The sequence below is a fragment of the Cajanus cajan genome, chromosome 2 (assembly GCF_000230855.2).
Source record: "Cajanus cajan strain Asha chromosome 2, NIPB_CcT2T_4, whole genome shotgun sequence".
NCBI lineage: Eukaryota > Viridiplantae > Streptophyta > Magnoliopsida > Fabales > Fabaceae > Cajanus > Cajanus cajan.
The window spans coordinates 54703365-54775453 of NC_138518.1; the positions used below are offsets into that span (position 1 = coordinate 54703365).

Genomic DNA, 72089 nt, shown 5'->3' on the forward strand with positions numbered 1-72089 from the left:
GTATGTATTATTCTCATAATGATGTTTTAAAGGATAAATATATTATTTTGCAATATCACGAGTAGGCATGACAATCTAACCCGCCCCGTGAGAACTCGCCCGAACTCGCTCCGATTTAGACGGGGAAAACCCATGTTTATCGAGTTCGGGTTCAGGTTTTCCCCAATAGATAAAATCGGGGGCGGGGATGTTAATACCCGGCCCGCTCCCGCCCCCGTCCCGGCCCCGCTTAATAATATAAGTAAAAAAATTATTTATATATATATATAAACCAAAATAAGAAATATTTATATGTAAAAATTTATATTATTTCACTTTTCTTTTATTTTTTTTTAAATTTGTTCATATTTATTTAAAAAAAAAAAAGAAAAAAAAAATAAGAGTAGGGGCGGGGAAACCCGAACCCTGCCGGGAGCGGGAATGGGTACCCAAATTTTACTCCCGGCGAGTATCGGGAACGAGGGCGGGGAATGTAAAACCCGCTCCCGCCCCGCCTTATTGCCATGCCTAATCACGAGCCAAGTCAATAAACTTGATAATAAATAGGTTAACTATAAGTCAATCAACATAAAAATGACCAAGCATGAGTTGATTGGTCATGAGCCTAAAATGGTCCAACTTTAAATATAAAGTTTTCATAAAATTATATCTTATATTTAGTTTTTAGTATTATAAAAAATTATGAAAAAATTATATTTCTTTAATATTATTTTATGTACTATTTATTATTATTATTATTAGTTCAACCACAATTCAATCATTTTACTTTAAATTAATAATTTAAATGATCCAATAAACAATATAATTTTAAAAGTATTACTTCTCATTTTCATAAAAAAAGAAAGCAAACAAAAAACGATTTTTTTTACAAAAGTCAATAATCAAGTATAGGATTTATTTAAGTAAATTTTAGTAGAAATACTTTTAGAAAAGAAAAAGATATAGAAAAATGAATTAAGTTTATCAATAATCAAAAATTAACTTAAACAAAAACTAATTTATGTAGATTTCCTTTTTTAGTTTTATTTTTTTAACTTGCATACAAGTTAGTTTAAACTCATGAAAAAATTTATTTTAATTTTTTCTTATTTATTTTCATAAGTATTTTCAAAAAAGTTTATCTTAAGATTCATAATACATTTTAAGAAATACAAATTTAAAAATAATTTACTTCTTAAAGGTTAAAACTAAACATTCTTGTATTTCCAAAAAATAAAATCATATCTAACCCAAAATTTATTTATTTATTTTTAAAAAAATGATAAATTGAGAACATTTCTCTCCGTGATTAACTAAGATGCTCCACAAGCAAAGCGACCTCACAATTAGACATGGCGCTCCAAGCCACGCCACGTCACGTCACGTAGGTGTCGGCGAGGCAACGAGTAAATGTCAAAACCGTAAATAACCCAAAATCCCAATGGCAAAACCGTAACTCCACATTCCCCTCCCATATAAATAGCCAACGTGTCCCTCGCAATCTAATAATTTCCCGCGGCAACAAACGCGGCTTCTCACCTTCTCTCTCTCAAAAAAAAAATATCTTTTATTTTATTTTTACATTTTTATTATTAAAAAATAAAATTTTCTTTTCTCGCTCCTCTTTCTCGGGAAAATTGATTTCACCGTAGTAGTGGTTAAGAAAAACAAAAATTCCAAACCCGTGAACTCTCTTCCTTACTACAAATGCACACACTCTTTCTCTCTCTCTTGTGAAGCGCTATTGAAGCTTCAGATCTCGTGGTTGATTCATGGAACCGCGGAGATGAAGTTCTACATATCGACCAAGGGGACAAAGAGAGTGACGATTTCCAACGCCGCCAAGGGATCGCCCAAGGCCACCACGGCGCCGTCGAGCGGCGGCGGCGGCTCCGGTCGCCGGATTTGGAGTCGGACGGTGCTTCCCGTGGCGGTCGTGCTCGGGATCGTGCTTCCGTTCCTGTTCGTGAGAGTGGCGATCTTGATGCTGGAATCTGCTGCGGCGTGTTCCTCGTTCGGTAATCTGTTCCCTCGCTTTTTCACTTTTCTTTCTATTTTTGTTGCTGCTGTTGTTGTTTCTTACTCTCACACTCACTTCACTTACTATTAGAAGTTCGGTAAACGAGTAACTTTTGCTTTATCATTTTTACTTTTTTTTTTTAATAAATTTTTTGAAATAATTATTTTATTTTTCGATTTATTTTAAATAGAACTTGATAATCGAGATATTTCATATCTCTATTAAAGATAAAATAAAATAAAAATTAAATAATAAATATAAATTAATTTAATATTATAATTAGTTAATTAGTTTCAAGTTTTTAAAATTTAATTAAAAAATATTTTTTTAATTTTTTAAAATAAAAAAATATAATAATAAAAAAAGAGACAAAAATAATTACTGAAAAGAGTATTCCTTTGTATATCAGGACAGATAGAAGGTTAAGGACATTTTTTACTTTTCCAAGTTTAGTATAATTATTCAATTTTATACAGTGATTGCTTTTTTTTTTTTTTAAATGTAAATATTTATCGATTTTATTAGTAATTAAAATTTTTAATTAGTTAGTACTAATGTATATTGTGTAAGTTTTTATATGAGTCGTCTATTAAAATTAAGCTCTTTATAAAAAATAAAATAAAATAAAATAAAGCTCTTTGTAAAATTGTAAAGATATCGTTTTGTTTGAAAATAGGCTATTATTTGATTAAATTTTATAATTTCTTTTTTCTGAGTTATTAGTTTAAGTGAGAGTGATGATAGATATGTAAGGGCGAAAACTAATGTTTTTATTTTGTTTTTGTTTTTGTCCTTTTTATCTTTCTTAAGTTCAACAAAAGGATATCCGATATCAATAGGATGAAATAATAATTAAATAAATATATGGTTTTGAAACTTAAAATATTTCATAATTTTGTATTTTTTTTTACATAATTTTGCTTTTTGTGTGAATGTATTGTTTTTTTTTATTTATAAATATTATTTTTAAATTAAAATATAAAAAGATAATGTTATAAGATAGTGTTAGTAAGTATATTTTCAAAATAAGCAAATAAAAATATATTAAATTTTATTTTATTTGTAATCTGTCGGAATTACAATGTGCTTGTTATCCTTGTCTTGTCCACTATTTTGAAATTGTAGTTTGATTTTTTGAAATTGAAAATATGTCCTTGCATACATCCTATTTTAAAAGATAAATTTGTGCTGTAAAATTAAAAGTTTGTTTTCGTCAATATATATAATTGAAATGATCACTTTTTGGCAAAGTTTGTTTTTATTAAATTTTTCTTCTCTTTTCTTTTTCCTGATTAATCGAAAATTTCCATTTTGGAGCCTTATGAAGGCAGTGATTTTATTTTAAAATAGATAGTTTTTAGTGCTTTTAGAACTTTTCATTTGGTAATTTTCATTTTCTGAAATTATGCTTTTTTTTAATATAAGAAATTATGCATGTTCAAATTTATAATGATAAAATGTGCTAGAGAATTGGATACTTTAAAATAACACAGAAAAAAAATATATAGATTCATATATTGTAAAGTTGATGAGAGTACATGGGTGAAAATGATTGTTGCAGAATGTGGTGGGTGGAGGTTTTTCAGTGGAGTTGACACGTCACTGGTAAGTGTCTTATTTACCAAATTATTCTTCTTGTTTTCATTCTATTTTAACGAATTTTTTATTTTTATTTTTCTCCTTTTACAAAATATTCGGTGTAGAGGAATATCAGTAGTATATTTTTTCCTAACATATTATCATAAATTGAAATTTATTAACAATCAAAATTAAGATAAATTTATTAAATAAGAAATGAAATATAATTTGTATTTTTAATGTTTTTAACAAATAATAGAGAATGTAAAAAAATGTGAGGGAATTTTCTTTACTTGATTGACTTACTTCTCTGATTAGCTCAAGTCAATAATTTGATTAAGAAATTTATTTTTTGACAGCTTGATTAAGAGGTTTATTATAAAATGTGGAATTTTGATATTATTTTAAGTGAAATCCTGTTTAATGACACAAAGATTTTGACATGAAAAGAGACCAACTATAGTTTTCAAGCGGTTACAGTGAAAACTACTTTTTATCATTTTACGTAAGTTTCTTAATTTCAAATTCGTCAAATAATATTTCTCTCTCACCATATTCCTTTCTTGGCTAAGAAAAAGTCAAATACCTTTTTCAAATATAGTGGCTACAACTGGATCTGATTTGAAAAAAGTGATCCAATCCATAGGTAATTTATTAAAAAACTGCAACTAGTAAAGAAAATCCACAGATTGAAAAACTCTGCTTATTAACGGAAAAATAATACTCTACTATTTGAATAATTGTTAAACAGAAAGTATTATTATTCGCTTGCGGAGTTTGATATAATACTTTATCAAGTGGATAACTAGACTTCCTCAGCGTTTGGATTGGGAGACAAATCCAATATTTTAAAAAATAAAAATAAAATAGTTTTTTAATGTATAAATTGACTAAAAAATATATGTTAAACGAAAGCGTTTTTTAAAGACTATTATGAATTTATATCATTCCTCAAGTTCATTGGATTTTTTTTTAATTTCTTTATTATGTTTCAGTTATTAAATTTATAATCAGCTATGGTGATTGGTGTCTTACTTTGAGCTTGCAATTAGTGTTTCAAATAGTCTAATACATTTGAAAATTAAACTTTTTTGTTTTTGGCATTCAGTAGCAAATTCTAATTATCTTTACGATTTTGCAATTCAAGTTATTGCAAAGGATTGCTTTCGTTTCATTGAAAGTTGCTGTGCTCTATAAATTTTATTTTTTCTCAATCGACTAAGAGATCAACAAAGTTGATATTTGGATATGAGATTTATCACTTATTATCTTTAAACACGAGATACTCTTAATATATATATATATAATTTTTTTTATTGGTAAGAAGTAACAACCAACTTTAACGAATACTTTAAAAATATATATGAAGTAACATGAATTATTATTAATAAATATAAATTTAAACTGGTTTATCTATCTGTCATCAACTGAGAATGGTGGCGGATTCACATACGCGACACGAGTGTGGGGCTGGCCCCAAACTTTTTAACATTTCTAAATATAATATATATCTATAATTAGTTAATTACAAATTGTCTTTATAATTTAAAATATAGTAAAATATCAATTTATAACATAAGTATTATGATTATCCCACAAATTTATTCTTCTTATTAATCTCATTTTATTAGACATTCTCAATATTTTATATTTTTTAGATGTACATTTCATGTACTATCTCAACAACAAGTCATTTGGTTTCTCTCGATTATTTTGGATTATCTTTTATTTTGCATCTGTTTTAAAACTGAATTTCAATAATTTTTTAAAATTAACAACAAATAAAAACAATTTTATATCAAAATTTAAAATTTTCATTCTAAATACAAAATCTAATTTATACTATTTAAATATTTATTATTATAATTATATATTAAAGTTATATATTTATGTTTTAATTTTTTTTTATAAAAAATTTAATTATACTTTTTATAAAATGTTATGATATATAATATACAAACTAAAATACTACTTCATTTATACGTATATACTATCCCCACAAGTCGAAATGTCTACATCCGTCACCCAACTGAGGCACCACCCCGCGCCCCAATCATGAATTTGACAACATTAGACCACTTCAAAATGGATCATATCCATACAATGAGATACTTCGTTCTTTCCTTTTCTTTCACTATGCATTTCAGCTTTTGAAATGGCCACTTTATGTGGTTGAAGTCGTTTGTCAGGACCAAAAAACTTAGTATTTTTTTTAGCAGGACCTAAAACAAAGTCCCTTGTCAGGTGAGTGTACAAGTTTTTAATGTAATTAAGAGGGAAAATGACAAAGGAAAGGCTGTAGAATGGTTATGGCCAAAAACCTATTTCGAACTTGATCATCATTTTGGGTACATTTTCACAATTTTTTTTTTCTTGTAACATTCATCTTCCTTTGTTTTTGTTTTGAATGGGTCATCTATTTAAAATTCAAGTTAGTTTATGAAGAAAAAATACAAGCAAACATTATATTATATATTATTTAAACAGCTAATAAATACTAAAAATGACATGTTTGTCTGGGATATAATTTTGATATCCATTATTAGAGGAAAAACTTTTTTGACATACAAAATAATTGATGTTACATTATTGAAGTAGTTTGACGGTGACTTTATATATATATATATATATATATATATATATATATATATTTCTTTTATCGGAACTAACAGAAAAACAGACGCATTTAGTCCCTCTTAAAATTTTAAAATTAAAGATAAAATAATAAATAAAAAAGAGATACTGAAATTATCGAAATAGATAATCGTAAGTTATTATTCTAAGAGAATATGAAGTTATTATTTTTTAATATCTGAAAAATGTAATAATTTATTAAAAAATGAAGATTAATTATATATTTTGATATTCTTATTTTTTTATAAAAAATTTTAAAAATATAATAATTCACTAAAAAGTAGAGATTAAAAATAATTAGATTCTAATATCTCTTTTATAATATATAAATTATAATAATAGCACAAGATTCTAACTTATATTATCTTTGATCTTTTATATTGAAAAGATTATATGTTTATTTTTTTAAAATATTCACAAATACATGCTACCCAAATTTTCCCGAACGTAATAATACGTAGTTGAAGTAAATCTAAATTGAGAACAGTACATCAAAATAAAAACTTGTTTTTCCCTTTAAAATAAAAAGAAAAACAAAATGATTCCACCGAATTCGAAAACAATCATATATTACTGCTGTTAATTAGTGGCGCATTGTCGGTACTTCCGCAAGTTGCATTCCTGCTACCTGTGGGGCATGGCCATGCCACTTGTAGGGTAATTATTTCTTCGTCTTCTGCCGTTTTCTGCCAGTTGTTTCCTTCGCAACTTTTTTCACTGCTTCTAAGGGTCCTCATACTCTGTTATTCTATGGTATTATCAAACTTACGTGCCTCTGAGTCCTTTTATAGCAATACACGTTTTAATATAAAATTTATAACTAAGATTAATTTATTTTTAAATTAACAAACAAAACTTTTAAACTAATATTATATTATATTCTTATGAACCTGTCAAGACGTAGGAATCATTCAACTTCGTTTGCACTACCCTTTACTCGTCAACGCGGTCTCTACTTTAGAAACCCTTTTAAATTTGAAGATTCTTTTTGTTGATAATTTATGATCTGTTTCTTACTACGGTGCTGCATGTCCTTGAAGGAACTCAGAGATGAGCTGACTAGAGCGCTAATAGAAGCAAGTGATGGTAATGTTAATGAAGGAGTAGGGTCATTCAATGAACTTGTGAAAGAGATGACCTCAAAGCAAGACCTTAAGGCTTTTGCTTTCAAGACCAAAGCTATGGTATATAAACAATAATTCTGCGTTTACTTTTGCTACTTACCCTTTATGATGATGATCTTGATGTTTCGTTTTCCTAGAGATTCCTTTTCTGTTTCCTTCTGATGTTGATTAACAATCAGGCGCCACCATATATATATAGTAAATGGTTGTCCCGACATACCTATTGCTCGAGTCAGTGTGTACATTTAGGAGTGAAAATTAGGAGAAGCCAATGCAAGAAACTAATAAATATACCTGGTTGGACACTTGGGAGAAAAACATAAAAGAAAAAATAAAATAATTTTTTCAACAGCTAAAATTAGCTTACACATAAGTTATTTGTCAAAATTTTCTCATTAGTTTTTTTAAAAGCTAATTTTTAATTTAAAGAGAAGCTAATTTTAGCTTATGAAAAAAATTATTTTATTTTTACTTTTTTTAAAATGTTTATGATTTTTTTTTTACCTAAATAAGCCTCATAGTTGTGCACCAAAACATAGGCACTTGCCAAATCAAACTAAATATAACAAAAAAGGAAATTTAATTGATACAACTTGCACAACTGAAGTTTGTGTGGCATTTACTCAAATGCTCTAAAAATGGTCCAGATAAATGCAGGCTACAATGCTAAAAATCATCTTCAACTATAGGTTAACTTCGGAGACCCACATGGTTCAGAACACAATAACTCATCTTCAACTTATCAACCGTGCATATTAACTCTTTACCGGGGCTTTTCTGCACATGGACAGGGAGTTAATTTTACACTACATCGAACAATGTGGAAAGTTTAGGAAGTTGAGTTGTTGTCTTTTTGAGTTTTGAATCGCAGGAAGCTTTCTGAAAATTACCTATAGTTTGAGGGGTTCCTTGCAAGCCTAAGGTTATCATGGCATATACATTCCTTCGATTTGATGAATTATAAAATAAGCATCAAGAGGAATGTGGGTGAACGAAACATCATAATCAAAATATATCTGTATGTGGGTTGCTTCATTGAATTGTTTGCCAATGAAGCATAAGTTTGTTGTCAGCTACAAATATTCAATTGAACGAACACAGTTGGTGAAGTTTTAATCCTCTCACAAAATATGCTATATCTTCTGTTCATATTCAGCTATCACAGTTGGAACACAAGGTGCAATTAGCAAGACAGCAGGAGTCAGTTTATTGGCATTTAGCTTCACATGGTGTTCCCAAAAGTCTACATTGTCTTTGTCTAAAGTTGGCTGAAGAATACGCCGTAAATGCTGTGGCCAGATCTCGTCTACCCCCTCCTGAATTTGTGTCTCGCCTTGTTGACCCTACATTTCACCACCTAGTTCTCCTTACTGACAATGTCCTTGCTGCCTCTGTTGTTGTAACATCTACAGTTCAAAGTTCAATAAACCCTGAAAAATTAGTGTTTCATATTGTCACTGACAAAAAAACTTATGCTCCGATGCATGCTTGGTTTGCCACGAATACTGTTAAATCAGCAGTTGTAGAAGTTAGGGGCTTACACCAATATGACTGGTCTGAAGAAGTGAATGCTGGTGTTAAAGAGATGCTGGAAACTAATCACTTAATTTGGAAGCAATACTATAATAAGGAAAAGGACCGCTACTATACTCAAGAGCATAGCAGATATTTGGAGGCTTTAAGGCCCAGCAGCCTATCTTTGATGAATCAACTCCGCATTTATATGCCTGAGGTAATTAGTTATTTTTGGTAGCCCTCTGATTGAGTAATAACTGATAAAAAGTCTAAATGCTTGGCGATGATTGTTTCATCATCTGATTTTTGTGGGCCACAACAGCTGTTTCCAGACCTCAAAAAGATAGTATTCTTGGATGATGATGTTGTTGTACAACATGACATATCTTCTTTGTGGGAACTAGATCTTAATGGCAAAGTCATTGGTTCCGTATTCAAGTCATGGTGTGGAGGCAGCTGCTGCCCTGGAAGTAAATTCATGAACTACTTGAACTTTTCACATCCTCTCGTGTCATCAAACTTTGATGGTGATCAATGTGCATGGCTCTATGGCATGAATATAATTGATCTTGAAGCTTGGAGGAAAACGAACATAACAAAGACCTACCATCAATGGTTGAAACATGTAAGTGTGCGTTGACATAGACTCTTGATATTGAAGAACACGAGTGATTTGAAATGTTCATATGATGTTTAATTATTTTATACTATGTTAAGCAATAGTCTACTGATCTTAAGCACATCATTACACTCTGCATACATGCCATCACTTAGAACTGCTTTATGCTTTTGAAGATATACAAGATAGTTCTGGACTTGTATACTGTGTCGCATGCAACAAAAAAAAATGCATGGTATATTTAGTCATTTATATAGTATTACCTCTAATCTTAATTGTAAGTAACAAATTGAATTTTTTTAATCTTAATTATAAGCAATAATGAACAATTTTTAAAGTTACTTAGGTAAATTTCTTTTATATCCTTAATTTATTAACTTTAGTTCTTAAGCACTCACTTATTCTCTATTCATTGGATTATGAGTTCTAGCATTAAATATAACAATCACTTTAAAAAAAAGGTGTCTTTGAAATAAAATTTGAATTTAGAAATAATTAAAATAACTCATTTAATTATTTTTTTTCGATTTTGATGATTTGTCTTATATTACTTTTAATTAGAACGGAGACACTATTATTTTTTGTTTTTTTTTTTCATCATACCATTAAAGTCTATAATTATCTGATTTCACAGAACCTCAATTCTGGGATGACCATGTGGAATCTGGGAGTTCTTCCACCTGCCTTGATTGCATTTGAGGGTCAAGTTCATCCCATAAATTCATCGATGCTTGTGACTGATTTAGGCTATCGCTATCAAGCAGAAGAAATTAGCAAAGAGAAATTGGAAGCTGCTGCTGTTATTCATTTCAGTGGCCCTGCAAAGCCATGGCTTGAAATTGGTTTCCCAGAGGTTCGAAGTTTATGGAGTAGATACGTAAATATCTCAAATAAGTTTATTAGGAGATGTAGAATTACAGGGTGAAGGAACAAAGTTTTTTCACCTCCAACAATATTTATTGATATTGAACCAGTGATACCGTATGGGATTTCAGAGGGAAGAAGGTTCTGCCTTCAGTCTCTGCCTCATACACTCTGCAGTCTGCACGCATGATATCAGTTACACTGCGCTATGTGCATATAAAATAGTAAATAGATGAAGCTGCGCGCAATACCGTACTAGAAGCACTATCTGTGGTTAAGAAAGACATAAGCATCACTGATCTAGCTGCCTGACAAAATTGTAAATTTCTTTATCAAAATTACATTTTGAAGTGGATAAATTGTTTTGCATGATCTGAAATTTTAGCTAGACGGTTCTCAAGTTTCGTTACCAAAAACTCAGATAAATCACCATGCTGCTTGAGAGTTCATCTCTTTTGTCATGTAAATGCTATTCTAGGTGCCACTCAAATTAGTTTGTGCATTGCTTTACATCACTTGTTATTCTCTATTTCTCTTATGTTGTGTACATGGAGCTCCTCGTTACACCAAAGACAAAATGAAACACGTTTAACATCTGTTCAGACTCGATGTGACTAATGTAAAAAAATCGAAGGCAGGGTCCAACTTAACTCATCGTTTTTCAAAAAGATACACTGTCCTTCCTTGTTTTGGTGGGGTTGGCTCATTAAAGATAATTTATGTTGGCTCTTTAATTGTCTTATGTAGTATTCTGCCATTTGATGTGGTCCATGACATCTATCCATGTGCAGTTTTGATCACAATGATGAAATGGCTTGTGGAATATTGTGCAGCAGAAAGTGTCGAGTATTATTACATTGCTTAAAGGCCCCGACACCATTTGTTGATTTGTGCACCCCTTGTAATTATGTCTTACATAGGATTTTCCGGATGCTGTATAATACCATCCTTCTTGTCACTAGACATAAATACAGTATGACATCATTTGTTCAAGGTCTATTAATTACCAGTACCTTTCTTTCTTATGATACAACTTTGTCATAATAGTGGAATACTATAGCTTTAGATTGAGATCGTGTAACCCTCTGAAGTGGAATAAATAATCTTCGTTTTACATAGCATCTTACTATCATTTCTCTCTTTGCAATTGATGGCTGCAATTTGGCCACGGCTCCAACCTAGACAAAGAAAATGCTCTTGTAACAATATTTTCCATATTCGGTCACTGTTGCAAGAAGTGGAGAAGGCACATTTATTTGAGACCTATCCGTTTGGGACCATTCTTTTGCAATTTTTTCAAACTTCATTATTTGGACCATGTGGAGTTATCTGCTCAAGGCTTTCAACATAGAATGAAATAAGATTTGAATTTCAAGCACCGAACCTGTGTTTTGGAACTAGCATCGTGACTTCTCTGACTCTGTTATATTGATTGCTTATTGACAGTGGTTAAATGAAATTAATGATGAAAGAAAAGAATCCCCACACTGGCACCACCCACGCACTAGCCACATGTGCTCCTCTGTTTCTCTTGCCTCTTCCAAACGTTGGGATAACATTCTATGCATGCCATTGCTAGTTGTTTTCTCTAAATTTGATGCTTCTCTTACATCATGCAGAGCTAAAAACTTATCACAGTTGTGGCTTGTGGGGTCCCTGGTTCGTGTTTATTAGGAGGAAACTTAGCTGTAAATATTATTGTTTTACTTGAATAACTCAAATATAAAGGTTGCGACTAGTTATTAAAATAAAAATTTATAATTAAAAATAATAATAAACAAGATATTGAATCAATCTAAGTTTTGCTGTCTTTGTTAGCTCCAATAACTCTCCCATGTGAAACCACAAATGTTTACTCATAGAAACCACGAGATACAGGTGCAGGTATTAAATCAATTTTAATAAGTTAGGTCTTATATATGAGTTCAATTTTGTTGGCTTTAAACGTATTAAGTTTTTCTGTAAAAAAAAAAAAAAAAACGAATTAATTTTAATTTTATTTTTTATTTTTACTTTTGAATGTATTAAGTTAACAATTCAATTATTTGTCCATTTATTTTACCTTTGGGATATATGTTGGAATGGACATTTTGGATAGAAAATGATTAGGTATGCGGTTATTATTTGTCCTATAGTTGTAAGGTCTCTAATCCTTCTATGAGGTGTCCGAAGTTAGAATATGTGACTTATTTACGATGAGGTGGATTGAATAATTTTTTATTTTTTATTTTTATTTTTTTACTTTTGAATCTTTTAAAAACGTTTATTTGTAAACACATCCTTCAATTAACTAATTTATTGATTATACGATGAAAAACAATATCAAATATACAAGAATCCTAAATAGTATAAGCAGAGAAAAAATAATAACAAGATTTATTCGGTTTCATTCTCAATCTTAGAAAGCTACATTTGGATCTCAGCAACCCATTGAGATTCCTTAAATAGAATCAATCTAATTCTTACAATCAAGTTTCAAAAATCTGACCAAGATCATTTCTAAATCCTATAAGAAAATCTTCTAATCTTGCCCAACTAAAATTCCTATTCGATTTGGATAATAACCTTTAGAGAAGCCATTGTCCTAAAGATTGAAACACACCATAGTAGTCAATCCCGGATAGCGGAGCGGTCAACTCTAAAACTGGAATAGCGGGATGACGCGGAGCGGGATAACCGCTATTTTAATATTAATTTATATATATTAAATAATTAATAATATATATATATATAAGCTAAAAAAATAAAAAATAAATCTAAATTCATGCATTAAACATTTTTAATAATTAAAAGTTCATAGTACTCAAACAATACATAATATAAAATGTTTAGGGCTAATAGCTGGAGTTTATGATTCAAATTTACTGAGGCCCAATTAGTTACTACTTTATCTAATCTCTGAAGTTTGATAATTGCTCTTGTCTTCGAATTTATTTATACTCTCATTTTATCTTACAAATGTTTACTGACTGCTTCAAACTTCATTTTCTTGTTATAGCTGTGGAGCTATGACACATGATTCTAAGTCATGCATGGAAATTAAAAATAAAATCAGCTGAATTAAATTTAATCAGAAATTGAAAATAAAATCAGCCGAATTAAATTTAATTAAAAATTAAAAATAAAATTTGCTGAATTAAATTTAATCAGAAATTAAAAATAAAATTTTCTGAATTAAATTTAATCAGAAATTAAAAATAAAATTAGCTGAATTAAATTTAATCAAAAATTAAAAATAAAATTTGCTGAATTAAATTTAATCAGAAATTAAAAATAAAATTTGTTGAATTAAATTTAATCAAAAATTAAAAATAAAATTAGCTGAAATAATTTAATAAAAAATTTAAAATAAAATTATGTTGCAATGTTGCATAAAAGAGAGAAGACTCAAAGGAGAACAAAAGACAAACTAAGCAGACGGAGGTGTGTCGGAGCTGGAGGCACGTCAGACCTGGAGGCGCGTCGGAGTTGGAGGTGCGTCGGAGCTGGAGGCGCGTCGGAGCTGGTGCGTCGGAGCTGGAGTTCGAAATAGAGGACTGCGCGCACGATCGCGGAGAAGAAAGAAACAAAATCCGAGAGAGAGAGAGGAGAGGAGTGCGAGAACTGAAACCGCGAGAGGGAGAAGGGAGCATTAGGGCAAAAAAAGCCCATTTGAAAAGATGGACTTACCCTTAATGAAGGGTATGTCGAAATCGCGCCGTTGTTTCCGCGATTTTTGCCGCCCCGCTCCGCCACCGACGCGGCCGCTCCGGCCGCGACACAAATCCGCCACGCGACAGCAACGAGGTTGCGGGGTCAGGCCGCTCCGCTCCAGAGCGCCGCGATAGCGGCCGCTCCGCCTGCTATTGACTACTATGAAACACACTACCTCAATCCAAGGGTGCAAGGGAAGATATTATTTGAAAGTGTAAACTTTCCACAAAATAAGCTTTTCTACCTTTTCTTTTTTAAAAAACCATAAAAATGTTTAAAGGTAGATGATAGCCATGGTAAATCCACAAATTTTAAGTTGTGATAGCTATAATCCTACATAAATTGGTAACATCATATATATATATATATATATATATATATATATATATATATATTTGTTTGATTGGTAACATTTTTACGATTTTTTTATATCTATTGCTACAGTTAAAATTACAATTAATTTCATCTTCACATAATATCATGCTTCTTTTTAAAATATGGTCGAGCAAAATGATATATAAAAATACTGTGTTTACAGAAAAAATATTTTAACTTTTAACTAATCTAGCTAATAAAAAAATTATGTTGAAAAAATTAGAAAAAACAATTATAATAACATTCTGATATCATTTAAGAAATAATTTAATCAAAATATTAACGATATTTAGAGATCACAATGAAAACGTCAACCACTTTCTAATAAAACACCAAGCACTACAATACTTTCTAATAAAAACACCAAGCACTAACAATGTAGAATATGTTTAAGTTTTGAGTCAAGTGCAAAGCCTTTCCTTCTTAAATTCTCCTTTAGGTCCAAGCCTCCAAAACAAATCAAAGAGAAATAAAACCAAAGTTTTAGAAGATTTTAAGTGAAAAAAATGTTCTGTAGAAAAGAAAGGCACTAGAAGAAAAGGAAGTTGAATAATGTTAGTAAAAAACTCCACTTTTTCGAAATAGTAAAGTAGTATCTTAACTTAAGAGTGCAGACAAATAGATGAGTAAAAAAATATATTTTTATATCGGTTCGTCTCAACCATCAAGACTATGTCTAATTCTTGATCAATCCAATCAAGTTTCACTATCTTTTACAAAGATACAACTATTATTTTACAAGTCACTTCTGTCTCAACCTAAGTATTCTTTGACTTCTCTCTTCAAGCAACTACTCAAGTATTTTTTAACACAAAGTCTTCCTAGACTTCAAACAACCAAGTATTCTTCTAACACAAAGCTTCTCCAGGCTTTAAACAATCAAATATTCTTTTAGTACAAAGTCTCTCTAAGCTTCAAACAACCAAATATTTTTTTACATGTAAGCCTTACCAAGCTTAAAGCAATAATACTAAGTTAAAGCTGGGTAAGATAATAAAGTGGTTTTTGTCTTACTATTAAGACATGATACAACCAAATAAGTACATAGCTTATTAATAGAAAGAAAGAAATTTTGACAATGTTTGTTCTCTTCTTTTTGAAAATTTAAGCTTCTGTTTCATGAAGATGATCATTGCAAATCCTTTAGCATCTATTACAACCTTACTTCGTCTTCTTCAACTTCATCTCTTATGGAGAGAAGTATTCACCGGTACATTAAATGTTTGCATTAAACATGCTTCACCAAATTGTCAATTCTTGTCTAATTAAGAAAGTTACTTATTATCTTTTCGGTACTAAAAGAGTGGAACCATGCATGTGTCAGGTTGAAGTAGCTTTCTTTTAAGAGTTCTATTTTTCATGGGATCTGCTTGTCCTTTTTTGATGAAAAACATGTCTTTTGTTCCTCTTATTGATTGTAAGTACCAATGAAGCTTTTTCAATTCAGTTCAATTTGTTAAGGAATCATGTGAAGAAAGATTAATTTTATTATCAAACATCATAAATGATATAAATTCAAAGCATATATCTTATAGATGAAGTGTTTCATTTGTGAGACATAATGTCAAAATAACTAATCATCTTAATAGATCATCTTTTAACAATTCTTCTTATTACTTGATCTAAAAACTTTTCTATCAAACAATGTCTATGTTTATCATCATTAAAACTTAAAATCCTAGGAAGTCTAAGATTGTCTTTTGACCAAACAAATACATATTGTAACACCATGTTTTCTTATTTATGTATATTAATGATATATGTAATTAAGAGTGATGATTTATGTTGTTTTATTTTTTTTTGTCCTATGCGGGGGTGGGAGTTAGAGTTAAGATAACTCTGCTTAATTTATAGAAAATATAACTTAAGTGTGTGAGAGTTGGCCTAAGAGGACTAAGGTATATAAGGCAGATTTTGAGAAATGAACTTTATAAGTTCATAACTATAAAATCTTAAAGAGAAATGCTCTAGAGCAAATGAAGTTTGATCTTCAATTCAATTCCATTGAAAGATCTATTTTCTTATCCTGATCAACAATTTGTGAGGTAGAAGTCGAGATTCAAGTTGGGGAACTAAGAGTCGGAGAGAAGTTGATGTATGAAGTGTTTTGGGGTTTCTTTTTTTCTTCCTTCCTTTCCTTGACTTAAGGGAAATTAAGATAAGGGCAACTTGTAGATTGATTACTTTGTGTTGCATGTGCTAATTTATGGGTTGTTTGGCCCATTAGTGCCATTTATGCTGAGAATGCATGAAGTTAATGTTGTGGGGTTTCGAGATTTTTGAAGGATGAAGTAGGTTGATATTTTGAGTTTAGTAGTCGTTTCTTATGATGTTTTTGAGGTGTTTTGAGTTGTATGAGGTATTGAGAAGAAGAATTATGGAATACATTTGTTGTTTTTGATGTGGTTAACTATATTTTGTTGAAAGAAGGTGGTTTCCAAGGAGGAACATATCACATTCTCACTTAGTTAGAAGTGTATGGTTTCTTAGTTTTCATGCACATATGAAAAACATCAACTTAATCTTCATATTTTAGCTTAGTGGTGAGTTTTGGTTGCTTAATGAGGAGCTCTAGAGAGCTTAGATCGCTCAACAAGAAAATAATAACTAAGAGAGTAGTAGATGGTCAAATTAATCTAGGTGATCTTTATGAATATTGTAGCCTTAGATGTTAGCTTTCCAATGATTTTAGAATCACCCAAAAAAGAGACCTAGAACTTGAGTTATGACCTTTCTAATGAGCAAAGGTCAAACTGCTAACTTTAGGCTAACTTGTTACGATTTTTGTAGTTTTCAACATAGTAAATGTTTTAATTAAAATTGGAGGTCAATGTAAGAGTTGTAGATAATCTTATTATGCTTCATATAAGATAAATATGAACTTGATAGGATTAGTAGAACTCGATATGTGTGTTGACTAAGCTCAAGACGAAGACATGTATTTAATTTTGATGATTACAAATACAAACCTTTTGAATGGTAAGAGTGCAAAATTGTATCTTGTTATGTGTTTATGCTTTTTTGATTGTTTGCTTTATAATTTTTAGTTAACTTAGCTTTAAATCTCCATATAGATCATGTTTTATGATGAAAAGAAGTTTCAAAACTAATTTAAAAAGAGATATAGTTTGAAAAATTAAAGTATTTTTTACTCAAAATAATTGATTACTTGCTATGTTATTCAAAAGCTGAGAAGCATTAATATAATAATCAATTATCTAATAAAATAATCATTATTTCATAAGCAAGTATGTGAAATAATCAATTATCTTAAGAAATAATTTATTAAACTATTCTATATGGATTTCCAAATCTACAAAGAAAAAGAATCAATTATCCATAAGAATAAATCGATTATTAATGTCAAAAAACTCTATATATCATTTTCAAGTTTAAAACTCAAAGAACTTGAATCTTCGTGATTCTACTTTTGAAAAGAAAAGATTTGGCACTCTTTGTGGGAACCTCAAGAAAGAACTCAAGAATTGAATCGATCATCATCATCTTCATGAAGATATAGGCTAAGCTGTATTGTTTGATTCACCTATCTAATATGTTTTGGATATTAATTAGGTGAATTCATTCTTTAATTTTTCTATATAATAAATATATTTCTTGAGTGGGTTTTTCAAGAGGGAAAGAATCTTGTAGTTAGGTGCTACAAGAAATTGGTTCTTGGGGTTCAAGAAGTATTTCTTTAATAGTGTAAAAGTGGATTGCATGGGTTTCTCAACTTTGATATACATTATTCAATCCCTCTTCTAGTGTTTATCTTTTCTCCAAAAATTGTGAACATTTGACTATTATGGAATACAATGTGTGAGCTTTGTGTGTGGAGCATGTGTGGTCATTTGATGTGAAGTCAAAGCTAAGGCTTAGTAGAGATAAAGTCCAGGCATGTTGCCATAATAGTGATATGATGTTGAATCTTGTATGTGAAACATGCATCATATGCATAACTAAGATTTCACTTTCAAGCACTAGCCTTCGGGCATTGAGCCTTCAAGCAATCATATTAGCAAAGATGACCTAACCAATAAGGAGGGGTGAATTGATAGCTTAAAAATTTCTTGCACAATTATCTTGATTTTAAAAAACTTTTCTAAATCTTTTCAAATAAATATATTGATCTATAACTGTATATAGGATACTAAGTTCATTTTCAATGCAAGTCTAAAATCACTTAATTTTACATGCAATGTTTATGCCTCAAAACACATAACAATAAGTATAGGAATAAAAATGCAAGAATGTAAAGTCAAGTGTAGGTAGAGAGAAAAATGCACAACTAATTTATATTGGTTTAGTCACATCCACTTGTGAGCTATATATCAATCCGATTAAGATTTTTCACTAATCTTTAATATTAGAAGTTTTACAATCACAATACCACATGTAATACACTTCTACACTATTAAAGAAACCACTTCTTGAACCTCAAGAAGCATTCACTTGTAGCACCCCACTACAAGATTCTTCGACTTTAGTGATAAACAAGAAATCCCAGTGTAATCATTCTACATTATAGTACAATGTGATGTACTTAACCTGAAAGCTGACATTAACTCGTTGTGGTAGGAGTGTAAGATATATAGCAAGCCACAAGGACGAGTGGCCCTACTACTTTTGCATCCATCTACTAAGTGGTTTAATAAAAAAGAAAAGGTTTGGTTGAGGTATTGACTGGTACAAAATATGTTAAAAGATTTTTAATAATGTGTATGTTATAAAAAAATCTAGTAATATCTAGATGATTCTCCACCCAACCAAAATCAATAAATCTAGCAATTTCCATATGATGTCTCTCAAGATTTTTTTTTTTCCAATGTGTTGATTTTGAGAAAATTTTTAGCCTTTCATAGCCAGGGGAATCGAAAGAACGTGTATCTGTGTGCAAATTATCTATCTAAATTTCAGATTCCATATAAACTATGTCAAGTACAAACCTTGGTCGTAAACAGTGTTGGTCGTAAACAGGACAACGTTAATGTCATAAACTAAAACATTTTAAAATGAAAGAATTAGAAAACATGCAAAGGGACCTACATTCATCCTAGCCAAACTAGAATACACTCCTCTGTAATATCAACCCCATCCCATCAAAAGACACAGAAAAAATTAGTGCTTAAATTGAAAAAAAATCTAAAAAATAGCACGTGAAACGAATAAGAAAACCTCAAATTTGTTGGAGTTCAAGTGTGAAGTGAAGTCCCACATTGGTTAGAGTTGGGCATGTTGAGTAATATATAAGTGAGAAAGACCCACCTACCTAATGCCTTAAGATTTTAGGTTATGTTGTGGTGTCAAGCTCACTTGTGTGACTTACTCACTACTCACTATGTGGAATGCTCCCCAGTGTTCTAAACTCCCCAACATTGGTATCAGAGCCGATGGTTCGACCAAGTGACTGGTGATCGGCTCAGACGAGTATTGGTTGGATCTAAGAGTGGGATCTTGAATGGAATTGGCAGGAGATCCAAGAGTAGGATCATCCCTTGTACTGAAAGTCTCCCTAGAGGTGTGGAGGACGTGTGTCGTTGAAGTGCAACGATAGTGCAAGTAAGGTCACCATTAAATACTCGTGGATGAAAGAAAAAAAGCTTCTACTTAAGGAGGAGTGTGACCATGTGGAAGGGATTCACACTTGAGGGGGAGTGTTGGAGTTCAAGTGTGAAGTGAAGTCCCACATTGGTTAGAGTTGGGCATGTTGAGTAATATATAAGTGAGAAAGACCCACCTACCTAATGCCTTAAGATTTTAGGTTATGTTGTGGTGTCAAGCTCACTTGTGTGACTTACTCACTACTCACTATGTGGAATTCTCCCCAGTGTTCTAAACTCCCCAGTAGTTGAGCTTCCAAGCTCAGATGAGAAGTCAGAAGCCGAGCTTGATTCGAGTTGCTTAAACAACTCGGTCTGGTATTTGGACACTGGGGCGAGCAATCATATGTGTGGAGAAGAGAGTTTCTTCAACGAACTCATCAAGGTGAAGGCTGGATTCGTGTCATTTGGAGATGATTCCAAGGTTGCGGTAAAAGGGCATGGAACCATCAAGTTTATGCAGAAGGATGGACGAGTTGGAGAAATAAGAAATGTCTACTACGTTCCCGAACTTAAGAGCAACATCTTAAGCATGGGGCAGATGATGGAGAAAGGCAACTCGGTTCTGATGAAGGATCGAGTGCTTTATTTGAAGGACAAGCATGATCGCTTAATAGCCCGAGTGGAGATGAAAAAGAATCGGATGTATAAACTGGAGCTGAACATCATTCAAAATAAGTGCTTAAAGCTGGATGTGAAGGATGAAGCCATGATGTGGCATTTTCGTTTTGGGCATTTAAACGTTGGAGGCTTGGCCTGCAAACTGTACAACCCTGTTACAGGCAAAATTCTGGTAAGTCGAGATGTCCATGTAGACAAGGAAAGTGAGCGGAGAAACTCTGAAAAGACTTCGGGGAGTTCAAACTCTAAGAGGAAGAGCTCGGAGATGATAGGAAGAAGCTCGGATAGGACCAATGAGCATTCCGAGGAAGATGATGAACCTGAGCAGCTTAGAACTCGGAGCTTGCAAGACATCTACAACTCCACTGACGAGTTACATGTAGTGTGTCTATTGACAGGAACAAAAGATATAAAATTTGAAGAGGCGGTACTTGATGAGAGATGGAAGAAAGCAATGGATGAGGAGATCAGATCAATTGAGAAGAGTGAGACGTGGAAGCTGACAGATTTACCCACAGGAGCTCGGCCAATTGGTTTGAAGTGGGTATACAAAAGGAAGAAAAATGCAAATGGCGAAGTGGAGCGCTACAAAGCTCGTCTTGTGGCGAGGGGTTATAAACAACAGAAAGGCATTGATTATGATGAAGTTTTTGCACCCGTGACAAGGATGGAAACGATTCGATTACTACTGTCCTTAGCAGCTCAGCATGGATGGAAGATACAACAAATGGACGTGAAGTCAGCATTCTTGAATGGGGTGTTGGAGGAAGAAGTCTACGTGGAGCAACCTCTAGGGTACATGAGGAGAGGTGAAGAGAAGAAAGTGCTGAAACTCAAAAAGGCTTTGTACAGTTTGAAGCAAGCTCCTCGAGCATGGAATGAGAGAATAGACACCTACTTCAAGAGAAATGGTTATGAACAATGTCCGTATTAACATGCTCTCTATTTAAAGAAGTGCAAAGGAGATATATTATTCATTGCTCTATACGTGGATGACTTGATATTCATGGGAAGCAAAGCTGAGCTAGTTGAGGAGTTTAAAGAAGTGATGAAGAGGGAGTTTGAGATGACCGATTTGGGCATCATGAAGTACTTTCTGGGTTTAGAGGTGGACCAAAGAGCAACAGGTATTTTTGTGTCCCAAAAGAGGTATGCCGAGGAGATTTTGAGCAAGGCAAAGATGCTGAATTGCAATCTAGTTTCTACTCCCATGGAACCTGGAACGAAGTTATCTAAAAATGGAGAGGCTGAAAAAGTTGATGCAAGCAGGTACCGAAGCCTAATCGGAAGTCTAAGGTATCTGACAAGTACAAGACCCGACCTGATGCTAAGTGTGGGAATTGCAAGCCGCTTTATGGAGGATCCGAGGTATTCTCATTGGAAAGCATTAAAGAGGATACTAAGGTATGTGAAGGGGACGATGTCACTTGGACTGTGTTTCACTAAGTCGGACAACTACCTACTTATTGGGTACTCGGACAGTGATTGGTGTGGAGATGTGGATGATCGGAAAAGCACAGCTGGGTACGTATTCTTCATGGGAAACTCGACTTTCACTTGGCTATCAAAGAAACAACCAATCGTAGCTCTATCAACGTGTGAAGCCGAGTATGTAGCAGTATCTTGGAGTGTCCAACATGCAGTTTGGCTTAGAAACTTGCTGAGCAAACTGGAAATTATGAAAGCTGAGAAAGTGTTGATCCGAGTAGACAACAGGTCGGCAATCGAGCTAGCCAAGAATCCAATCAATCACGAAAGAAGCAAGCACATCGACGTCCGATTTCATTTCATCAGGGAAAAGGTGAAAGAAGGAAGCGTGGAGCTCGAACACGTAGGAAGTAAAGAGCAGGTAGCCGATATCTTTACAAAACCATTGCCGACAACAACATTTCAGAAGTTAAGAAAGTTACTCGGAATGAAAGAAGAAGGAGAAATTTAAGATTATGAGGGAGTTTTGTTGGAAAATCTTAAATTTCTAGAGATTCCGAGATATCCGAGATATCCGAGATATCCGATTTAAGTTATCTGGAATTATTTGATTTATCTTTTGAGTTATTTTGTTTCAGATTAGATAAGATAATTTTTTGATAAGTTTTGATTTGATAAGATATTTTATTATCTTCTTGTTAGTTCAGTACGTTGTAAAATGGCTATTTAAAGGCCATCTCTTATTCAATAAAAAATACAGTGGCCGTATTTGCCACAGTTGTAGCAATTTGCCGATCTGCATTCTTTTGCGTAGTGGCCGAGTTTGCCACACTTATAACATTCCACCTCGGACCTCGGCTGACTTCCTTGGCTACGATCACCTCGTCCTTGTCCACCTCCATGATCACCTCGTCCTCTACCTCGTCCTTGATCACCTTCATGATCACCTCGTCCTTTGCCTCCTAATGTTCGGCCCTGGGTGTTCCAAGTTTCATTCAAATTAAGTTGCGCCTGTAATGCTTGATCAAGTGTATTCTTCATCTTCCTCCTCCATGCAACTCAAGTTTAGCTCATCCTCGGGGGCACAACTCGGACGTAGCTTGGTCTCCGAGCTCTGCGTCATCATCAAAATTCCTGCTTCCTCGTCCTCTTCTTCTGTGAGAAGATTTTTCTCTTTCTCTTCACTTCGGCTTTTAGCTCGGCAATACTTTACTATGTGACCGTATTTGCCACAGTTGTAGCAATTTGCCGATCTGCATTCTTTTGTGTAGTGGCCGAGTTTGCCACACTTATAACATTCCACCTCGGACCTCGGCTGACTTCCTTGGCTACGATCACCTCGTCCTTGTCCACCTCCATGATCACCTTGTCCTCTACCTCGTCCTTGATCACCTCCATGATCACATCGTCCTTTGCCTCGTCCTCCATGATCACCTCGTCCTTTGCCTCCTAATGTTCGGCCCTGGGTGTTTCGAGTTTCATTCAAATTAAGTTGCGCCTGTAATGCTTGATCAAGTGTATTCTTCATCTTCCTCCTCCTTTGTTCGTGGGCTTCGAGTGACCCAGCAAGCTCTTCCACTTAGAGGACTGACAAGTCCTTTGACTCCTCAATTACGCATGCGATACTCTCGAAATCATCTGTTAATGATCTCAAGATTTTCTCCACAATTCTACTTGCTGGCATTGACTCCCCATTCCTTCCAAGTTGGTTAGCCACCTTCTCCACCCGAGTTATGTACTCGGATACTTGTTCCTTATCCTCCATCTTCAAACACTCAAACTCTCCTCGGAGAGTTTGAAGTCGGATCTGTCTGACACGGTGATTACCTCTGTGCGCAACCTCCAAGATCTTCCATGCTTCCTTTGAAGATGCAGCGTTTGCAATCTTCTCGAAGCCTGACTCATCCACGACATTTTACAAAAAATACAAAGCCGATTTGTCCTTCACTCGTGTCTTTTCCAATGCGGCAATCTGAGCCACAGATTGGTCTTCGTCCTTCTCGGGTTCTTGAAACCCCTTCTCCACTATATCCCATAGACTTTGGGAACCCAACAGGGTCTTCATCTGTAAACACCAATTATCATAATTGGTTTTCTTTGACAGTTGTGGTACGGTCATTCCATTAACAACCTTCGCCATTACTCTCTCTTTCTTCTTTCCTCCCCTTCACAGGCGCACACTATTTTCCTCTCACACTCGGCACTCAGAGCATAAAGCTCTGATACCAATTTGTAGAAAAAATAAGAGAGACGAGGTAATACTAATGTTGAGGGTGAACGTAGCAACTCACTGTATTTTTTATTGAATAAGAGATGACCTTTAAATAGCCATTTTACAACGTATTGAACTAACAAGAAGATAATAAAATATCTTTTCAAATCAAAACTTATCAAAAAACTATCTTATCTAATCTGAAACAAAATAACTCAAAAGATAAATCAAATAATTCCAGATAACTTAAATCGGATATCTCGGATATCTCGGATATCTCGGAATCTCTAGAAATTTAAGATTTTTCAACAAAATTAAGCACTTGGTTGAAATTGCCAACAATGGTGTTCACCTTCACCGTAATGCAACTTCTTAACCGTAACACACCTACAAGAATGCTCACACACGAGATTGAAGGTTGTGCGATAAACTTTAAAAGGTAAAACTGAAAGTTAAGCTTTAAGAAATTTCACCTTTCCCAAATTTGGCTGTTGAGTGAGATTACCAACAATAATGTTCACCTTTTTCACCGCAAAATGCCTTCACCGCATCTTTTTCTGAATTTTGCACTTAGGATTTGCGAGGAAAACTAAAAAAAAAACGTGCTCACAACTTTTTTTCATTTATTTTATATAAATATAAAAAATATTAATCAATATAATTTTTTTAAATTTATTATATTATTAAATACAAGTATTTTAAACTTTTTATTTGATAAATTTAAATAACTTTTATCTTTATAAATGAATTAATTTAAACTAAAAATAATATTAAAAATATCATTAAATTGAAATAAAATTTGTATATAATATAAGATAACAATATCATTTAATATAATAGTATTTTTTTATCAAATATTAATGAAAAAAATCTAAATTAAATACCTAATTATACACCAAGTCTTACTTTGATATCAAACTAGAAAAATACCCATGTATTTGCATAGGTTATTCTCATTTTTTACGTATACTAAAAATATATTTGTTTATAAAATTATACCGTAAAGTTTTTATAATATTAGTAAAATTATTTATCAACATTTATAATTAAAAATATATACTTTTATAATCTTTAAACAAATTAAAAATAAATAAAAATAACAATAATACTAAACAGAAATAATACTGGTAAAATATATACAAAAAATATATTATTACAATTCTAATATTGTATTATTTTAAATTTCAAAATAATATTAAAAAATATAAATATAAAAAAATTATACATAGTAATAAGTTGTTGTTTTAGTTTAAAAAATAATAAAATACTTGTATTTCAAAAAAAAAAATCTAAAATAAATTAAAAACGAAGAAAAATATTTATTCTATGTAATTAGTTTTGTTTTAAATCTCATATGTTTATTACTTTTAGTTCTTATAATATTAATAATGCTTTTATTTTGAATACTTTAAAATAAAAAAATTAAATTAAAGTTTATTAAAATTTTTGAAATTCAAACTATTGAAATGGAATATTACTTAATATTATATGTGTTTTATATATTTTTTTCTAGAGAAAAAGTAAGTGTTTTTTTTTTCTTTACATAATCATGCAATATTTATTAATTATAGGAAATATATTAGTAATAAAATAAATACTTTAAAAAGTAGTATTTTTTTCTCAGCATTAGAATAAAATTTTCATTTAAGATTTATTTATATGTGATATAAATGTACTAAAATTACAATTGTATAAAAATAAAATAAAATTTGGAACAAAAATCTCGTAAAAACAAAAGTATTATAGTATATTGATATGACGAGAGAGAAGAATGTAGAATTATATTGTTTTTAAAAAAGAATAATTTATCTTTTATTTAATAAATTTAATTTGATTTACCTTCTTTCCATGACTCTACTTTGAATAACTTATATATATATATATTGGACAAGATAAGAGGATAAGGAAAATAATCCTAAAGCAATTTGTGAGATACTTATTCTCTAAATTTGTGAGGGATTTAATAGCAATTTGCAAGGGACTGTTCTCTAAATTTGCGAGACATTTGCGAGGATTTTGCAAGGAACGTATTTTCTTATAGATGATGGATTGGCGAAAAAACCTTTCCCTCCCTAATTTGTGAAGGATTTGCGAGGAAATTTGTGAGGACTATAGCTCATTAGCGAGGGATTTGCGACGAGAAAACTCTCTCATTAGATGAAAATTTCATTTTTTTAATTTTAGCTAACAATTTTGTGAGGGTTTAAGTTTCTCGCTAGATAAGTATTAACTTTAGCGAAGGATTTGCGAGGAGATAAAGGTTGGTCACAAAATGATCACTATTTAGCGAGAGATATAATTCCAAGCTATTTTGGAATTGGAGAGGAACAGTGTCCCTCTCTAATCCCTCACTAATTAGCGAGAAAATAGCTTGGAATTATATCTTTTGCTAAATTCCATCGCTAATCCGCAAAATTCTTGTAGTGTTCCTTCTTAAGAAGCCTACTTAAGAAAAACATTCAATACAGAAGTTAAAGAATGAATTCACCTGATGTATAAAACATATCAAAGTAGGTGAATCAACCAAGTAGCATATCCTTTCACTCCATGAATATGATGATCATCCAATTCTTGAAATCTTTCTTGAGATTACCACAAAAGTTAAAGAACCACTTCTTACATATCACAACAATTCAAGTTTCTCTATTCTAAGTGTGAAAATGATATATATATATATATATAAGATTTTTGACTAAAATAATCGATTATTTACATAGATAATCGATTATTTTGATCTTAGCAGATTTGGAAATCAACCAAAAAAAGTTTAATCTATTATTTTGAGCAATAATCAATTATTCCAAAAAACCAATTTTTGAAATAATCGATTATTTTGCTAAATAATCAATTATTATAACAACTGCTTCTTAGGTTATTGAAAAACGGAACAAATAATCAATTATTACTTAAGATAATTGATTATTTTAAGTGAAAGTTTAATATCTCAAATTTTCATACCATTTTTCTTTACAAATCAATTCTAAAACTTATTTTAATCATCAATCATCATCGAGATAGAGATAAAAGGCTGAGTTACTTACCAAGTACAAAGCACACAAGTAACAAGACTTAAAAACTCACAAAACAAGATACAACTTGTACTCTTATTTATCAAGAGGCTCAAAATTCAAAACAAATTACAAGTTGTACTCTTATCTTTAAAGAGGCTTATTTGTAATCATCAAAACCAACTAAGACCATGTCTTCATCTTGAGCTTAATCAACAAACTTCCCCTTTTGATGATGACAAATCTTCCTTTCACTTGTTTTGATTCATCATTTTTAAACCAATTGTACTGTTGTATTTGTACTCTATCTTTCTTTTAAAACAACTTGTGCTCTTGTTGCTTCAATACTTTGTACACTCAACTTGTAAAATAATTATATATTCCTTTTCTCCCTTTAAACATCATCAAAAACCAATTTATACCAAGATTAAAGTCCAAAACTCGAGAAAAATCAAATATTGCAGATTTCACTCAATATCAACCTCTACCATACAAGTAATGTAAACTATAACACCAAAACATTCTAAGTCATTACCAACTATAGTCATACTATTTATAAACCAAAATGAAATTGTTTAAAGCATTCATTGATTTAAACCATACTAAACCATACCAATAATTGTTTAGAATATTAAAACATTGCAACCAAATTGAACCAAACTTAAAATTATGCATAACATCAAGAGATTAATACCATTACAAACTAAAATGTTCAAAAATTGAAATATTACAAACAAATAACAATAAAAACTTTACAAGATAACATAACTAGCCTAAGGATACACCAATAAAGCAAAACAAAAGATCCTAAAACTAAGGTCTTCAATCTGAGTCATCCTCTATACCCAAGTGATGCTTGATCTTGTTAATCTCATCTTGAAGCTCATCAAACCTATCAAGCATCCTAGGGAATGTAGACTCATGCTTATTGTTGGCCTCAATGATAACATCCATCTTGTTAATCAAAATTTGCTCAATTGGAAAGAGCGGTTTGAGTTATAGTTTCACTTGTCCAACATGGTCCATTTCCTAATCCTCAACATCCATCTCATCACCTACAACCACTACAAGAATTTCGCGGATTAGCGAGGGAATTTAGCGAGGGATATAAATCCAAGCTATTTCCTTGCTAATTAGCGAGGGACTGTCGAGGAACTTGGTAGGTGGTGTATGTTGGGAGCCTTTGAAGTTGAACTTTTGATTTTTTTTTTAAATTTGGTGGAAAAAGTAAATTAACTCGGATAAAACAAATTGAGGCAGGGAAAGAGAACAAGGTAGCAAGGCATGTCCCAATCGTTTTTTTTTTTGGTACAAAACAAAGCAAGAAGGGCTATTTCCTAAAGACACCCAACCGATCCCATCATGTCCTAGTAAATTGGCCTCAACCTCTCTTCAATTATTAGGGATGGTTGATTCCAATGGACATAAGCATAGGGTTAGTTTTGTTTGTAATCTTTTTTGCACGTTAAGCAACTGAACTTATATTGGGTTATTGTAAATTGTGTGGTTTTTAGCTGTTTTTTGGCTATAAATATGGTTATCTTAGTAGAATACACATAAAAATACAAGATATAACACAAGTCAAAGTTATTTTTTCTCCTAAAATTATTTCTAATGTTACTAAATATTTTAGAGTACTTTTTGGTTTAGAGACCGTTCTGCATACAAAAAATTAATCCAACTAATATAACAATACAATAGGATTTTTTTCTCTAACGTGCTTCAACTAAAGTTTCTCTATACTGTTATTATTTATTGATATTTATCTTGATATAATTCATTAATAAATAATGTATCTTTCATTTCCTATTTCCATGGATCTAACAATCTTAGAAAAAAAACTTTGATGATTATGAATTAGATATTTTTTTTATAAAAATATATTTATGATGAAAAAAAATAGAAATTGTTACTTTAGATTTCAATGGTATCAATTGATTATAATTTGATGAACTTTGTTTTGACGTGCTAAAAGATAAACATCTTGTAAAGATAATATAAATGCACTAATTTTTCTTAAAGAAGTCAATAATATATCCTGCAACCATATGAAAATATGAAGATGATGGTGGAGAATGACAATCCAGTGGATGATGGATCATATGATTCAATAATAGGTAGAGATGTCAAACAGGTCAGATTGGCCTAATCCAGTCTAACCTACACGGACTAAATGTTATTTTAGATTAAGTTTGTTTGATCTATATAGAGACAACAAAATGAGTTCCGGTGTCTAAGGACCAACTTGTTATCTCGCCAAAATTATTATTTGATCAAGTTGGATATCCTAACATGTATTATCTAATCTATTGGGCCAAATGATAGGCTGGATCGAGTTGACTTGTCAATCCACTTAATTTTCATTATTATTATTTATTATAATAAGAGATTGTAAAAATTTTAATCAACTTAATTTAATTTTTTATTTAAAAGTATTCAAAATAAAAGCAATATTAATATTATAAGAGGTAAAAGTAATAAATACATGATATTTAAAATAAACCTAATTGCATAGAGTAAATATTTCACTTCATTTTTAATGTATTTTAATTTTTTTTTCAAATACAATTATTTTATTATTTTTAAAACTAAAACAACAACTTATTTCTATGTAAACTTTTTTTCTTATATTTATCTTTTTTAATATTATTTTGGAATTTAAAATAATACCATATTAAAATTATAATAGTATATATATTTTTATATTTTTATCAGTATTATTTCTATTTATTTTATTATTATATTTATTTATAGTTTAAATTAAATTCATTTATAAAGATAAAAGTAATTTAAATTTATCAAATAAAAAGTTTAAAATATTTATATTTAATAATATAATATGTTTAAAAATTATATTGGCTAATATTTTTTATACTTATATAAAATTAAAAAAAGAGTTGTTACCGCTTTATTTTTTAGTTTCCCTCCTAAAAATAAATAAAGTTGCTTATTAAGTGAAATTGCTTCTCTTCCCAGTCCTTACCGCTTCAAACTGCTCTTTTTCAAACCCTTCACTCTCACCCTCTCTTCTTCAAACTGCTCATCCAGCCGCTTCGCCCTTCCTCCTCGCCGCAATCGGTCAGGCCGAACCGGACCGCCTCCCTCAAACCACCGCCCCCAAGGTATTCAACTCAATCACCAACTTCTAAATTCTCATTCAAATTCAATTCACTTCGTCTTCGCGCGGTTGATTTGCGTGTTCAATTTAGGGTTCCAGCTTCTACGTCCGTCGGAAAATGTTGCCTACCCGAGTTCCCAGCCGCTTCTTGGAATTGAGGTTAGGTTTTTAATTGAAGAAATAAGGTTTTGAATAGGGTTGTCCTACTGGTGCTGTCTTTATTGGTGCACGAGAATATTTTGAAAAAATTCCACGTGATCTTATGGCACCAAAAACCACCGATTTTTAAGGGCATGGACGCTAGTAGCACCTGTAATTAATGGTAAAGGTAAACTAATAAACTTGTTGAAATCGAAGTGAACTAGCCTCTTACCCGAAATCGAAGTGAACCAAGATTGCTTTGAGGAGAATAGAAATACTTATATGGATATGGTTATGGATGCGGCTTGTGATAGATTGAATCCAGAAGAAGAAATGGAGGAAGATCCGAATCCATCAGCTTCAAAGTTTTATAACTTACTAAGAGATGCTGACGAACAACTATGGGATGGTTATAAGAAGCATAAGAAATTGCCAGATGTAACCCAACTCATAAATTTGAATTCAGAGTTTAATATGAGTGTGAGTTGTTATGATTGAATGATTGCCATAATCAAAAGCATGCTTCCAGAGTCGGAAAAGTTACCTGAAAATTATTACAAATCCAAGCGAATGGTTAGTGAGTTGGGATTAGGATATGAGAAGATAGATGCATGTATTAATCATTGCATGTTGTATTATAAATAAAATAGTGATAAGGATGTTTGCTCAGTATGCGGACAACCGCGATTTAAACCAAAGGCAAAACATTTTTCAAAACAGAAAGATGTCCCTTACTCAGTGTTGAGATATTTCCCCATTATTCCAAGACTCCAACGTCTTTTTATGTCTAAAAATACTTCAAAATATATGCGTTGGCATGTCGATGGTGTGCGTCAAGATGAATCAATTATGACACATCCAGCTGATGCTGATGCTTGGAAGAAATTTGACCATACCCATCCAACATTTGCACAAGAGCCGTGAAATGTTAGGCTTGGACTTTGCATAGATGGCTTTAATCCATTTGGTAATTCAAGTACCTCATATTCATGTTGGCCTGTTTTCCTCACACCATACAATCTTCCCCCAAGTATGTGTATGAAAAGGGAATATATATTTCTCAGTCTTGTGATTCCTGGACCAAAGTCTCCCGGTAGAAGTTTAGATGTGTATCTTAGGCCTCTAATTGATGAGTTGAAAATATTATGGAACATTGGGGTTAACACTTTTGATGCATGTAGGAAGCAAAATTTCATTATGAAAGCAGCTTTATTATGGACAATAAGTGACTTTCCAGCATATGGAATGTTATCTGGTTGGAGCACTCATGGGAGACTTGCTTGCCCCTATTGTATGGAGCATAGTAAATCATTTTATCTGAAACATGGAAGGAAATGTTGTTGGTTTGATTGTCATCGTCAATTATTGCCCATTGATCATCAATTTCGTCGTGATCGACACTCTTTTAAGAAGTCAACAGTGGTAAAATCTTTACCTCCACAAGAATTTAATGGCATGGATGTCTTAAATATGGTGAATCAACTTCATTCTATCACTTTTGGCTTGAAGGCACCCAAACAACAACAACCTGGCTTTGGTACAAGGCATAATTGGGTGAAGAAAAGCATATTCTGGGAATTACCTTATTGGTCCACTAATCTAATATGACACAATTTGGATGTCATGCATGTTGAAAAAAATGTGTTTGACAATATCTTCAACACTGTCATGGACATAAAGGGAAAGACGAAAGACAATGCAAATGCAAGAGCTGATTTGAAAAATATTTGTAAACGCCCAAGTTTAGAGTTGATATTTGAGAATGAAAAGTATAAAAAGCCAAAGGCGACATATGTCTTGAATGATAATCAAAGAAAGAAAGTGTGTGAGTGGATAAAACAATTAAAATTTCCAGATGGATATGCATCTAACATATCACGTTGCATTAATATAGATGAAGGAAAGATATATGGAATGAAAAGTCATGACTGTCATGTTTTTATGCAAAGACTAATTCCTTTGGCATTTTGTGATATGTTGCCAAAGCCAATATGGGGAGTATTAACAGAACTCAGCTTGTTTTTCAAAGAAATTTGTGCACATGAGATACGTACTTCTGTCATGGACAATGTTAAGGTTTCCATTATTGAAACAATTTGCAAGCTCGAAAAGATTTTCCCGCCAGCATTCTTTGATTCCATGGAACATTTAATTGTGCATCTCCCTTATGAAGCCAAGGTTGGAGGACCAGTGCAGTACAGATGGATGTATCCATTTGAGAGGTGCATGTTGTACTTGAAAAAGAAGGTTCGAAATAAAGCAAGGGTTGAAGGATCCATTTGTGAAGCTTATATTGTGGAAGAAATTTCTAATTTTGCTTCTATGTACTTTGATCCAACTATACAAACAAGACACACTCAAGTTCCTCGAAATGATGATGGTGGTGAAGATGCCAATGGTGATGATAAGTTGTCTATTTTTAAATACCCATGTCGTCCTATTGGCAAGGGTCAAAAAATAATATTAACAGATAAAGATCTTGAAATTGCTGAGACATATGTTCTTGTAAATTGCAAAGAAGTGGAACCTTATCTCCAGTAAGTTTGCTCCCTAATTTCTCAATTTTGGTAGTTTATAGTGAAATTAGTTTTCTTATTAAATTTATTATATGTATTAGACAATTTGAGGATTCGCTAAAGGAAACAAATCCCAATATTGATGAGGATGAAATAGTGGAAACTCGCGATAAAAACTTCAGTAAATGGTTGAAACATCAAGTGAGTCAACTTACTCATAAATGTATATAATGTTCTTTTTAACGTTCATAATATATACTAAGTGATGCAACCATTTTTTCTCTTTGAAATCATTTACAGGTAAGTACAAATCAAGTTGATGATCAAATGATTAAAGAGATAAGTTATGGTCCATCTAAATTTGCAACTTCTTTTAATGGCTTAATAGTTAATGGATATAGATTTCATACTAAGGACTATGGACATAATAAAGCCACCATGAATAGTGGGGTATGCGTTCGGGGAAATATATATGGTGAGAATGATTTAGACTATTATGGAATTGTTGAGGATATATTAGAATTATCATATATTGGACATCAAAGAGTAATTATCCTACGCTGCCACTGGTTTGACCCAAATGGTGTCACTATTGATGAAAGATATGGGTTGGTTGATATCAAACATAAATCAAAGCTTCAATCATATGAGCCATTTGTTTTAGCTGAACAAGCACAACAAGTTTACTACACAAGATACCCACAAAGTGGGGGTAGATCTAGTGATGAATGGTGGGCAGCTTGCAAAGTTAGACCGAAACTTTTTATGGCTGAGACATTAAATGATGAATTTGGTGGATCAAATGAGCTAACTTATACTAATTATTACCAAGATGATGGATCCATAAGAGCACACCAAAGTGTTATACACGATGAGACGATACCATTGTTTGATGGAATTGCTCCAATGGAAGAAGTAGGCAACAATGATATACATCATCCAATGGACAACTTGCATCATGATCACTTCATTGATGATATTGAAGATGATGAGATTGAAGATATTAACGAGTTCATAGATGATGAGGAATTATATGATTCAGAATCTAGTTATGATTAACAACTTGATTTTGAAAGGTGATGAATATATTCTAAACGGTTTTAGTTTCAACACATTACACATAATTACTCATTTTTTAGTGTTAAAATAAGAAATAGATAAAAGGGTTTCTAATTGGTACTAGTATTGCCTTATTTGATTACTTGTGGTTTTTTATGACTTTAATTTCCCATATAAATGATCACTTTTTGTTATTTTTATTTTATGTAGGTAATCATTATGCCAACTACTCGAGGAAGAGGGCGTCAGGTTAATCAAGCCAATAATCCTCATCAGCTCACTCAAATTGCTTCGAATCCTCCACCACATGTTCCTCATCAGCTCTTTTTTGCAAACACAATTACCAGAGATGATGAGGCAAATAATTCAAGCAGTTCAACCATCAACAACACCATCAACCAACCAACATAGGGAGGATCAAGGACAAGATGATGATTTTACTAGCTTAGGTTGATTACTATTTAGGATGACTCGTTATTTGGCTTTTCTTTTTGTAAGACATTAATTAGTTTAGGTTTCTTTAAGATAGTATGCACAAGTTGGATTTTGTAAGACATTTAACAATTTGGTTTTGTAAGAGATATTGTTACATGCAACTTTTATCTTAAATCATGTCGAATTGAAAAAAAATAATGTAGTTGATTTAGATTTATTTAAAATATCAAATTAAGTGGCATATTTACAGGGATTCATGAGAGAATAATGTATATATAGATAAATTAGGAAGGTTTCGCGAGATATTAGCGAGGGATTCGCGAGGAAACTCAAAAGATATGTTGTGAAGGTTTCGCGAGGGATTAGCGTGGTATTCGCGAGGGAAGTCAATTCATATGCTTTGATGGATTTGCGAGGGTTTAGCAAGGGATTTGCGAATGACATATTTGCGAGGGTTTAGCGAGGGATTTGCGCAGGACATATTTGCGAGGGTTTAGCGAGGGATTTGCGAGGGAACTCAATCCATATGCTTTGATGGATTTGCGTGGTATTCGCGAGGGAACTCAATTCATATGCTTTGATGGATTTGCGAGGGTTTAGCGAGGGACATATTTGCGAGGGTTTAGCGAGGGATTTACGAGGGACCTCAATTGATATATTGCTAGAGAGTTGCGAGGAATTAGCGACGATATCACGAGGGATAATTGCGACGGAGTAGCGACAAAGTAGCGATGGAATATTAAATACAATTAGCGAGGGAATTTAGGTTCTACATTTGCGAGGCAATAGCGAAGAATTAGCGGCACAAATTTGTGACGGACTAGCGAAGCTGGTTGCAAGGGAAAAGCGAAGGAATGTAGCGAGGGAATTGCGAGGGATATTCATCCGTCGCTAATTAGTGACTTGAATTTAGCGAGGGAAAGATCCCTCGCAAATCCCTCGCTAGTCCCTCGCTAAACAGCGAGGGATCTTTCCCTCTCTAATCTGTGAAATTCTTGTAGTGAACTCCATCCTCATTAGGCATAGGATCAAGAGTTTGAGGCACATCACCTTTGAAGATCCACCTATTTTCTTGATTCTTCATCCTCATGTGATGAAAAGATGCTCTTCCAATCTTATTGGATGAGTACAAAATGATCTTCTCCCCCGTGTGAGATCCACTCAATGGTACTAAAAAATTCTTGATAGTAACAAAGTATAAGGATAGGGACCATCCTCCTTTTTCCTTGCTTTCCAGATACAATCATTCACAACATATACCCAATTTATCTAAATCTTATTCTTAATTGCATACATAAGCATAAATTCATCTCTAGACATTTGAGCATGGTTATGCAACACAGGCTTAATCATCCAAGCAATAATAAAAGAAATAAGCCTATCATTCTTTTTCATACCACCAGCAAAAAACTTACTATAATTTGAATCTCAAGGTTCCTCTGTAAATCCTTGAAAGTGGTCATATCATTAAAGTCACCAAATTTTGCACCCTAAGGTCTCTCTAGGCTTGTACCCTTTAGACCAATAATTGCTAGAAGGGTATGTTTGTCCAGCCTTACAAGCATCCCCCTTGCAGTAGATGTCAAACAATAGAAGACCCTCACCAAATCCAAGTATTAAGGACCTTGAAGTTCCAAAAACTTCTTCAGCCCTTGAAACTCCAACAAAGGTAGAAATATGAACCCCTCATTGGTGAACCATATTCCAGATTTAGAGTCATTGGTTGAATGATTATTCTCCCAGCTTACCATTCAAAATACTCTTTTTGGGTTTTCTCCTCTGGAAACCATTGGTTGACCAAAGCCTGCCTCTCAAAAGGTAGAGGTCTTTTACTCCTCATAACTTTGAGTTTTTTGGGTCTCTTAAAAGAAGAAGAAGCGATGGAAGAGTTTAGAAGGTGAGAGATGAAGAGTTTGAAGGTTTGTAGAAGGTTAGGGTTTGAAAGTGTGAGTAAAGTTCTTGAAGAATGATGTATATATAACGAGAGGTGTGAGTTTTAAGGGTTTTAAGTGTTAGAATATGTTTTAGAAGTGAAGCATCAAGGTTTTCCATGAAGGATTCGAACCCTTTGGATTTTGGCACGAGTAACTATCTGTTGCGGTGCTCATCACAACTGCAACAACTTGCAATTAAAATGTAATTTTAAATCACTAAAAATTTTGCAATGTAACAGTAGCATAATATTCGAAATACAACCATAATAGATCTGTAATACCATTTATTCCATTTTTGTGTCAAAATACATACATAGATTCAAATTTTAATCTGCTAATCTAATAAATTTGGTCACATGAGATGTTAAGAGAGGGAGAAAGATAACTAATGATAATTGGTTGGTGTGTTGGAAGGTGCATGATGCATTTTAGAAAAGAGAATAAAGGAGTTTGGAATAAAAAAGTAAATAAAAAAAATATCTCATTAATTTTTATTATTATAAATTTATATATTTATATAACAATTTCACATCCCAATAATTATAATCTACATCGCAGAAGTTGCAATAATCGCAACCATAATGGCCGCAACTATAATGTAACTACGATCGCATCCACAACTTAAACCCATCGGTTAGAGTACTTCTTGTATTCTCATTAATTTCACTTGAATTTGTCTATATATATAAAAATAAAAAGTGATGCTGCACTTTTCCAGCATGTCACTCATATCTTATTCTACACTTTTCTCTCTTTTCTTTCCATCTCTTTTTCAAATTGTAAGAGTTGTAAAAAAAATTGTTAGAATAACCTTTTTCTTTCAGTTTTATTTAGTACCCCCAAGTTCATCTTTAAACAACCATTTTATAGCACTAGGCCATAACAGATACAAACAGACAAATACAAGGTGTGAGGTTTAGAAACTAGTTCTTATTAATTAAAGGATACATAAACATTTGTATGAAATATGGGTCCAAAATGCTGGTTCATTTTTAGTTCAGTCTAATGACCTTTATAGTAAACAACGCAAATTCTAAAGTCACTACTTGTTCAAGAAAAGCAGACATGTATGGCATTATTGGATCTCCACAATACAGTCACTACACGCGTAACTATTCAAATAGCTAGCTAGATTAATTAACCGTTATAAGGTTTGTGGCAGAACTTCCAGTAGTAGCTTTATTTTCCAGCATATCAGCTGCATTCAAATATAAAAAATGGCACGTTATTATAAAGTTATAGAAGCATATCAAAATGGTTATTAATGTTGCTAAGCAAAGTGATGAACTAAAGCAACTGCCTATAGAAACTAGTAACAAACTTAAACAGACCATTTTCTAACCATAATAAAATGGGATCAGACATTAATATGTGCAAACTCTCTTTCCCTGATTTTCTTCAAATGAATAATTTAGCACATTTTATTGATTAATTACCCTTTTTTGAAAAAGGTTTAAAAACTTTCTAAGCAAGCTGGAATTTACTACATGTCCGGCCTTCAAACAATATATAATTAAGAAAAATGTTTCTTTTGTTGGTAGTTGAGATTTTTCTATTGTCATAATTAAATATTTTAAAGTCTATATAATTTTTCATTTTATTTATTAGTTTGATAAATATTACTTATATTAAAAAAAAGTAAGTTGTTTTGACAAGTGATATTTATTTGTTAGTTTAGTTATATTTTATCGCTCGTTTTATCAAATCAAGAGTTAGGTAGCTTTAGTATTTAAATACTTGTTGTAAATACTTTTAATATATATAAAATTAAACTCATAACTCGTACATATCATCAATTTTTGTCCCTTTTATATGTGTGATACTATAAAGTTTTGTTTATTCATACACTTTAATTTTTCATGTTCTAATTTTCACCTCTTTAACATCGCACTATTCTTTCAAGTTTTTCAGAATCTATATAAAATGTAAAATTACTTAATATGAAAAGGGTAATTCTAATCCTAATGATTTTCTTCATTCATTAAATTTTATGTCTTCTTTATACTATCCTCTTGCTCTTTATTTTTTTTTATTGTGTACTCAGAGTTTTCATATACATGTTTATACATTATTATGATATTGTGTACTTTATACTTATATCTTCATAGTTTTGTTTTTGATCATCATCTAAAAGACATCATACCAATTGAAGCTAGCATATGCGTGTTTATAAATTCATTTTCATCCCTTTTTATTCTAATTATGTGAAACTTTGATTTGATCCCAACATTTTTCCTTACTCATCACGTTATATTTATACTTGTCTTTATTTCTTTTGTTTTTTTTCATCTCTATTTTATCTTAAGGTGTACAATACACCCCTTTAAGGTGTGAAGATATCAATTTCTTTTATGAAAAGTTGTATAGCTATTTTACTAATACAGTGAAACACTTTTACATTAACATTATTAATCAATTACAATTAATTGTAGATATGACATTTTAATTATTTATTGTAAAAATAAGCAAGCTCACCATGCATAATAATTTATAATTAGACAATAATATAAAATTATTTTATATTATTAATTGCATTACTTATTTTCTCTTTTATAAAAGGGAAAACAAATCAGATGAAACTTTTTCAACGAATGCAAAGGTAAGTAGGTAAGTATAAAAAAGTGATGTGAAACAAACTATATACGTTAGTAACGGTACGTTGTTCAAATAATTGGTTCAACTCATATTGTAAAAAATAAAAAAGCATATCTTTTGCTATATATGATCATTTGAGTCCTAGTTTTTGGCTTCAGTAACTTCCCAATTGTTAATAAGAGAAAATGTATGCATGAATATTGCTTACACAAGTTGTAGAGCAGTCTGGTCTTGACGAGAATACTGTTGATCAGAAGCAATGAGATTTACAGGGAAAAAATTCCTGTCATATGATTGTGAAGGAAGAGACTCGCACAGTGTTCCTTGCATCATATTTGATTGCTGTTGTTGAGCTCTCTCATGTTCAGCTATCTGCACCGTGCAACAACTTTTTATTAACCATTCATTAATCCACTATACTAACCAATCATGCACCACGTTTTTGTGATTTCACATAGATTCTTAGTGAGTTTAGAGAAAAAGAGAGACCTTAGCTCGCAGATAGTTATTATGGTTTTGCAGCTCAATTTCCTGCATCAACAAACTTACATACGTCAACCCGTGTAAATTAAAGAAACCTTGATCAATAAGGTAAAATCAAATTACAAGAACGTTTTCCAATTAAAGGGAAACTAGTATATAAAGAAGTTTGATATAGAATATACATACTCATTAATTTAATCAACATGTAAACAAAAAACAATGATTAGCACTAACATTCCTACTGCATTTGGTTATAAACTTATAATATATTTTATTTAGAGTTTATCTTTTAAAAATTTTAAAATGTAAACTAATTTATTAGCAAACTATTATATGAAAAATACTAATTACTCACTCTTTAACATATTTAACTGTAGTTGGTCAAAGTAAGATTGGGGTGTCTCTCTGTAGCAAAATAAATATATATTTAGTTACTCATAACATTACATAGAAAAATTTGTTTGAGGTCTAAAATAAAGTATTTGCTAAAAGAGATTGGTTCAAATTCAATCTTAAAAATTAGCTTAAGAGAAAAAGAAAAAAAAAAGTTTCAAGTGTTATAATTATTATGGTGAATATGTTGGTCATGTTCTTAGTTATATATATAAAATATCTTAAGAGCATAAAGTTTTGTAAGATTGTACATTGACAAACAGTTTAACGTCAATGGTGAATATCAACCTTAAAGAGTTGTTTTAACGATATCTTAACTTGTTTTTAGATATCTTAAAAGTTAGCATCTTCTTCTATAATTTTTTTGAGAAACTTACTATGCAAGCGATTATATATAGCAAACAAACAAGTAAAACAGAAATTAACACCAAATAAGTTGATGAAAATACCCGCTTTTGCATGAACTCGACATCAGCAAACAATGTTTCATGCTGCAAAATTTTCAGTGTGTCAGTCCAAATCAATAATGATATACTAGGGAAAATAATGTATATTTTCTAAATATATGATAAGTCAAACCATATAATTAAAAAACACCGAGTCAAAAAGTTGTGTATCTGGCCTTTGCTATATATCTTTTGCTCATCTATATTAATTCATGTTTTGGTTTACCTTCAAGTGTCGACATCATTAAATCCCCACATGAATTATTGTACATATTATTAGTCTACCCATATACCAGTAATTTATTATTTATGCCTAAAATTATTGTCAAGTTGAGCTTATAATACCTTTCTAGATCTAACTCTGCTTAATCCTTTCTCCAATCTACCCTCCAGGTTCTTTAGTTCCTTGAGACTCAGAGAACCAAGTGCTTCACCAAGAATATGCCTACAATGCGAAATTTTCATTGACAAGTTATTCAAATGAGAAAGTCTGAGAACCTGTTTAAAACATATAACATGCAGAAACTGACCTGTTTAGATTCTGAATATCTCTAATTTGTCTCCTCAATTTGGATGATTCTTGCTGGTAAAACTGATTTTGGTAGATAGTGTTAGTGTGACAGAATATTGTGGAGGAGAAATATAATGTAGTAAATTTAGTGTTAGTGTGACAGAATATTTCTATTAAAACTGATTTTGGTAGATAGTGTTACTGATAGTTGTTTCTCTTGGGATGAAGAATTAAGATGCATGTGTGTTACGATGTTATATGATTTGAGATTTGTTTGGATAAATTTATTTAAAAATACTAATAAGAGAAGAAAATAGAAAGAGATTAAAAATGAAATAATTTTTTTCAAGTTAAAATTAATTTATAAAATTTTTCTCATATTAACTTTTTCAAAAACTTACTTTAACTTGACTTATACAAAAAATTGTTTTATTTTTTTTTCTATTTTTTTATTTTATAAGTATTTTTAAATAAATTTATCCAAACAGTGTCTTGATAATTTATAGAGATGATATTCAATTAAGTTTGTACTAGAAATAAAAACAGCATTGTACTTTATTTTTCTTACTATTGTTAACATTAAGAGCGATTGCGACTTTAAAGACTGGAAACATTCTCTAAACTCTTGTGAAAGATTTAGCCAACTCTCAATTCTCACTAAGTGGGAGTGTCATGCATTGTGTTTCCTTTTTTTTTTTTATACTATAAAAAATTATTTATTAAAGAATACAAAGATCAAAACAAGTTGATTATTTAAACAACTTTTGCATTAATTTGTTCCATGTCCTCTAATGCACATTTAAACATGATTTTTTTAAAAAGCTAAAAACATCATTGATAATAAAATTGCTTAAATTCAGCACAAGATATGCTAAATTTAAGACATGTTAAAAAAATTAAAAAAAACAAACAAAATAAATAGTATTGCTTGAAGTACAAGGATAATTCTATCCACATACATGGAATGTGGTTTGAATTGCAACTAAGAAAAATCAATTTGATGTATGTAGCTAGGTAGAACTACTCGAGGCAATATAAGTTTTCTTATCAAATTTTAATCTATTTAAGGCTGGAATGTTTATTGATGTTATTGTTGATTTTGCACAAGCTATGTTTAAACCCTTCAAAAGGTACAAAAATTTGCTATTAGGTAGTCTTCTTATTAGTGTTGTCTCAATGGACTTCATGTAATACCTCTTATACTCATATTAATGATTTTTTTTTTCATAAAAACATAGTTTTAATCTTTAATTATTTCACGGACAAACAAAAGATGCATATTTGTTTTGATTCCAGAAATTTTATATGCAGGATTCGGCACATTCATTATATGGCAAACTCCACATAAGTTGATCCATCACACTTATGGGATTTGACCATATAAAATGCCTGGCTAAAAAAGACTGTAATTACGAAATTAATGATATATGTGCATTTTTTTATTAGCTAAATAACCATAACAAAGCCTTTTTTTTAATTACCAATTTATCTTTGAGATTGATTATCTTAATAAATTTACCTGTGTATTAGCTTCAGATACGGATTCTGCGTTTGAGGAAGCAGCACATGCCTTTTTGTACCTTTCAATAGTTGCCCTAACACTGCAAAGTACAAACAAGCAAATTAATGTAAATTTTAGTGGGATTAGTGGGATCGATATCACAAATCTAAGAACAAAAATTCAAATAAGTACAAAGCTTACTGACATAAACACGTGACTTCTTATATATTTTTCATTAGTTCGTTGACATTGGACCCTAAAATAACCATATTAGAAATGTTGTAGGTTTGAAACCCATGTGCATTCCACTTGCCATAACAACTACGCATCAAGATCGTCTGAACATGAAAATTAAATTTACATGTCTTACAGATATGATTAATTAAGTTACCAATTTATAGAACATGAATCGGTAAATTTAGTTTATCATTTCACAATCACATGGAAGACCGAATATGATATATCAGTTTTGAAAATATTCTCCAATGCATGAAATAGTTTAGAGTTTATATATGTTGATTAATTGTGGTTGATCTATCAAATACACAATTGTTCTCTAATGATACATTTTATGTAATATAATATTTGTCATTAAAATTACTTTTATCCGTATTATAAATATAATATATGTTGGTATATTGTTAAAAAAATATAAGAGTAATTTATAGTGATATATAAAATATACTGTTAAATTTTATTCAAAATCAATATTAAAATTATGTGTAAATATATATTAAATAGATTTATATTATACATATATTATATCTATAATAATACGTTTGTATTATTTGTCTGTATATAACAATTCTTATGGTTATTGTATTGTATATATATTGTGCAATATTCACCATCTAAAAGATTCATTTGTAATATGAGGTCATACTATATCAGAAGTAAAAATCAACTAAATTAAAGAAGCGAGAGACATACATAAACAGAAACGTATATGAAATAAAGGCTTCAAAGCGAGGAGGATATACATATATTATATATTATAGCAAGTATTGAAGAAAAATACGGATGATTTAGAAAATTGATTTTAAATACAATACAAAGTATGAGTGGAACTAGAAATGTGCCATCACTATAATAAATGTTACATATAGTGACTACAAAAAGTGTCACTATAAGTATAATATATATATATATATATATATATATATATATATATATATATATATTTGGCATATAGTTACACAATTTTAATGTTGATTTTGAATGAGATTTAACAACATATTTTGTGTGTCACTATAGTTTATACTCACACTTTTTAACAATATACCAACATATATTATATTTATTGTGTAAGTAAAAATAATTTTTAGTGTCACATATTGTGTCACTATAAGATGTGTGTCACTATATGTCAATTTCTCATGGTTTTGTTGGTTGGAACTGGATTTTTTTATTTTATCTTTTATCATATTTGTAAATCTTGTGAGATAAAAAGAAGTTTTCGTTTAAATGCTTAGGAAATCATACATTTCTTCAAATAATACTTTATATCAATCCAATTCTTACATATGTAAATCCTCCATAAAGCTCCCAATCCATTAAGTTAAAATGATATATTTTGCTAAAGACAATAACTAAAAGGTGTTTGCATTAAATTTTTATAAAAATATTAAATATTAAAAATTATAATGTAAATACATTAATTAAATGTTACATTTTCTAATCATATATTTTTTTTTTAACTTTTGATTTCTTAACTATTACTCTTAAAAATAAGTATTAACAAAATATAAAAGAAAATTACAAAAAAACCAATATGATGATCATGAATAAACGTTCTTACATATACATTATTAATCCATCATTATAAAATTAATTAATATAAAAGTTATTATTTCACTACAAGAAATAAAACATACATGATATATTGACATACAAAAAGTGTCACTATAAGTATAATATATATAGTTATATATTTATTTGACATATAACTACACACAGTTTTAATATTAATTTTAAATGAGATTTAACAACATATTTTATGTATCATTATAATTTATATACCCTTTTTAACAATATATCAACATAAATTATATTTATTGTGTAAATAAAAATAATTTTTATTGATACATATTATATCATTATATAGAGTGTATATCATTATATCGCAATTTCCTTATACTAGTGCTTGGAGTATCGATATTATTCATATGTCAAAAAGTTACTGTGCTATATCACAACCTTAATATTGTCGAGCCCTGATTGGCCATCCCTGCCACGCTGGCACATAATCCAACAATATCATTGGCTCAAACATTATAACAACTCTTCCTAAGTTCAAAAAACGTGTCACACTGCCCCATTTCACATGGTGTAACAACCATGAGAATCCCTATTTCTAATTAGAAAATTTCTCCAGTAGTTCTAGTTTCTGTGTCAGTGAACTTTGGAAACCTAAGAAAATGAATGTCATCAACTCAGAACTTCTCATTGGATCGTACTCTCTCTTTGTTTATTTTTCCCTCTCATTACACCTTTCTTTGTTACTCATATTTTCTAATTAAGGACACAAACCAAACGAAGCTGAATTTGTTTATGCAAACTCATTCTTTGAAATGTTCTAACATCTAAAGAGTGTAAAACCTCTCTCTTGAGAGTTTCTTAAAGTTCAAACTTCGAATACCAATAGTTAATGCCATGAGTACGAAGAAGCCCATAAGATATGATCATCTGGCCATAATGTAAATGTAAGCTTCCCTTTTCATTGAAATTTCCAAAACACATAATTGAGAGTAGGTAGAAAATTGACGTCAAGAGTAGAAGCTTTATTTCCTCAAAGATGAAAGAAATGAAAAAAGATGAAAGAGAGAGAGGTGCTTTGCTTTTAGCCATTCTTAGAATCTGATATCATGGTGTTACTTTTAGCAACTCAGGGTAAAAAACAAACCGATCCAGGAAGAATAACATCAAAACACCATAATATATAACTTCTTTTGGATACTATTTTTTAAAAAATTATACGAAATGGGAAAGAAAATGAACTTACAATTATATTTTATAAAGAAATGAACCAAAGACCCTGCAGAAGAATAAATGCCACCATATGCCCCGTTGTCCTTAGTGAAGAACAAAAAAATAATACTTCTCGTGACCAATGAATCGTATTTTTGTAACCCTTTGTTACAAAACAGGTTTGTTTGTTTATTTTACCAAAAAATAAATAAAAAGAAATTAACACGTAGTTGTACCCATAGAATAATACATGTTCATTTATAACTTAATCATTAAATATTATAATTTTTTTTTTGAAAAAAGATTAAATATTATAAATATGACTTGATCAGTTTTATTCAGATATCCATACAAAGGCTTTCATCTCGTTGAAGTTTGTCAATTCAAACACATCAGGTAAATGTTAGGGAGTGGAATTTTAAAGGGAAAAAAGAGTGAGCAATTTTTTTTTTTTATTTTTAAATTAAGAGTTACGTAAAAATAAAATATCTTGGAATTAAATTTATGTTAATTATCATTTTATTTTATTTTAAAAGTTTTAAATAATGAATATTTATTAGAAACAAAAAATCTTCAGTACCTTCTTTTTCTTTCCTTCTCCACTACAACCTCACTCCTAAACAGATAGACTTAGGAAAAAAATAACCACCTAATTCCGTGAATATTTAAAAAATCCTCTGCCAGAAATATCGTGGAAGCATAGAGTAATAGACATTGAAAATACTACACGGGCTGGGAAACCCTAACTGCAGCATGTTTCCTTGACCATATTGTAAAGGACAAAAATTATGAAAAGTGGGGAACGAATTTTAGACTTTCATGAACATCTGCATAAAATTTAATTTAGGACAGAATGATGATCAGAAAATAAAATCTGTTTCAACGTAAGAGGAATCTGAAATCTTTGACCCCAGAAACCCTAAGGTTTGGGGTTTGATAGGGTCATTACTATCATGTACCGTACGGTGATAAATACAAGAAATATTTCTTAAAACATATTTTTTATTATTCTCTTTTACAATATGGGGCTTTTAAATTGGTAGATATATATCGCTGATTTGACTGCCCTAAACAGATTTGGGTGTGTGAATAGTGAAAATCTGGAACCCTAGATAACTTGAAATTTTGTTGAGTTAATTAGGAGTATGAAGAAAAAATGATCATGATGGAAGAGAAGAGAAGATGATGAATGAGTACATGACAGCTTTATATGGCAGACTTTTGTAGGTTTTATGGTTGACATGTTGAGGGAAAGAGAGAGAAAGGAAGAGGATTGGAAAAAGCTTAAGAGCATGGGAGAATATACACAAAGAAGCTAAGATCTCTGACCTGCAAATCTTTGTAACCCTATTCAAATCTGTTCTCATCTTCATCTATTATGTGCTACTGGTACTCCTAGTATCACCTTAATACCTATTTCTATCTCTCACCTCAGATCTGCAACCTTTCAAACCAACAGTTCGGTAACATGAATAAAAAAAGCAATTGGGGTGTGAGATAAATGATATACGTATACTTCAAAACTCATAAAGGAAAGTGAAATTTATATTATAAAAAACAAACAAAAGGGACAAAATTAAAGAGTCTCCGGTGAAAGGAATTTCTGACTTTGAACAGAAAAATCCATCATGTTCTTTTATATCTTAAACTCATTAAAAATTTTAAAAACAAAGATGAAAAACTCACTTTTTATGGTAATATTAAATCAAATTTTTCATGACAGGATGTAATTAGATTCTGTTTAAATACAAGTTAAAAAATCTTTTAAAAACTTGTTTAAAAAATAAAAAACATATTTTATTAAAAAATTCTTCTAAGCCTACATATAATTATAGACTCTTGTTATATATCAAGTTGGACGTATTTTGAGACAATTTTACAAAGCATTTGTCATTATAAACACCACCAAAGAGAAACTAATGAAGAACCTTCAAGATTTGGGGGTTGGAAATTTAAGAAGGGTTTGGTGTGTTGGCAAAACCTGTTGTTGGCATACTCATACAAACGGCCACGAGTTGAGAAGACAACAAGAGCAACTTCAGCATCACACAAAACTGATAATTCATAAGCTTTCTTCAGCAAACCGTTGCGACGCTTGCAGAAGGTGACTTGCCTATTTGTGGTGTTCTCGATCCGTTTGATTTCAATCTTCCCTCTTCCCATTTTCTTTTGAGAAGACCCTTCTTGAGCTTGATTTGGAAGGTCCATGGTTGGAAGCTAAAACACATCACCAAAACCAAATAATTAGTATACCCTTATTCAATAATTACAAAATATATATATATATATATATATATATATATATATATATATATATATATATATATATATATATATATATATATATATACATGTGCAAATCGAACCGAATTAATAAACTCAAGAGAAAGGGAAATAGTTATACATGTGCCTAAGCCTAATGGTTTGGTATGATCTAGATTTTGGCATGCTATAAGCTAATCACTAACCATGAAAAGAGATAACACTAGACAAAGTCACAAAGGGTTTAGGGTAAGAGGGTGCAAAATAATAAAGAAGGCCAATATGTGTATACCTTATGAATCTGCACTAATTGTAGTTCTTTGGTGTAAAGCTTGAACTCAGGTACAAAGGATGCAAAATATGGAATAAGTGGGTTTGGCCTAGCAGACAGGTATTTATGGACTGAAAATAGACCCTCCAACAATTACCCAACTCACTAAAATTTAACTTCTCGTGTTGGAGAATTAAAGCATGAGAGAGAGAGAGAGAGAGGGTGACTTGAGGTTCACCTTTCATGCTCCGTAAACCATCCATTTCTTCATGTATGGGGAAAAGGTGAGGGAGATAATGAAAGGGTCTTTTCGAAAGTGACTTTAATTTGTTAATGTGGGGTTTGATTCAATTTCAATGAGAGGGACATCAACACAAAAGATTGCACGCAAAATTCCGAACCTTCAAATTAATTTTCAATTAGAGGGCCACTTTTACTTGGATTTTGTGTTAATTTTTCCACTTTTACTTCAAAGCATATATAATATATTTATATACTAAAGATTGTTAGTAAAAGTGTGGAATTTAATTTTTAGTATGAAGTCACAACTGTAAATAACATTTTACTTTTTCATAAAAGTTGGTCGTGTGTGAACGAGTTATACTTTCTTCTTAAATCAATTATATATTTATATCTGGAAGATATATTTTTGTTTCATGGAACTGTCCCCTACATCTCTTTAATTAGTATTTTGTATAGTTAATATTGAAAACCGAGAGTTCCCAATGACTCATGACCCTCTCTCTTGAATTATTACAATTTTAACCAAGAAGTAGGGTTCCCACGTGATGTCTGATCATAATCTTCAATTCTTCTCCTTATATTTAGATGGTTTTCGTGGAGATGGGAAAGTCTGTTTGAATTTTTCAGTTGAGTTTTTTCTTCCTTTTTCCCTTTTCTGCATTTTGATTTTGATGGCATGATTAATATCTTAAACAACCCTAATTAAACGTTCGAAGGGATTATTAAAAAAAAAAAAAACGCGTTAGGAAGACAATGTGTGTAAGGACTTTATGTAAATGTCAGAAATGTGAGCCAAGTGTAGCTCCATTGGCACTAGTAGCCAATCTTTAAGACATAGGTGACAAGAAGATATGTAGGTTACAAATTATATCATACAGTTTTCTTCTTAGAGCAAATTTATAAAATAATTTGAGCATGCTTAGAAAATAATTTCAGGTAGCTTAGTTTCTAGCTTTATTTAATTTATTAGAAAATAATCCTATTTGATTAAATTAGTAGTGTTTGGTAAACAAACCTTTTTTTAATAGTTTGTGGTGTCTTTTTGAAACATTAAGTGACATTTTAGCTTCTAGTTTCAACTTATAAATTTTCTGCACTTAATATATTTATTAAATTTACTTTTTACCCTTTTTACAAGAGTTTTATTTTATTTATTTATTTTAAATCAAAAAATTATTTAATTATTTATATTTTCTTATATAGTATTGATAATAATCGATCAATATCACAATACTAATGCACGATGATGTTTAGAAGTACGAAATGGCATTATCATACTAACGGACAAAATAAAAGTAGGGAGTTGCTTCGGTACCCTCAAAGATCGAGGGTTTCAATACATTTTTATAAACTCATAAAAGATTTTAAAAAAATTAATTATAAAATGAATAATTTAAATTATACTTATAAAATAAAAAGTAAGATAAAATTATAGAAATTAAAATTATAAGATTTCAATAATATTATAAAACATTAAAAATAAAAAATAGTAAAAATAAAAAGTTATTAAAATTATAATATAGAAATTCAAAAATTTAAGACAAATAGACAAAAAATATACTTAAAAAATTATTAAAATTAAAATATAGAAATTCAAAAAATTTAAGTGAAAAGATAAAAATATAATTAAAAAATTATTAAAATTATTAAAATTAAACTATTTAAATTATAATAATATTATTACAAATAAATTAAAATATATAAAATAAAAATAAAATAACTAAATGATTTAAAAATTGAAAGAATAAAATATTATAAATATTATTTAAATAAATTATTAAAAATATAAAATATAAAAAACTGTACTGGTACCCTCTCAAATAAGATAGGTACCATAGAATTTCTCATAAAAGTATATATGATGACCATTAAAATGTATGTTACTTTTCTTATTTTAAATTTAGTTGTGAATATTTTAAATGTAAGATCAATAGTATGATGCACAATATGATATATATATATATATATATATATATATATATATATATATATATATATATATATAATTAAAACTTAAAAATGTAATGAAAATAATTGATATTTCTAAGTAATTTTCGCAGAAATTTTGTATATTTCTAGTAATGAATCATGGAAGAATTACGATTGTTAATAATTTTCAAAGTGAAGTGATTCTGGAAAACGTGTGTAAAGAAATCAGCATTAGTTATTTAACATCAACATCATGCATATTCAAATATTAAATGCGCTATTAAATATTAATTGATTTTTTTATTATTAAAATTACAATATATAACCAGCAAAGTTCGAAATACGTACGTAGCATTTCAACTCCCACCACCATATCAATGCTAGCTGTTCTAAATATTAATTAATTGATCTACAAATTCTCTAGTAGTGCATTCAATTTTTTAAACACGGTTAAACGATTATGGGAAAAGTATGAGAAAAATCAATATTATTTAACATCAACACCATGTGTTTTTAAATACTAAAAATGACTATAATATTAAGTAATCTATAAATTCACTAGTACTACATTTATTCTTTTTAATAAAAAAAATTATGTCTATATCATTCATTAATGAATTTGTTATCTACACTTTCAAAACTTTTTTTCTTACATACATGTAGAAAAATATTTATTAAAGTAAACACTGTCCAGTAATGAATACTTGTAGTTTTAAGCACAAGCCTAACTATATAAGCTAAATGGGAATAAGTAGCACAAATGATTTGACATAAAAAAAAAAGAGGCAAATACACTACTGTTAATTAATTCACAAGAATTAATTAATTAATTAATGAAGTTAATAAAAATTAAATTTTTGTGTTTTTTTTTTAAATTTCATTGTTATAGTTAATATAATGAGTCGTACTCTTATTCTTTTGTCGAATATTTTTTCAAATTAAAATAAGATTCTCAACATTCTCTCCGTATAACGCAAGTAACTTATATAAATAATGTTACTTTTGTGTATAAAAAAAATACTAATACAAAAAAAAATCCAGATTGATTATTATAAAAAGAATTAAGTTAAACTCTCTAATTTAGTTCTCGTAAAAAAACACTTTTGGTCAGATATTTTCACCTTCATATTTTTTATTTTTTTTTTGTATTTATCTTAATTACACTTGTCTATGTCTTTATTTTCATTTTTTAACACATTTTATATTTTTTTTTATATGTGGTCTATGTATGTATACACACTCAAAGTCAATGTTGTCCAAAGATGTTTTCACTTATTACTCCCACCGTGAAACCCGTGACACAGAAACAAAACCAGATGTCATCTTTTGAATGAGAAATGGTAGAAACAGTGAGATTGACTAATGGTAGATATTTAACATTTTACAGAATTTAACGAGGGAAAGTGAAGCCAGGAAAAAGAGATTTAAAAAAATAAAATCAAGAAAAAAATTTGACTCTGTTTTCAATTCTACAATAGCCCAAAATAGATGACAAGAAAATATGGAGAAAGCGTTAGAGTGGTAGTATGACGTAATTTCTCCAAGAGATTTGAAACTCTCATGCCCTTTTTCTTCACACCTATTTTATAATTGTTCATTAAAATATTCTTACTTTCAAACAACGATTGTTAAATAATCAAAACATGAAAATCTAATTACTAATAACAAGATTTAAGTATTTCCTTGCTCTATTCCAAGGAGGGACAAAATTAAAAGAGAAAATTATACCAGATACTTTATAAATATTCTTGAGTCTCTACTTTTTTTAACTAAACACCATGTTAGTGGGAGAAACTCTATAGTAGTATCAAATTTAATCACATGAAATATTGAAATATAAACAAAGTCTCACGTTATTATAATATAACGATAAGTATAAATTTATGAACACATGCATAGTTTTAATTGATATGAGGATGTGTAAAGTTATGGCACAAATTTCTTCCATATTTCCTGTTTTAAGGAAAACACGTTTCCTTGATTTTAGGCCATGATTCCATGCATGGTTTCCTCTTTTTTGCTCCTTGTTTTGTTCCAGGTTTCCTTATTCTGGGTGCATACGCTTCTTCTCAATGCCTATATAAGGCATCAAGCATTTGGAGCAAATTGCAATTGATTCAGCAATCTACACACTTGAGAAAAATCATACATAGAGAGGAAAGATTCAAGAGAGTATTTTTAGTCTATATTTGAGAGATTATCTCTTTGTTCTCATGATATTAGAGAACTTTTTGTACTCTCCTATTTCTACATAGTGGAATTATTTTGCTCTTGATCGCCCGTGGTTTTTTCTCCGTCTTTGGAGTTTCCACGTAAACTTGGTGTGTATTTATTTTTCTTGTCTCTCTACTTACTTCGCTCTATCTCTAATTAACTTGATCCGGTGCTTTCGCATTCCGCTCATTCTTTCTGATACCCAACAAGTGGTATCAGAGCTACTTGTTTAATTAGAGATTCAATATGTCTACCGTCACTAAATTTGACATTGAGAAGTTTGATGGCAAGATTTGTTTTTCTATTTGGAAAGTCCAAATGAAAGTCGTTCTTACACAGAATGGATTGAAGAAAGCTTTAGATGGAAAAGCCAAAAAGCCGGTCAACATGACTGATGAGCAATGGGACGAGTTGGATGAAAAGGCGCTTTCAGCAATCCAACTATGCTTGTCCAAGGAGGTTCTTCGTGAAGTAGCAAATGAAACAATCGCTGCTGCTTTGTGGCTGAAATTGGAATCTCTTTATATGACCAAAAGTCTCGCAAACAAGCTTCGTCTCAAAGAAAGACTATATACGATTCGTATGGTCGAAGGTACTCCTATTCAATCTCATCTTAATGAGTTTAATTCTATTATCATGGATTTGGAAAATATTGAAATTAAAATTGATGATGAAGATAAAGCTGTTTTGTTGATTGTCTCATTACCTTCTACCTATAAACACTTTAAAGAAATTATGTTGTATAGCAACAATGATACCTTATCCTTTGAAGATGTTAAATCTAATTTGTTGTCCAAAGAAAAGTTTGATCTTGATATCCACTTTGAGGACAAGGGTGAGGGTTTAAGTGTTAGGGGTAGAACTCAAGAAAAAGGGAGTACCAGTAACAAGAAAAGTAGATCCAAATCCAGAGGGCGTAAATCCAACAAAACCTGTCGTTATTGCAAGAAATTTGGGCATGATATCTCCGACTGCTTTATATTGAAAAAGAAACAAGAAAGGCAGGAAAAAGGTAAAAATCCTGCTGAAGCTGCTAATGTTGAAACTGATTCTGATGGTGATGTTATGATATCTGTCTCTTCTGATAAGAGGAGCAAAACTGAATGGATTCTTGATTCTGGATGTACATTTCATATGTGTCCTTATAAGGACTTATTCACCACTCTTGAACCTGTTGATAGTGGTGTTGTCTTGATGGGTAATGACACCCAATGCAAGATTGCAGGAATAGGTACTATTCAGATCAAGACTCATGATGGCACTATCAAGACTCTTTCCAATGTTCGCTTTATTCCTGACTTGAAGCGAAATCTAATTTCTCTTGGCACCCTAGAGTCTCTTGGGTGCAAGTATTCAGCTGAAGGTGGAGTTCTAAAGGTATCAAAAGGTGCTATTGTTTTATTAAAAGCTAACCGTATTGGTAGTTTGTATATCTTGCAAGGATCTATAGTGACAGGATCAGCAGCTGTCTCATCTTCTATGTCTGATAAAGATGCCACCAAATTATGGCACATGCGCCTGGGCCATATGAGTGAAAAAGGCATGCACCTTCTGAGCAAGCAAGGTCTCCTTGGTAATCAAGGCATCGGTAAGTTGGAGTTTTGTGAACATTGTGTCTTTGGGAAGCAGAAAAGAGTTAGCTTCTCCACTGCAACTCACCGCACAAAAGGTACCCTTGATTACATTCATTCTGATCTTTGGGGTCCTTCTAAAGTTCCATCTTATGGAGGATTCCGTTATATGATGACTATTATTGATGATTTTTCTCGTAAAGTCTGGGTCTATTTTCTAAGGCACAAAAATGAAACATTCCCCACTTTTAAGAAGTGGAAAACTCTTGTTGAAACTCAGACAGGAAAGAAAGTCAAGAAGCTCAGAACGGATAATGGATTGGAGTTCTGTGAAGGTGACTTTAATGAGTTCTGCGCAAATCATGGTATTGCTAGACACAAAACCATTCCAGGTAAACCCCAGCAGAATGGTGTTGCAGAACGTTTAAACAGAACTATCCTTGAGAGAGCTCGTTGTATGCTCTCAAATGCTGGGTTATGGCATCAACGTGAGTTGTGGGTCGAGGCAGCATCTACAGCTTGCTACTTGATCAACCGATCTCCACACTCTTCACTTAATTTCAAGATTCCAGAAGAAATTTGGTCAGGTAATCCTATTGATTATTCTAATTTAAGAATTTTTGGATGTCCTGCATATGCACATGTTAATGATGGAAAATTAGCTCCTAGAGCTATTAAGTGCATATTTCTTGGTTATGCATATGAATCTAAAGGTTATCGTTTATGGTGTTCTGAGTCTAAGTCACGAAGATTAATTCTTAGTAGAGATGTGACTTTTAATGAGGATGCATTATTATCTTCTGGAAAACAATCATCTGTGTCTTCTTCCAGTACTAATAATCTGCAAGGTACTAGCGAGAAGGTGGAGTTAGAGTTAAAATCTGTAGCTCCTAATGTTGATGTTCCATCTTCCTCTACCACTGAGTCTAGCATTGATGATCATGGTGATGATCATCCTATTCAGCAACAGGAAGAATATAACATTGCACGAGATAGGACAAGAAGACAGATAAAATTGCCAGCTAGATACACTTATGACAATTTGACTGCTTATGCATTGTCAATTGCACAAGAGGTAAATGATGATGTTGAACCTGCCAGCTATAGTGAAGCTGTTTCTTGTGTTGATTCTGCTAAGTGGCTAGTGGCTATGAATGAAGAAATTGAAAGTCTTCACAAGAACAACACTTGGAATTTGACAAAGCTCCCCAAAGGCAAACGACCTCTAAGGTGTAAATGGATCTATAAGAAGAAAGATGGCATTCCAGGGGTTGAAGATCCTAGATGCAAGGCGCGATTAGTCGTTAAAGGCTTTTATCAAAAGGAAGGTATTGACTTTAATGAGATTTTCTCACCTGTTGTTCGTCATACTTCCATTCGTATTTTGCTTGCTTTTGTTGCTCTGTTTGATTTAGAATTAGAGCAACTTGATGTAAAGACAGCTTTTCTACATGGAGAGCTGGAAGAAGAAATTTATATGGATCAGCCTGAGGGATTTGTTGTTCCTAGTAAGGAGCATCTTGTTTGTCAATTAAAGAAATCTTTATATGGCCTCAAGCAAGCACCCAGACAATGGTATAAAAAATTTGATTCCTTTATGATTGGGCAAGGTTATTCCAGGAGTAAATATGATGATTGTATTTATTTTCAACAATTTCCTGATGGAACTTTCATATACTTGTTACTTTATGTTGATGATATGTTGATTGCATCACGTGACAAGTCTTTGATCAGCAAATTGAAAGCTCAACTCAATAATGAGTTTGAGATGAAGGAATTAGGTGCAGCTAAGAAAATTCTTGGCATGGAAATTCATAGAGATCGACAAGTTGGTAAATTATTCTTATCTCAACAAAAATATATTGAGAGATTACTTGACAGATTTAATATGAATAATTGTAAACCTGTTTCTACTCCACTTGCTGCACATTTCAAGTTATCTTCAGACCTTTGCCCACAAACAAAAGAAGAGATGGAGCGTATGTCACACGTTCCATATGCTAGTGCAGTTGGCAGTTTAATGTATGCTATGGTGTGCACTAGACCTGATTTAGCATATGTTGTTAGCATGGTGAGCCGATACATGCATAATCCTAGAAAGGATCACTGGAGTGCTGTAAAATGGATTTTTTGGTATCTTAAAGGTACTAGTAATATTGGCTTGGTGTTTGACAGAAACAAAGCTACAACTAATAATGTTGCAGGTTTTGTTGATTCGGATTATGGTGGTGATCTTGATAGAAGAAGATCTCTTTCTGGCTACATTTTTACTCTCTGTAATTCTGCTATCAGTTGGAAAGCTTCACTTCAATCTATTGCAGCATTATCTACAACAGAAGCAGAATATGTTTCAGCAACAGAGGGTGTGAAAGAGGCTCTCTGGATCCGAGGTTTGGTCAAAGAACTTGGTCTCACACAAGATGTTCTTACTGTATTTTGTGATAGTCAGAGTGCCATTCATTTGACTAAGAATAGTCGTTACCACGACAAGACCAAACACATAGATGTTAAACATCACTTTATCCGAGATATTGTTACTATTGGTGAAGTTCTACTACAAAAGGTACATACATCTGAGAATCCAGCAGATATGCTTACTAAGCCACTTCCGAATGCCAAGTTTCAGCATTGTTTGGGCTTGGTTGGTCTCTACAACAAATGATTGCCCCTCTGGGGCTTTATCTGGCGATGAGCAACTTATTAAATTTGAGCCAAGGTGGAGATTGTAAAGTTATGGCACAAATTTCTTCCATATTTCCTGTTTTAAGGAAAACACGTTTCCTTGATTTTAGGCCATGATTCCATGCATGGTTTCCTCTTTTTTGCTCCTTGTTTTGTTCCAGGTTTCCTTATTCTGGGTGCATACGCTTCTTCTCAATGCCTATATAAGGCATCAAGCATTTGGAGCAAATTGCAATTGATTCAGCAATCTACACACTTGAGAAAAATCATACATAGAGAGGAAAGATTCAAGAGAGTATTTTTAGTCTATATTTGAGAGATTATCTCTTTGTTCTCATGATATTAGAGAACTTTTTGTACTCTCCTATTTCTACATAGTGGAATTATCTTGCTCTTGATCGCCCGTGGTTTTTTCTCCGTCTTTGGAGTTTCCACGTAAACTTGGTGTGTATTTATTTTTCTTGTCTCTCTACTTACTTCGCTCTATCTCTAATTAACTTGATCCGGTGCTTTCGCATTCCGCTCATTCTTTCTGATACCCAACAGGATGTTTGAAGAATAATAAAAAATAAATTCATGAATGTTTAAGTTTTAAGTGGACAATATTATACAAATGTGTAAATGTATGTGAATATTGATACATGACAAGATATCAATGCTCCTCTTAAAAATATATATATCTACAAAACAACTCATCACATATTAGGATCAAAGTCATCCAAAGATTGTGAGCACAACCAAATTGAATTCCTAACTTGAGCATGAAATCATGATATCAAAAGTATTACTTTACTCTTATATAAATCAGCCTGATATAAAAAAGGAGTTCTTATAAAATGTTGATCATTTTGGCAAGTGTATCAAATTACATGTATAGACTGATTGATGTAGTATTTTTAAAATAAGATCGTTTTCCAAAGAAATTTGTGCAATATATAATAATCATAACTCAGCATACTATACTATAATTCAAAAAAATGAAATTGTAGTTTGTTTGAAGTTAGTTTTTCATAAAAAAAAATGCAATAAAGATATGAAATTAAAATGTAAAGTTATTTTTTGGAAATTTTATCCAACACTTGGCAGTAGGATATTAAGAGAATCAAATGGAAAGAACCATTGTAATTGAATTTTACTAGTTCACCATCATGTATTAGTTTAACGAAGAATTTTCATCAATATTTTACACCATTACTCAATATTATCACTAAAAATCTCCAAATCTTAATTGCTTAGTGGCTTGAAACCATATGTTTTACCCAAATCACCAATTCCTCGGCTAAAATGACTAAAATACAAGTATTAGAGACATGGGTAGATATAAAATGTCCATTGAACTTATGCTTATCCTTAAACAAAATATTCAATATTGGTGTTTTGGCTCATACACAACTCAAGGATGCATTTCTCAATGACTACATAAGTAAAATATCAACTCAAGATAACAATAATCAAGAGAACATTAAAAGAAGAACAAAACACCAAATAATGGAATAAAACATTGATTAATGAAGTAAAGTTAATACATGAGGTTCATTGAGCGACATTCAATCCCAAGGAAAAAAAATTAGTGACTCCTAGTCATGAGAAGCACAAAGATTGAAGATGACAATGATGAAAAAGTGGAGCTCTAGGGTTCTTCTAGTCGCCAGGGGTCTTGTCAATCATGTATTCGATTATTGTTCCTCGAATCTCCAAGTGTGTCTTAATAGAGAAGATTCTCTTTATCTCAGTTACTAATTTTTACTCAACGACTACAATGTATCACTAAGCAAGAAAATGTCCATGTTGTTTCCAGGAGTCTCTCACTTAATGCTTGTCTCGTTTAGCAAGAGAAAGTTTTTGTGGTCCAATCTTATTGAGCTAAAATAGGTTCTTTAAGCTAAAAAATGGCTTTGTGACTTAATAATTTTTATCCTTCAATACTAGCTTAGTGATTAGATTGACTCATTAGGCGAAAATTCAAGTGAGTCACTTCTTTACTCCTAGTTGATCCTTAAGTGTTGGAGTCCTCAACCTTTTTCACTTTTATTTTTGCTACAAAAAGAGTTCAACTCATAAGATTTGATCCAAAATTCTTAAAGGGTTAATAAGAAGTGCAAAATTAACTAACTTATGCTAAAAAAAAGGTTGACATTACTATAAATAAGAGAAAAAGATAATTGTTGTGATTTATACACTTGAGATGAAATAAATCGCATAATTATCATAAAAAATCATTATTTGTTGAAAACTTATCTATGTTACTCTCTATTTAATTAAAAAAAAAACATTACAACAACCTTTTTTATATATAGAGAAACAGCCTATTTTCTATTTAATCAAATTTATTCATAATTTTTAGATTTGTAATAAATATTAATTAATATTAAAAGAGGATGTTACATGTTTGTACTCGTTTTTTTATTAACAGCAAATAGTTAATATTATTGGAATAAACAAGTACAAGGGATACCTGAACCATTTTACACTAGATATAAAAAGCAATTAACAAGAAAAATATTAAATTACAATAGTCTTTATAAAGAATAAGGACCACCTAATCAAGAGGAAGCAAAATAAACCCCTACCCCTTTTTTTGTAAAACTACACTTATCAAGAATATGGGTCATTGAGAGCACATGTCAAACCCCTTTTTTTGTACTCTAATAAATCCGTATTTAGTACAATAAAAAATTTATAGAATTAGTATGAAGTTGTTAGTTAGATGAAAATTAGACCACTCACAATTTATATAAGAGACCCCTAAAAGTTTATTTTTATGTTTGAAGTTCTATTTGTCGAAATGAAAATATATACAAATATTCCTATTCCAATTGATCAATTACACCGATTGCACGTTTTTGACTGCACCAGATAGACTCCAGTCTTCCCACTCCTCATTAAGATGATCGATGCATTCATTGCAAATTTGCAACGTGAATTGCGATCGACCCGTGTGCTTGGATTGACTTTAATTAGTATATTTAGAATCACTTTTAAATATTATGTATTTATAATTTTTGATAAATAATGCGTAGTTTTATGGTGAAATGTTGATTCCAAGTATATTAGTCATAATATTTTAATCCAAATTCCCGGATACCATTTTAGCTTTTAAATATTTTTTATTTTATAACTATTAAAAATATTATTTATTAATTTATTTATTTATAGTTAAATCATTTAAATTATAATAAATAATCAAATAAAACTTAAAATTATACATTTAACTAATTAAATATATAATTTAATTCTTAAATTCTATTATTCTTAAGTTCTTTTTGTTTATTAATTTTTACTTACCGATTGAATTAAAGTATAATTAATAACTTAATATATAATATATTTAAAAAAATGTAAATAAATGAGAGAGAGAGAGAGAGAGAGAGAGAGTTGCCGATGGGTTATTAATCTTGGTTACACATTAAATAGTTTTGGACTTTTGGTGAAGGTTAAAATAGTATCCATAATGTTATAAGTATAAATTTTATTGTTGTTATCATAATTTATGTCAATAAATAAAGTTCATGTATTGAATTAAAAGATTTATATTAAATTATATTCTTAACTTATTTTAAGAATAAAATTTTAAACATATATAAATTATATTACTTTAAAATAATTTTAACAGAAGCCTTAATATTATGAAATTAATTTTGAAAATGCTTAGAATTGAGAAATGAATGATGAATAGTGAATGAGAGAATTGTGGGTGTTGGGGTCATGGTCAAGTGGGGAGACCTTGAATTCTTATATATATGAACAAGTATCTGCCCTGCAAGAGCTGAGAATGACTAAGAAAAGAAAATAGAATTGATATGCCTTCCCATTAAATGTTCTCGCATGGTCATGGGTTGGTAGGCAAGAGGGCAAAATATTGACACATATTATCATTTATTTTATTTTGATCAAACTTTGATACAATAACTGTTGATACTATTCTTAAATTTGATTTAGATTTTGAGTTTCACATTAATAATATGTTTAGATGTATATTTTGGAAATTTGTATTAAATATAAATAAATATCATTGAAATAGAACACCAATTTTAATTGAGAAGCAACATTAACAATACATATATTATTGTACTCAAGTTTTTTTTCTTCCTATTTTTTAAAAATCAAATAAATTTTATTACTCAAAATATAAAAGAGTGCTTTACCTCATTTACATAAACATAATTGAAGACCAATCTATTGGATTACTTAGGGGAAAAAATAAATACAAGCAGAAGGAATCACACTCATTTATTTTATTTTATTTTTGTGTTTAATAAAACTAGTTTATAAGGTTATCTCCAATAATAGCTCTTAATTGAATTCTTATGTGCAAGAAGCATTCTTTGTAAGTTTTACCCATTAGAACATTCTAACATGGATGACACTTTATAAGAACTATTCTTATATAATAGTTCTTGAGAACGGACTCTTAACAATTAAAATCATTTTAATATTTTATAAAATAATTTTAATAAAAATATAAAATAGTGAGGTTCATGTGGAACCTACAAAAAGTGAATGAAGAAATAAAGTTAAACTTTTTATTGGAGTAAAAATAAATAAAGTTCTCAAGTTTTATGTGACATTGAAGACTCATAAAATGTACATTAAAAACTCAAAATGAGTTTTATTATTGGAGATGCTCTAACTTAGGTGACAACTTATATGTTAAGTGAAAAATATTATGGTTATAACTTTGAAGTTAAAAAGTTACAAACTTACAAGTTAATGGGTTGAATTAACAATATTTGATAATTTTTTAAATTTTAATAAAAAGTCAGATATGTTAAATATCACTATAGGACAAAAACATCTCAATAACGTTGGATGTTTCGTAAGATTAATTGATTAATATAAAATAAAATATTTGTTTATTTATAAACGAAAATAAGAGAATAACATGTATATACAAAATGATTTTTAAATTAAAAAAAATTAAAAAATGATTTCAAGTAAATTTGTGAATATTAAAAAGGAAAGAAAAAAAATTTAAAACATAAATTATAATTTACTTCACTAAACTTATGAAAATAAGTTAAATTTATTCTGAAAATACTTTTTGTATCAAATAAGTTTATTTTAATAAAAAAATTATAAATTAATCAAAAGAAGTTATAAACTTAATAAATATCTTGTCAACTTTGTCAACAAACATAAATTCTTATTTAATTGAGTTAAAAAAATCATGTTAATTATATCAAAATGGTAATCAAATTGCATACTCATATTATAACTAGCTGAGTAATTAATAGCCAAATAAAAGAATGAAGTTTCTAATTGTTCTTGCTTGGTAAGTTTTTTTTAGCAACGTGTTAAAATAAGGACTATCATACAGCTGTTGTAAGGTGTTTGAAGAAAAGTTGTTATCACTGCGGCAGAATATAAAGCATGTATCACAATTTTTCTTTTTCTTTTTTATTCTTAGAATTACGATTAACGGTATCAATATTCCAACTTTAATGATTTTGTAAGAAAAATAAAAATAGGTTTACTAATCAATATTAGATAAAAATAAAAAAATACAAAGGCGGGATTAAAGCTCTTTAATTAGTTAATATTTTTTCTATACACTACTAGAATTTTTTTTATTACATGCGACTTTTCCTCCGAATTTTTCATAAAAATTTGCGAGAAACATTGTTTCTACAAATTTTTCTGTGAAATTTTATTTGCAATTAATACCTTCGTGGATAATATATTTTTGCAAATTTTAAAATTTGCAGGAAAGTTTCCTGCAAAAAAAAATTCGCACGAAAGTTTCCTACGAATTGTTTTGTAAAAAATTCTGCAGGAATATTTTTTACGAAAAAATTAAAGAAATTACTATAAATTCTATCAATAATTCTTTAACTTACAAATGTTCACAATGAATTCATTCAAAACATTTGTTTCCATGCCTCCAACATATGATATGTAATCTTTTAAATTCTAAGATTGTAGATTATACGCATAACACTCAATCATACAAATCAACTTATAAGATAAGTGTTTCCCCAACTTATATACTCTTTAATTGTTTTATTTTCAATCGATGTGGGACTTGAAGTTTTTTTAAAATATTAACTTATAAATTTTATTTTATTTTTATTTTTCTTGCGGATTAAAATTTGCAGGAAAATTTGCAAGAGAAGTTACCTGCAAAATTTTTCTACCATTTAGTAAACATTACTTGCGAATTTATTTTTGCAAGAAAATCAGCAAGAAAATAAAATTCTTACAATATTTTCTGTAAATTTTTACCATGGAAAAAATTTCTATGATCATTAAAATTATAGCAAAGTTTGTAAGAAATATCTGTAAATTATTTTTTGCAAATAAATTCGCAAAAAAATTTTGCGAATATTTTTTTGCATAAAAATTCGCAAAAAATTTCTGCAAATATTTTTTTGCAGGAAAATTTGCAGGAAAATGACATTTTTCTAGTAGTGATATATTATTGTTCTATTACACTTTTAACTTCTCAAAATATATCCAATGTGTGAATATAATTTTTATTTAAAGTTAAATTTTTATTATTTTAATTTAATAAAATAATAATAATGTAATTACTTAAAAATGAACGGATTATAAAAAAAATAACTTAAAATAATACATACTTATTGTACGAGGAAGACCTTTCGGTGCTACCCCTTGGTGTAAAAGGTATTGAATCTCATTCGACACCACGATGGTCGAATCCTCTGCGAAACCCTCAACTGTCGAAATCGTTCGCGTAGAGGATGTTAAACCTCACTCGACCCTCTCAGTGACAGTTAATTATCCTTAATTAGTAGTTAGAGGTTAATCACAGACACAAAGTAAATTACCAAGCGTATTACCTAGTTTGGTAACCCTAGCACGGGACCCATCGAGAATTGGGTCCATTAATGTTAATATAAAGAGTTCACATCTTGAGGTAATGTCACTATTCCTTTACTATTATTGATATTCGTGTTTGTCTTGACTTAAGCGTCGGAGTGCTTTTTGCAAGTATTTCCCCCTTTTGGAATATCTACTTGGAGCTCTCATTCGACATTCAGATTACGAGAAGATTATGAGTATGCCTTCAGATAGGTACACTTATAAAATATTTGAAATAAATTTTTAAGAAATTATATTTTTAATTATTTTTTATAAGACATAAATTTTTAAATTATTTTTTATAAGACATAAATTTTTAAGAAATTATATTTTTAATCATTAAAATAAAAGTTAAAATTGTGCAATTATTATGTTATGAGAAACGAAAAGAGCAATTAGTAAATGTAATAACAATCTATAAAGTATTTTTATCTAAGAATCAAATTAGTCAAAAGATTCGGTAAGTTTTGTGATAGTAGAAAATAAGAAGTCAAGGGTTTTAATCTTGCCTTTAATACTTTTATGAATTTTAATATTTTTGTGCATTTTTGTCTTTTACTTTTAAAACTTTGCACATTTTGTATGTAATTATACACATTATGATGCCAATACCATTTTAGAAATCTTGTCAATATTGTGATACCCTCTATCATCCATAGCTATTGTTATAAATCTTAAAGCGCGATATTTTTTATGTGATTTACATTTTTATCCTTCATATAAGTATTGCTCAACCTTATTAATAAATGAGTTATTTCATTTATTATGTGTGTATTGGAATATAATAAAGCTCATAAAATAGTTAATACTATTCTTAAATGTCTTTAGCTAGTCGTGTATTATTGTTGATACAAACAATAATAATACATTAATACTATTATGTGAGTAGATTGATGATTTTTATAGATATGAGATATTGAATCTTCACCTTGGTACATGATTAATGTAATGATGTACTAAAGTGACCTTTTATGATAACATTACATAGAAATTTATGTTTATGTCAAAAGCATTTCTTGATGTGATAATAGTGTATAAAGTTATTTGACTTAAAGTTGAGGTCAAAGTTGCCAAAAATGAGGAAAGGTATATAAGGTTTTAGAGAGAAGTACTATGGAGTCAAATAAGTTTGATCTTCATTCTAATTCCACTAGAAGTTTCCTTTTCTTCCCTTGAAGCCTAGATTGAGTTGTAGAAATAGAGATTCGAGATGGTGACCTTGGAATCTTTGAGAGAAGTCGACCCTTGAGGGTCTCATTGTTTCTTCCTTCCTTAGATTCTTGTGTTAGAAGCAATTGAGGTTAGGGAAGCTTGTAATTTAATCACTTTATGTTTTTGCATGTTGAATCCTAAGTTAATTGAGCCCATTAGTGGCTATTTGAGTTCATTTTGGTGGTATTTATATCTGGTACGTGAAGATGGGTGTTGGGGCTTTGTGTTGAAGAAGGTTGAAGAAGAGTTTGGTGGATTACATGTGTTAAAGATGGAAGATAATGGTCGAACTTGTTAAGAGAAGGCGAGTTCCATTGTGGAACTTTGAGTTCTAACCTAGTGAGATGACATGTTTGCCCAGCTTGCATGCATAGATAATAAACATTTTCCTAATTTGTCTTCTTTCTTAGTGACATGAGTGTTTCCCAACAATAAGATGGATCTATGGGTGGCCTTGGAGGTGGCCTCACTAAATGAGCCAAAGCTCACCCAATGAGAGGACCTACAAAGATCTCAACCCACTCAACAAGTTGTAGCCTCCTAACAAGGTGACCCATAATGGGTCAACCTCACCCAACAAGGAGAGCCACAGTAAGCATTTTTCTTTGGGCGAGAATAGCTCACCTAATGAAAAGCTATAGAAGGGTTTGGGTGCCCGACAAGGCTTTGCCCACCTAGCAAGACTCCCCTATTTTGGTGATGTTTTCCTTGAATTGAATCTTGATGAGGTGTTGGTGTTTTAAGTTGATTATTACATGTTGTAAGTTCAAATACATTGATATATGAAGATGTTATGTTGTATTGATTCTTTTATTTCATAAAATGATGATGATATATGTGTCTATATATGTGGTGTTGAGTTTAGGTGTTATGTGTTGCATAAGAGAATAGTTGTCTAAGTTGTTTGTGCATAATGTATGTTTTCTGTGCTGTGAGTTGAACTTTAAGCCAAAGGAAAGTGAGTTGCTTTTTGTGGTGAAAAATTCCATTGTAAGGATTTGAGTTGCGATGCTTTAATTAAGATTTTAAAAGATGAAAATCTTTTAATTAAAAAGTTGACTCCTAAAGTGGAAAGTTGTTTTAAAAGTTGTATCTCCTAGGTTCTTAGTTGATTTAGTATAGGGGTAAGGTCGAGTCATACTATTTTATGAAGTGACTAATGAGTAGAACATGGGGTTGAGGGCCAAAATCCCTAACCAATTGTTGGAAGGGTGTGTGGTGTTTAGGGGGTAGGTGACAAGTGAATCCCATATAAGCTTATTAGTTGATTCATACTAATGTTGTGATAGACTCACTCCCAAGTTACAGTAGTACTGGATTTTTCTAGTTTAAATGACAAAATTTGATAAACCATTTTTTCTATTGATAAAAGCTATAAGTCAAACTTGTGTTGTATGACTTAGAGAAGATAGACCTTTCTATGTTGTTGGTTCGGTAAGATAAAACTATTTAAACTACTCACCTATGTTGTTGAAGATCTCCTAAGTTAAAATGTGACGACACATAGAGATGTTGATTTGTTTATTCAAATGTTGAGTTATATTTTATGTTATGTGAGTTGTTCATGATGTTGTTGAGTTATCTTGTGTTGCTTTATTTAAATATAAAATTGTTGAACTGTAAAGTTGTATTTTGAATGGTGTATCTAAGTTGATGAGATGTCATTATTTTGCTTGAGTTGAAGTTGTTACTGTGATGCTTATGTTGAAGTTGTTCCAGTGTTGAAAACGGATTATGATTTGATAAGTAGTTATTGCCTTTTATTATATATGTTAATTCTTGTTACATGAGATTAACCTTAATTTCCTATATGTTGGACTATGATGATCGTATTTAGTAAGAGAAGGTAAAGAATAGGTGAAGGGCAAGCCTACGGATGATGGCTTTTTATGGTGAAGTTGTTTTGATACAACTTGTTTTAATAGTGTTTGATCGCCACCTAGCTTGTTTTTAGTTTTTTTTGTTGTAGATATTTATCACTTGTATATACATATTTAAGAAGATTGTAACCCTTTAAAGGGCTTTTATTTTTTAGTCTGAGTGGATCCATTTTTTTAATAGCTCTTCCAACTTATTTACCAAACTACCTTCCCATTCAACCAATCTCTATGTCACTTAACATCCCAACACCATTTATCCTCCTCCCATTTTCCCATATCACCTTTGACACTTTCTTATTGACTTGAATTTAGAAACACTCCAAGGAATTTACAAGTAAGACTTACCTCATCCACCAGTAATCATGCCAAAATCTAACATTTTTTCCATTCTAAAATGCTCCACTTTATAGACTTATCAAACCATTTAGACTCCTTTAACCCCCCACAAATCTTACATAGATACCTCCACCAAATCATGAAATTGTTTCCAAATCCTTTTTCATGATCCCCCTCTACCTATCTTACTTAGAATCCAATAAGTTACACAATATGGACCCTTTCTAATTGAAGAGATCCCACCTCCATTTTGTTATGAGAGCAATATTAAAGAGATTAATATTTTTATTCCCCCATTCCCTTGTGAATTTTTGGCTAACACATCCTCTCCCACTTCACCCAGTATATTTTACTTCTCCTTTCCTCACATCCCCACAAAAATTTCTTTGAGTAGACACAAGTTTATTTATAATCCCTTTTGGAATTCTAAAAAGTGATAAGAAAAGAGGAAGTGAAGTTAAGACCAGGTTTATGAGGCATAATCGTTCTGCAAAAGATAACACTTTTTGTTTCCATAAGGCTAACTTTTTGGAAAACTTGTTGATCATCAACTTCTAAGTTTCCTCTCTTATAGGATTTGCTTTGATAGGAATCCCAAGATAGTTGAAAGGTAAAGATAACACTTTTTAGTTCATCAAAATCGCATATATTTCCTATAGTAAGTCATTAGCACTAATGGCTCCAAAATAAATTTTATGGAAGTTTACTTAATTTAAGTCCTGAAGCAAGTTTGAAACATCTCAACATGTTTTTCACGGTAAACATGTTACTTAAAGATGCCTTGCCAAGGAAGATAGTATCATTGGCATATTGTAGAAGATCGATTGCCACCTTATCTTTGCCAACATAAAAAGTTGAGAACATGGTTTTATCAATTGATTCTCTTGTCATTGCACTAAGACCTTCATCCACAATAATGAAAAGAAATGATGTCAAAGAATCCCCTTGTTGAATCCTTCTTTGTGCTATAAACTCTGTGGATGGATTACCATTAACCAATATTGGGATGGTGTGACTTTAAGCACCCTATTGTCCATTTGATCAACTTAATTTTCACCAAAACCTAACCTTTGTGTTTGATAAGTGTCATATTTATTTTAATCTAGTGGTATAAATTAAAACACTTATCTTATTTTCCCTTGGCTTGAGACCTTGATTTGACCAAAATTTATCTTAATTTGTACAAAGTTAACTTTAGTATATAACTCATTTTTTAGGTAACTTATAAGCTTTTATGTTATTTTGTAGTTGAGAAGGAAAAGGGTGAAAAACATTGGAAGAAGTAAGTGGAAAATTTGGTGAAGCATCAGAAAAGAAAAATATTTGGCTAAGTTTCCATGTTAAGCACGTAAACTCACGTTAAGTGTTAGTCTTCTATAAGCAAATTCAAGTTTTCACACTAAGCATGAATTCCAAAGACAAAAAGGTTCATTTCTTGTTGCTCCCTATCTCACGCTAAGCATGGATTTATATGCTTAGTGCTAGAAGCATTGACATGTCATTATTAAGAAAAGAAAAAAAGGTTTATGACCTAAAGTGGGGGAATCTTAAGACACATTATTAGGGAACATTTTTGGTGTGTGTAGCAGCTTTCATGGCTTCAAAATCAAGTTTCTTCCTTTCTTCATTTTTATTGTGCTTCATGTCTATGTGTAACATTGGCCCTTGTTGGAGTTTAATGTAACCATACATATTCTTGTGTTCATATTATAAGTTATTAACCCTAGTTATTATTCAATATTATTATTGATCTCTTATTTACTTAATGCTTGTTTTGGTTTAATCACCTTTAAATCGATTTTGTGGATTTAAAGTAATTGAAAAATGTTTGTGAACCTCTGAACTGAAGTAGAGTAGCAAATGTTTACCTCTAGGATTGAAGTAAGTGTTATTAGTCATCCATAAACTCTTGTTCTTAAAGTTGGATTCTTGGTTAAGTTATGCGAGAAATTGATAAGTTGGATTCTTGTATAAAAAATATTTTAAATTTTAATAATTTTTTTTTATAAATTTATTTGTATATTTATATTTATAATAATATATATTAATTTTTTTATTATGTTATATAAATAAATGGACTAACATATCAGGCCTAACAGGTTTTTCTATAAGTCTAAGCTTGACCTTTTTATATAAATAAGTTTTTTTTTAAATTGTTGGAGAAAAAGATACATACTAGAAGAAGGAGTTGAATAGTATATATCAAAGACTTACACTTTTGCAATGAGGCAATGAAAAATGCAAACAGATGAAGTACTACAAAGTGATTAGACAAAGTACTAAAAATAGATGAAATGACACAAGTGTTTTATATTGGTTCTTCTCCTACCCAGAGACTACGTCTAGTTCTCAATCCAACCAGATTGAGTTCCACTGTCTTCAACAAGATACGAGTATTTTTTCACAATCCACTTATGGCTCAAACCAAGTATTCTGTCAACAAGCCTCTTCAAGCTTAAATCCAAATATTATTTCAACAAACCTCTCCAAGCTTAAACTCAAGTATTCTTTCAACAAGTCTCTCTAGGCTTAAACTCAAGTATTCTTTCAATAAGTCTCTTCAAACTCAACCATTGAGTATTCTTTTGAACAAGTCACTCCAAGCTCAAACACTAAGTAATCTTTACACAAGTCTCTCTAGGTTCAACCCTTACAAATAAAAATATATAAGAGTTACAAAAATAGCTTCGTATCTTCTAGACGTGATGCTATACAAATTAAGTACATGTAGTCTAACAAAAAACTATATACAAGATTTGCTATGAAGATCTTCTTCATAGAGCCTCAGCCTTTTGTTTCTCACTGTGTGAGTTTGCTCTATATATGATGTTTTTTATCCTTAGCACTTTGTTTTGTTTCTACTTTGCACACACTTCTTACTTCATATTACGCCCATTCTTATTCACATTGTGCATTCTCTTACGTTTCTCCCTCCAATTGTTGTTTGAAGGCTTGACCTTTATATAGTAGCTTAAAAAAAGATGACCGTTGTAGCAATGTTCAAAATTAAACGTTCATATATCTTCAAGTGTTGTTTCATCTATCTTTTTGGCCGATCATAGGGATTATCGTTGGTGTATTTAATGCGACATTCAATATTGATCAAAGATGCATGTATTCCCTATCTGATTTAGGCAGCTACTTATCACCTTTTTCTTCTATTTTGAGTGTGGCAGAGTGGTGTTAGTGCAAAGCAGTTCAGGCTTGTGTAAAGCAGTCTTTTTCAGTGTCTTATTCGTGATATCTAGGATTTTCTCTTTCTGTCCTGACACAATAATTTGACATTCCCTTTTTGAAAGCTTTCATTCTTTTCAAGGAAGCTTTCTATTTGATCTATTAAGGAATAAAATATTAATGCTTCTTAAAGTATAATCTGACTCTTTAATGAGAAATAAATATAGCATTAATCCAAATCATGCATTTTTTTGGTGCACTTCTTCTTACAGACAAAATATAACATTTGTTTCGTCTAAAATGGTTTCTTTTAGAGAAACTCATAGCTTCTTAGTGTTTATCATAAAAGGTGTTTTATAAAACTCTAATCTATTTAGAAAATTGTTTGTTATCATAAAAACTTATAACACTACAAGGGATTCAGAATTGTCTTTTGATTCTTCAGACTTCCTTTTGATCTCACAAGCCTAAACCTGACATTTTTATTAAACAGGTTAGGCCAGGTCAAGCTTTAAAGAAGTCAAGTCATAAATCTCTATTTAAGGCCTGACCTATTCTCATCCTTATTTGTAAATACATACCACCAATGAGATTGGTCTAAACTCTCCAAAGTCTTATGAATCATTAATTTTAGAAATCAAAGTAATGAAAGAAGCATTATTGACTCTCAAGTACACACCATGCTCATGAAACTCATCTAACAACCTCCTTGTATCTTCCATAAAAATGTTTTATAAACTTCATATTTATCCCATACTACCCTAGACTTTTGTAACTCCCATATTCACACACTACCTCCTTGATCTCAAATTTCCTAAACCTTGCCATCAACAATTATTTTCCTATTGAGATATTTGATCAAACCTCACACCCCCTCCCCCCAAGAAAAAAAAAAGTTGGCCATTCACCACCAACATCACTAAATTTGTTCACTATGAATTTTTTTTACTTCATCCTTAACCTTGTTTGGATCCTCGAGCCATGCACCTCCAATGTTGAGTCTTCTAAGCATGTATTTCCTCCTCTTCCAATTCACCACCACATGAAAAAAAAAATTAAATTTTGGTCTCTTTTTAACAACCATTTTGATCCTCCTCTTCCAATTCACCACCACATGAAGAAAAAAAATTAAATTTTGGTCTCTTTTTAACAACCATTTTGGTCTTGTTTTTTTTATCTCAAGAGAGATTCATTACTCATCATAATGCTCTAAAACTCCTGTTGAAGTTCCTTTCTCCTCACAATCTCTTCCTTGCAGGAGTCCCCCTCTTTCTTCATTGCATTCCCCACTTCTATATATTTTCTTTTCAAACTTTCAAACATGTTTTTATTCCACGACTTTAGCTTCCCTTTCAAAGTGTTTTCTTTTTAGAATAAATGCACTCCAAGCACACCTTAAACGGTTTAGAACCTCAATCAACAATTGTATTCTTCATAAAAACCAGACAATGATGGATATTCTCCTATCAAGAACATATTATATACAACCCAATCATAATTCTTTCAACTCTCTTCATGTCAACCCACTATCAATTTTAACTTTCGATCTTCTATTCGGCTTATACTAAGAGAATTTCCTTCCCACGAAAAATATATCTTCCAATTCATCTCCCCCAATGAATTTATTGAACTCCCTTTTTTCATTTCTCTCGAACCTTTCCATCCCTTGACCTGCTCTTTCACATGACCACCTCACACAATTGAAATATGTCCCAAAAAAACTCACCAAAACACAATTGCGTCTTTCTTTTTCATGCATTAACTCCTCCAAAATCCTCATCTTTTGCTCCATGTATAAACATTAACAATAGTCATCATGCGGTCTTTCCCCTTCCATATACCCTCCACGCCAATGTAGCTACTCAATCTTATATTAGTTTGAGTCATTTTTCATTTTGCTCTAAAGTGCATAAATTAAAATTTGATATGACAAGTACGACGTTTAACAGAAAGTAACAAAATCTTTATTTATTAATTCCTGCATTATAAGTAATTGCATGTTTGCAACTTTGCATGTTTTGCTCATTAATTATGCAATATCCACTTAAAGCTCGATCGTGAGAAACATTAGTAAGGTCATGTTTGATTCTAAATGCAGACAGAAATGAAATTAAAAGACACATT

The 72089-nt window shown here is 30.8% G+C and overlaps 4 protein-coding genes across 10 annotated transcripts; 3 read left to right on the forward strand and 1 right to left on the reverse strand.

Moving 5' to 3' along the window:
- Nucleotides 1-1479: 1479 nt before the first annotated feature.
- On the forward strand, nucleotides 1480-11451 carry LOC109814659 (putative galacturonosyltransferase 15). 4 transcript variants are annotated; one of them, XR_014431577.1, is made up of 7 exons: nucleotides 1480-1997; nucleotides 3561-3604; nucleotides 7252-7395; nucleotides 8492-9067; nucleotides 9173-9475; nucleotides 10104-10652; nucleotides 11125-11451. XR_014431577.1 is itself a non-coding variant. In XM_083068447.1 (7 exons), the coding sequence occupies exons 1-7, from the start codon at nucleotides 1766-1768 to the stop codon at nucleotides 11128-11130; spliced, it is 1524 nt and encodes a 507-aa protein (XP_082924573.1). In that variant the 5' UTR covers nucleotides 1481-1765; the 3' UTR covers nucleotides 11131-11451. The 4 variants fall into 4 exon arrangements, 3 of the variants coding, with proteins under 3 accessions (XP_082924572.1, XP_082924573.1, XP_029130458.1); XM_083068447.1 differs by having other exon boundaries at nucleotides 1481-1997; nucleotides 10104-10322; XM_083068446.1 differs by lacking the exon at nucleotides 11125-11451 and having other exon boundaries at nucleotides 10104-10843.
- Nucleotides 11452-19739: 8288 nt separating this feature from the next.
- LOC145955048 (uncharacterized) lies at nucleotides 19740-21556 on the forward strand. The gene is made up of 3 exons (XM_083069745.1): nucleotides 19740-19779; nucleotides 19873-19930; nucleotides 20230-21556. Exons 1-3 carry the CDS (start codon nucleotides 19740-19742, stop codon nucleotides 21554-21556), a joined length of 1425 nt encoding a protein of 474 aa, XP_082925871.1.
- A 10641-nt stretch (nucleotides 21557-32197) lies between these two features.
- Nucleotides 32198-34349, forward strand: LOC145955049 (uncharacterized). Its single transcript, XM_083069746.1, has 4 exons — nucleotides 32198-33066; nucleotides 33147-33246; nucleotides 33346-34121; nucleotides 34315-34349. The coding sequence occupies exons 1-3, from the start codon at nucleotides 32198-32200 to the stop codon at nucleotides 34102-34104; spliced, it is 1728 nt and encodes a 575-aa protein (XP_082925872.1). The 3' UTR covers nucleotides 34105-34121; nucleotides 34315-34349.
- A 3034-nt stretch (nucleotides 34350-37383) lies between these two features.
- On the reverse strand, nucleotides 37384-48162 carry LOC109814660 (agamous-like MADS-box protein MADS1). 4 transcript variants are annotated; one of them, XM_020379140.3, is made up of 9 exons: nucleotides 47924-48162; nucleotides 47351-47586; nucleotides 42421-42502; nucleotides 40921-40982; nucleotides 40736-40835; nucleotides 40394-40435; nucleotides 39558-39599; nucleotides 39277-39440; nucleotides 37384-37671 (listed from the first exon to the last, which is right to left on the reverse strand). In XM_020379140.3, the coding sequence occupies exons 2-9, from the start codon at nucleotides 47575-47577 to the stop codon at nucleotides 37668-37670; spliced, it is 723 nt and encodes a 240-aa protein (XP_020234729.1). In that variant the 5' UTR covers nucleotides 47578-47586; nucleotides 47924-48162; the 3' UTR covers nucleotides 37384-37667. The 4 variants fall into 4 exon arrangements, with proteins under 4 accessions (XP_020234729.1, XP_020234727.1, XP_020234730.1 ...); XM_020379138.3 differs by having other exon boundaries at nucleotides 47838-47928; XM_020379141.3 differs by lacking the exon at nucleotides 47924-48162 and adding an exon at nucleotides 47774-47854.
- Nucleotides 48163-72089: the final 23927 nt, after the last annotated feature.

What these genes read in the sequence shown, in the direction of transcription:
- LOC109814659 (XM_083068446.1), top strand. Translation starts at nt 1,766, where the DNA reads ATGAAGTTCTACATATCGACCAAGGGGACAAAGAGAGTGACGATTTCC. An exon ending in CTTTCAAGACCAAAGCTATG is followed by an intron (nt 7,396 to 8,491) that starts GTATATAAACAA and finishes GTTCATATTCAG; the next exon opens with CTATCACAGTTGGAACACAA. An exon ending in TCCGCATTTATATGCCTGAG is followed by an intron (nt 9,068 to 9,172) that starts GTAATTAGTTAT and finishes GGGCCACAACAG; the next exon opens with CTGTTTCCAGACCTCAAAAA.
- LOC145955048 (XM_083069745.1), top strand. Translation starts at nt 19,740, where the DNA reads ATGTGGAATGCTCCCCAGTGTTCTAAACTCCCCAACATTG. An exon ending in TTCTAAACTCCCCAACATTG is followed by an intron (nt 19,780 to 19,872) that starts GTATCAGAGCCG and finishes TGGAATTGGCAG; the next exon opens with GAGATCCAAGAGTAGGATCA. An exon ending in TCCCTAGAGGTGTGGAGGAC is followed by an intron (nt 19,931 to 20,229) that starts GTGTGTCGTTGA and finishes AATTCTCCCCAG; the next exon opens with TGTTCTAAACTCCCCAGTAG.
- LOC145955049 (XM_083069746.1), top strand. Translation starts at nt 32,198, where the DNA reads ATGGACATAAAGGGAAAGACGAAAGACAATGCAAATGCAAGAGCTGAT. An exon ending in GAAGTGGAACCTTATCTCCA is followed by an intron (nt 33,067 to 33,146) that starts GTAAGTTTGCTC and finishes TATATGTATTAG; the next exon opens with ACAATTTGAGGATTCGCTAA. An exon ending in GTAAATGGTTGAAACATCAA is followed by an intron (nt 33,247 to 33,345) that starts GTGAGTCAACTT and finishes AATCATTTACAG; the next exon opens with GTAAGTACAAATCAAGTTGA.
- LOC109814660 (XM_020379138.3), bottom strand. An exon ending in TATCTGAAGCTAATACACAG is followed by an intron (nt 40,983 to 42,420) that starts GTAAATTTATTA and finishes TACCAAAATCAG; the next exon opens with TTTTACCAGCAAGAATCATC. An exon ending in ATAACTATCTGCGAGCTAAG is followed by an intron (nt 39,441 to 39,557) that starts GTCTCTCTTTTT and finishes TGCACGGTGCAG; the next exon opens with ATAGCTGAACATGAGAGAGC.